Here is a 71,763-nt window from a genome sequence, read left to right as displayed (position 1 = left end):
TCTTGCCATGAGTTCTTCCTTTGTTTAATACCATTCCTATTTGTCATAAAACAAGTTATCAGTACTATGCCACAACCACATTATCTGGTATGAAGGTAAAGAAACTGCAAATACAAATTTCATATCATACTAGTACTACTCCATTTTACAAAACTACAACATTTTAACATTTGCTGTTAGCGAATTTCTCAATTCAATTTTACAAAGCTAAGCACCAAGTTAGAAAATAGAAGAAATTGGGATTTTGAAACAATCAGATTTTTAATCAAGTTAAATCCAAGAAAACAAAAATCTCTAGATATTCTAGGGTGAGGTAAATTATCAAAGGTCACTGGATTATTAAAACTAGCACACAGAACCGTCATTGTCAATTTTAAAGGTAGACTACTATTTTAAGTTACTGAAAGTCTGAAACTTTCCAAACTTGAACAATGTTTTCCATAATACCAAAGAAACTATCAAAACTCAAAAGGCAAAGCTACTCAAAGAAGCTACATTGTTGCCTTTCCCCAAACTTCATAAAACAACAACCAAAGCCTTAGTTCCAAAAATTTTGGGGTCGACTATAGATCCTTAACAAACTAATTAGGATTGGCCACACTTCCTAATAACAATTTATAAAACAAAAAACAAAACACTGGCATGTGAGCAGCATAGAAAAAAAAAATGAGAACCTTGAGCCCAGATCTGCGTAACATAAAAGGGGCAAGTCATAGACAGAGCAATACTCAGTTACTCACCATGTCAATAGGAAAGGCTCATCCAGTTTGTTAATGAGGTTAAGGATGATGTTGTTATTAGTTACCACATCAAGTCTAGGACCAGGAAATTGACCATTGATAAGGATTACCTTCAAAAATCAAACACCGTAACATTAGAAAATCAAAAACCCCCCAACTCTTTAGTCAATAATCCAAGACAATAAGATTCAATACCAACCTGTTGGGGTACACCCAGAGGAGAAAGAGTCCCATATGTCACAGTCCATGTGAAATACTTATATGGGTCATCTGCTGTCACCTGAGAAACGCTGAAAAGTGCCAAAACTCCACAAAACACATGGAGCATTAGCAGCAAAGCTGATTTTTCCATTGGATCTGCCAAAACAAAGCCACCCCATTAGTCATAATAATACAAAACAATACCAAAATTGGATAGAATGTTATAACAATGAAATGTAAAACATCAACAGCATTACCAATTTTTTGGGGCGGAAAAGAGTCAGTTGCTTTGGGGTCACAGTGGGAAGTGTGGCTATCAGTAGACTAGACAGGACAGCCTTATATAAGAACAACGCGGGAAAAAAAGCTTCACCGGGTATGTGTGAAATTTTTTAGTACTGTTTGCAACTGGGTAGTAGCAAATTTCTTTTTTGATTAGTTGAGTTGTGCTTTTTTTATTTTATTTTGAAATGTTCCCGTGTTGGGGGCGAATTCGACGCGTTTTCTGTGTTTGGTTGCCGTAAAACGTTTTCCGGAAAATACATATTTTCCGGAAATGCTAATTTCCGGAAAAGGAAAATATTTTTGTGTGTTTGGTTGTGTTTCAAAAAATTTTCCGGAAAATATTTTCTAGTGTTTGGAAAAGAAGGAGGAAAACACAAACCCAACAACCCAGAAAACCCAACAACCCAGATCGCGCGATCGCGATTTCGCCGGCGGATCGCGATCTCGCCGGCGCGATCTCGCGAAGGCGAGATCGCGATCTCGCGACGGCGCGATCTCGCGACGGCGCGATCTCGCGTTCGCGAGATCGCGATCGACGCTTCGCGAGATCGCGCCGTCGATCGCGATCTCGATCCGGCGCGATCTCGCGAAGGCGAGATCGCGATCAACGGCGATCCGGCGCGATCTCGCGAAGCGTCGATCGCGATCTCGCGAACGCGAGATCGCGCCGTCGCGAGATCGCGCCGTCGCGAGATCGCGATCCGCCGGCGAAATCGCGATCGCGCGATCTGGGTTGTTGGGTTTTCTGGGTTGTTGGGTTTGTGTTTTCCTCCTTCCCTCGCGCGCGCGCGCGCTCTCTCTCTCTCTCTCTCTCTTTTTCTGGAAATCGTTTGAAGCGAAAATAGAGACGGAAATTCATTTCCGTGGTCAAACCCTTTTTTTCTCAGTCAACGGATTTCAATTTCCGGAAAATAGAATTTTCCGGACCAACCAAACACACCTATTTTCCGGAAAATCATTTCCGGAATCAGTTTGAAGTCGAAACAAACGCAGCCTTCATGTGTGATTATTATACATAAGAGTAATAATTTGGGGTTTGCTTCAAACAAAAGCTTAATCCTCACCTCTAAACTCTTAACTTTATCTCATTCATGCGTAGTGTGAAAGCGGAATAGACTAATTTGGTTGGACCGAAAAAGCGAAAACCCCTCTAATTTCGGCCTTGATTACTCATAACTACTAGTACTATTACTTAGCCTATCTTTTCAAGCTTTCTTTAATCTTTTTCTTTTTCTTCCATTACCTTTTTATTGATAAGTTGGGACTGTTTTTTTTTTTTTTGCTTTTGTTTTTGTTTTTGTTTGGAGGATGGGGATGGGCCCATAATTCTGAAAATAATAATAATTTTGGGAAGATTTTTATAGGTGTCATATTTATGACTATAGAGAGTATAACTATAGAGAGTATAGTTTTTTTTTTTTTATAGAAAGTATAGAGAGTATAGTTGGTGGTTACGAGCACGCATAAACAGTGAGATTGGATTAACCAATTGAATGTGGCACCCATTTTATATTTTGCGAAAGAAAACAAGTAAATGTCATTCTCACAGTCACATGCAGATACGCGAGCCAGTGATGGTCTAAATGATTTTTCGTGTTGTTTTCCCAAATTTCAGTTGGCTTTGGAAATTACAGAAATGGAACTGAGCAGCCTGTAAATGCTTTATACATTATACTATTATTATCCTTTTAGCATTTTCGTTTTGCTTTATTTATTTATTTATTTTTGTTTTGTGATAATTATTCTCTATTGTCAGCCAAAATACTAATTAGTTTTTTATGTAAACAGGTTTAAATTTCAAATCTCAAAACACCAATTAGTTTTTTATATAGGCACTGATAAATGCATTATACATTATTATTATTATATTACCATTATCTTATGCTGAAGATGGCGGCCACTTGGATTTGGATGGGACTAATTTTTGTGAAAGAATATGCATATTTTATTCACATTTCACAATAACAAATTACATTGGGTTTGCAAGGCAGCTTAAGCTTAAGATAATGCCGCCCCCTTCCTCATTTCGCAATTTCAGCCAATTGCGGTACAGCTTAGTTAGTTCAACTCGATACAGAACTGACTAAAGCCCATCAGCAAATGAACACCATAAGAAATCACCTAGGATTTGTTCGAATAAATAATGTCACAAGTCCAAACCTAAGATATCGGACGTAGCTGTGATAAGAAAGTACTATATAATAAGACTATGATCATGTGCTCCACAGCTACCATTTACCACTATAGCTTCTTTAAAATGCCATCTAAATTTTTTAATAATAGTAGTGGTAATAACTAATAGAAGCAAAGTCAACCAATTGCTATGGTAGAACTTAAAAGAAGCTGTAGAGAAACAGTTCTTGCAGGTTATTGAGGTATAGTACGTACGTAAGAGGAACATTCTTTTTATTGTAATTATCTCGTCTAATGGTAGGAGGATATTCGCTGTTTGTTTTTTATGGCCGGTTAGATTACCCTCTGTGAAGTGTGAACTAATTGCATTTACCCTTTCCTATGAATAATTAGCATTTTGTGTTCATATCAATTAGATAAGTGTGTTCCATAAAACCAAAAAAGAAAAAAAAAAAAAGATCGCCGTGACAATTAATGACCAATGATTTGAATTATAAAGTTGTTAAATGCCATTAATCCAAAATCTACGAAAGAGACATAAATGGATGAGTCTAAAGTCTAAACCGTTACACCTTGCAAAATGGGGTTTTTTTTTTTGGCGTTTAGCATGATTTTTTTAATGTTTTTGTAATGTAGTATTAGAACCAAACATATTAGATAAGTAAAATCTCAGGTCTTTAAGACTTGAGTTTCTTTAAGCTTAGATCAGATCTGTTTCTCTATTCTCTTCTCTAATTTTATTTTGCTATAAGATCCAGGCTTATCTTTGGTTCTTCTTCTTTCTCTGCTTTCTTCTTCTTTCTTCTTTGTTTTTCTAGAGCATGAAACTCGAGTTTCAAAGACTTGATTTTTTTTTTTTTCACAAAACTCGAGTTTAAAAAGCTTGAAATGCTAGTTTACAAAATAGTTTTAAAAACCAATCAACAAACGAAATTGTTACAAAAATCATGTTAAATGGCAAAAAAATCCTTTCAAAATTGTACAGCTCATTTATCCATCGCATGAGCAGCAAAGTGAGAGAGGAAAGCAAATTGATAATAGAGATGAAAACAAAAGGGAGTTAGTAGCAACCGGTACCAAGTTTTTTTTTGAATAGAACCCGACAGATTCCATTAACCTAGGCTAAACCAAATTGCACATGTAATGTAGATAAGATACTAAAATTAATTAAAAAACGAATAGTCAATTAACCCATGACTCTGAATAGTGATTTAACAATAGGAATTCGAGGCAGGGATTACATAAGTAGGCTAATGTAATCCATTGACTAAAGTTAAAGTAGCATCCAATTAGAGAGAGAGGTTGGAGGTGGGGTCTGGTAATGATGGCCAACCGCGTGAACAGCTGCTAATGTGTTATGCGTGGGTTAGGGGTTTTTGACTTGAGAGACAACTATGGGGCACACCACACCGATTGCCACCGGCCCACCACGCATGACTCCGTGTTTCATTTACTTTAGAAAGGATCCATAAAATTTTAATCATGCAAAGGAAAACTTGCCGAGTTCCTTTACCTTTTCCTTCAATTCAGTCACGGACTAACTAATGCCATGTATGGTGCATGCCACTGTAGTGTTGCTGCCCACATCATTTGGAAGACGAACCTACTCCTCATCAAAACACCACCAACCAATATTGAGCCCCAAAAAAATATAATAATAAAATAAAATAAAACTACCACAAGCCAATACGTTAAAAAGTAATGTGAAAGAATTTTCACTTTTTATATTTCAATTTATGTTCTGCACTTCGCCATATCTCACAAGAACTCTGTATTTGTGAAATAACCATCATGCCAAATAGATAATTTTTATTCGAATGTGAGATAATACGTGAGCTTTTAGACTAAAAGTTTTTTTTTTTTTTTTAATCAATCTATATATAAAAATAAAGACCTCATATGGGAGAGTATGGGGTTCTGTCAAGTGACACATTCCTTGAGCCTCTCTCATTTAGGTTTTCTCCTCATAAAAGTTTACATTTATGTCAATTTTTTAGTTCATTGAATATGTCAACTGAGTAAACGTGCATATAATTATTTATAGGTGTGGACTAATATTATAATAAAAAAGTATTTTATATGTTTTTTTTAAAAAATTTATAGGTTAAACACTTAGTGAAAATAGTAATATCCTACTAATAGAATTTTATTATAATCCAAAATATGTTAAAAGATGTAAGGTAAAGCTAAATGAAAAATTACTCTAACAAAGCACTACATGGCAAAATTGCATGGTCTCCTACATGAGCTTTTTGCTTTCTTACATACCACTATCATAAATTTTCTACAATATTTCTACAAGCCAACTAAATATTAATATTACATTGTAAAAAATTTATGCTAACTCCAATGCATTGAAGAAACAAAAACTATGATTAAACAAACAATCAACTTATTACACCACGTAATAACTAATTTCTAATTTTATGACATATATATTCTATAGTCTAAATTCTTCATGCCTTTAATTTTGTAGTACAATATTGATTTAACAAAAACCTTTTCATATTATTGCAACACTACTTCGTATTATTTCTTTATAATATTTTGAACATTTTATTAATCTTTAAATATAACAGCTTTCAGCATTATCCTCACATCGTGCGGACCTATTTATTAACTTTTTTTTTTTTTTTTTAGGTGAGGTATCATGGGAGATTTAAACATTAGATGTTTTAATTATAATTAACAAAAAAAATGTCAGTTAAACTACAAGATTTTGACTAATAAACTAAAAGTTAAAACCATCGTTTTCCAAGCTAAGTTTGGTCTTGGTCTTGGTCTTGGACTGATTCTCCAAAAAAAAAAAAAAGAGGTTTGATCTTGGTCTCCGGGAAAAGATCTAAACGTGGCTTTCTTTTTGACAAACACTTCATTTTTTTCCAAGCTAAAACATGGTTTCGCTATTTAGGACAATGTTAGGTCTTGGTCTAGGGGAAAAGATCTAAGAGTGGCTTTCTTTTTTGACAAACACTTCACCTATTACTACTTAGGAATTGTATCACAACTGGCGGTCACAATTTATATTTATATTGTTCTTAAACTTCTTGCTTGTATCCAGTTGCAATACATTTAAGACTTCAGGTCGACAAAGTGTGTGTGAAGATACATAAAACGTTTTCATCAAATCTTTAGCGAATAGCAAGCTCTATCCTTCTAGCTAGGCTGTCGATTTTGCTTCAAATTTTAAAATTACATTTTTCATTTCAACCAAATACACAAAATATTAGTAAATTTATTCCTTTGCCGTCTGAAAAGCATATTATTGAACATTTTCCCTTCTATACACTACTTAGAAATAATAAAATTAGCCAAAAATCATGTAACTCAACAGGTTGACATCTCAGACATCTAAAGTTCAAATCCCTATCTCACTATAACTATCAAATTAAAAAATAATAAAATGAACCAGTTACGGCAATTATTCCACTCAGAATGATAATTTAGTTTGGAAAAGTACTTAAATCCCATATTCCCACGACCAAGGTTAAAAGGGGGAAAAATTGTTGAAACATATTCGCCCAAAGGAAATTTAGAAGGAAAAAAAAAAAGGTTGAAGCAAATAAGTGATGTCTTCATTATGATGTCTGGTTGTGGTGGAATTTAAGAGGTCGAACTGAAGGGAGCATTATAGGGTAACGACAGTAATTATGGAAACCACAGAAGGGTCCCAGACATTATGTTAAAACAATTTTCTTCTCTAAACTTTGATGACTATGCCATTAGCATCCTTTGCTACAACTGCTGTGAGGAAGTCTGAAGTAGCTGCATCGATGTTAAGTTTGATCCATATAGAAGGGGGGTGGCTGCCACTTTCCAAGAATCATAACTGGGAGCTAGTTTTCTCTCAACTGCCATCAACTTGGTATAGGAGGATAGGTTTTGGTGGATTAGATTGACTGAGGGCATGATATTAGGATGCTTGCCTTGGAATAGAAGATTGTTTCTCGTCTTTCAGATTTTATCAATTACAAAGGCCATGTTGAGCGAGATAATCCACTGATCATCTGAGGGGCACTCTGGACGGTTCTAAAATCAGCTTAATGATACATTTGTGGGAATTGATGTTCTGTTCATCTGACTTGAAGCCCTAATAACTTCTTGGATGTAAATAATATTATCATAAATATTAACAATCCAAAATAACAATTACACACAGAAGCACAAAATTTAAATGGAAAATCCTTTCTCTTTGAAGGGAAAAACTACGGGACAAATTCTAAATAATTTCACTATTATCAAATCAATTACAATAATTCTTGTGTATGTCTCACAATTAAAAAAAGAAATCTCTCTTATTTTTCTTTACTTTCATACACAGACACACACTAATTATCTCTTTCAAAGAGAGTAACACTTTACTCTCTTCTTTTTATTTTCTTCTCCATGCACAACTCAATTTTGGCTATCTTCTTTTTCTCTAAGCAATAATTTTTGTATATGTCTCACAGTTAAAGAAAAATCTCTCTTATTTTTCTTTACTTTCACACACAGACACACAAACTAATTATCTCTTTCAAAGAGAGTAACACTTTACTCTCTCCTTTTTATTTTCTTCTCCATGCACAACTCAATCTTGGCTATCTTCTTTTTCTCTAAGCAGTAATGCTTGTTAATTACAGCTCAAATTCTTGTGTTCCTCCCAAGCGAAAATCTTTTTTTTTTTCTCTCTTGGTTTCACTCTTTATTTTCCCTCTCCTCATAGGGAGGACCCTTGGGCCAAAAGTCATCAAATTCTTTGTATAGCTAGTATTGTCTATTTATAAGACTCTTTTCCTATTCACTCTTGAATTAGGAGTACATTACCTCTTTAACAAGGAATATCTTCCCTATTGGACTGGGAATACATTACCTCTTTAACAAAGAATAGACTTCTTTCCACACCAAGGAATAGTCTTTCCTTCTACAACAAGGAAGCCCAAATTAATTTTTCCTTCTTCAACTAGGAAATCTAATTGACTTTCCAAATCACAATTGGAATTTGGGACAATTTCCCAACACAACTAGCATACCAAATTGCCTTGACAAATTGGCATGGGAGGAAAAGATGCATGGGTGATTCTTGTTCTTGTTAACAAAGAACACTATTAGCCAAGAGCCCATAAAGAACAAAGAACACTATTAGCCAAGAGCCCATAAACCTACGAATTATATGTGTTTTGATGAGTTTATTCTGCTTAAAAAATAAGTTGTGCTTAGAAATGTGAGATTTCAACATACATAATAACATAAACCCAAAAAATTAGAAAACAAGCACATCCAAGCATGCTTTTAGTGGTGATGGCCAATGGGCTTATCTATTTTTATTTTTGTATTGCTTGAAAAATTTTAATTCCAAAAAGGGTAAAATTTGGCTCTAAACTAGTCTAAAGTTATCTTTTTCAACTTATTACATAACAATTGTTGATACTAGTTTTTGCAAATTTGTATCCAAGAGGCCATGAGGAGAAAAGCCCAAGAAAGCCCCAAGAGATGGGTTAGAGTATGAGAAAAGAGATGGTAATAGGCCAATGCACAAATAAGGTCCAAGTGATAACCTAAAAAAGAAGAGTATTTTTGAGAATGAAAAATAAAGTCCAAAGGTAGGCCCATGGGCCCCTTTTGGTAGAGGTGTAATAGGAGGCTCTTCTTGAAGAGTAAGGTTGAGAATAAAGATGAGTAATAGGAAGCCTTTCTTGAAGAGTAAAATGGGTATTAGAAAAACCCAAAGGTAGAGAAACAAAATGGAGCCCAATAAGTGAGGCCCAGTAGAGTAAATTAAGAGAAAAAAAAAAAAAAAAAAAAAAAAAAGGTAGAAGGGCTAGCAGGCTCAACCCAATGTAATGACTAAATGAAGAGAAGGGAAAGTAAAATGGGTTAGCAAGCCCAACCCAATATATGGCAGAAAACCCATGCAAAACTACTGCGGCAAGAAACGCACGAAGAAACAAGACAAAGTCATAGTGGCAAGAAACGTATAAACAAGAAACAAGACAAAGCTACAATGGCAAGAAATGCGTGAAGAAGAAACAAGAAAAAACCTATAACGGAAAGAAACACATGAAGAAGAAACAAGACAAAGTCATAGTGGCAGGAAACGCATGAATGAGAAACAAGAAAAAATAATCAAAGGCAGCATAAACACATGAAGAGAAAGAAGCCAAAGAACAAGAAGTGGAGCAACTGAAGCCTTGTCAACTTGCAACTCAACCAATTCAAGGGAGGCAGGGCCCATAGCTGAAGAGGAACAGATGGCGTGTTTTGGTAGAGGAGGGAAAATACTTAGTTTTGGTATCTTGCCAAGACCCTTTTAAGAGATACTTTGCTGGGAAAATATACTTACCAAAATGGATAAGAAATTGGTGAGAACCATCTGATGCATGTTAGAGAGTGAGGACAAGAAAGATTAATGAAGGTTTGCCATTAAGAGAAAGAGAGAGATAGTGGTATTGTGGCAGGATTGGCTTTTGCCCAAAAGTGGAAAGAAATTCATCACTAAGCAAGTAGTGGGACTAAACCCATTACAAGTGGCCAGAAGATAGTGGGAGTGAACCCATTTGCATACGGCTAGAATCATACGTAGTAAGTGTGGGCTGAATGCCTACAGCAAACAAAATAGTTGCTGAAAGTAAGGGCAAAAAGGGAAAATCACTTAGGATTGATCTTGGGTATAAAAGGAACAGCACCCATGAATATGGAACAGACAACAATCATGAGAAAAGGGATGACAACAAGAATGAGAGAACACAATGAAAAGGATGAAAGAACGGAGAGAAACATCAACAATGGCGTGGAGAACACAATACCCAAGAGAATTAGAATAGTGCGTTGAAAGTGAAAGAAGAGAGAAAGAGGAAAAGAAAGTAAAACGTAAAAGAGAATAGAGAGTTGAGAAAGTAGAGTATACATGATAGACCTAACATGCATCACTAGACAACTTTTTCCCTCCCTCATACAAATCCATACTTTTTGTCATCTCAATCAAGGGGATAGCTATTTTGACCCATTCTCCAAATTACATAACTTTATGGCCTTGTAGGGTAATAAGGTTAAGTAAGTTGAAGTTTGGGTTCTTTTTAGTATTATTCTATGAAGAACACTTTTACTTTTTGTTATTATGTTTGTTGGTATTACTATTTATTTTTGCTGCTAACATTCTCGGACTAACAGTTATTCTGCTATTACTATATACATATACATATACGTATATATATTTCTCTTTGTTTGGAGTGTTTGGTCTTGTGCATAGAATGGTTCTAGGAAAATCCCGCGAAGAGAGCCAAGCCCAACTTCCCTACCCTCTATAAAAAGGCTTAGCCCAATAATGCAAAAAGGCATCCACAACAATTTATAAAACTATCTATATGTATTAGTTAAACAAGTCATATAACTTATTAAAAAAGTCACGTGATTAAAATTTCACATGAATGGTCAACTACCACATAGTTGGTTAGAGCTAGATAGTTACAAACTGGTTTTGAGCCAAACTTTTTCCTTCCAAAGATCCATATTTAAACTGTAATACAACATAACAAAACCACTAAACCAAATAATTAAGGAGTCTCAAAATCAAATTATATAAACTAAAATACACTTTTGGCACTTAAAGTTTTAACTTGTTTTTATTTTTACTCTTTACATTTTATAATTTTTATTTTGACCATTCACATTTAATTATGTTTCATATTGATGAAATAAAATCGTTGTTCAATAGAATGTAAGCAATATACGATATATAAGGTAAAAGATAGAACAAAGATTCCAATTAATGTGTAAAGGAAAATGAAACTCGTTCATTGAACAAAATTCATAAAGTTTGTACATCAATACAAAAATTCAAACTCAAGATATAATTAATGGAACAATATCCAGTGTATATGGCCTCACAGACAAGAGTAATGCCACGTAAGGGTGGCAATATTTGAAAAAACTTTTATATGCGCCGAGCGCATGAAATATTGTCTCTTATATTTGATAAAATTCATGAATATGACATGATATTAGAATTTTAGAGTTTAAACTTAACTGTTTCATATTAAATTCAAATCGACCCGAATTTACCTTTTTGATAAACAAGTCAATTAGCATTTGACATATGAAACATGTTTGAACTTGTTTAACTCGTTCACTTGAAAGTTAATTTTAAATGTTGGTGACTTTGTTTGGAGTCTAGTTGTAGACTTATATGTTTTATAAAATATGAGAATTGCTAAAAAGTTATTTGTCTTAGTAAACATGTTCACCTGACTACTTGACTTATTTATCAAATAAGTTGTATTGACCACGAATGGTTGATTAAATGGGTTATGCAAGTGATGGAAAATGCTAGGGGTACAACTTTTGCCACAACTTGCTTTCATGGGTCTGTCACTTTTATTTCACAATTTATGACTTGCTACATGACCAAATTGTGACAAAAATTATGATCTTAGCATTAATATGCAAGTGACACCCCAGGCCTTCTTACTTATTTTTATATTTTAATGTAAGACTACCACTTTCTAACATAATTGGTGTACCTTCTTGTTAATGTTGTAAAGGCGACTAGAATTCGCCTCCATAAATAGTTCAAGTGTGAAACAGTAGGAAATGTGTGTTCAGAAGAAGTTTTTTTTTGGGTCAATCCGAAGATGCTCATTGTAAAAAAATTAAAAAAAATAAAAATAAAAAAAGAAAGAAAGATAATGAGGTTGTAGAAAAAGCACCGATTAAGCACATGTTATTCCAAACTTGAAATAGCTACACACTTACACATGCACAAAGTGCTGTTGCGTGCGTGCTCTGTCTGACTGGCTTAAGGCGTCACAAGTAGTGCATGGCTTCTACATACGTTTTCTTTTAGTCCTCAAGTGTAAGCCTAAAAACCCACTCTGAATCTCTTACCAACACTTCACCGAGAAATCAATCGTACAAAATTCCAAACCAGAAAAAAATAACTCAAAAACAGCACCTACTTCCCATCTTCATCTTCAGCTCTGACCGTAAAGTGAAGGGAAAAAAAGAAGTTAATTAATCTTCAGCTTCATTTCAATCTTTAGCTATGTCTAGTATAACACAATCTTCATTGCCCAATTCAGGTGATTACATTGCATAGCTAAGGCATTAAGCTTTTACGTACTCTTATTTGTCCTTCTTAATTAGTCATTCTGTTTTGACATAGACGCTCTGAGAGATACATTCCAATGGAAGAGAAAGGAGCAAAGTATGGCGGTTCTCTTAATTTCAACAACAACATGGGTGTTGTTGGAAGTCTATCAATTCAGCTTCCTCACAGTTATTTCATGGGCAGCCATGTTCATTGTTACTTCAATGTTCCTTTGGGGCAATATTCTTAAGCTTCTTTGGCAAGTAAGGCCCTCCAACATTCACTTCTTCTTCTTTTTCTTTTTTATTTTTATTTTTTTTTTGGAATGGGATATGGAGGATCATAGTTGATTATTTTGGATTCAGAGATGTGCCAAACATGTTGTGGCTGGAAATTTCAGAAGAATCAACTATTGAAATGGTGAATGGGATTAGAGCATAGATTGAAGAAGGAATTCGATGGATGTTTCGAGTGAGTGCGGAGAGAGACTGGTTTGCCTTTGTAAGAACTGTTGCTGGTTTGTTGTTGTTGGTAAATCTGGTTTTGTATCTCATACAAAACACACAGCGGAAGCAACAAACATGGATCTATTTCATTCATAATTGATAACATGCACTATGTAAATTTCAGAATTTAAGAACAAGATAACGTACCTTGGTGCGGTGAAATTCAAAACAAAAGATTAGAAGTACTTGAGAACACTTTTAATTTTCACTCCAATTCCACTTTACACCCAAGAAGTGTGTTATCTCAATTAGTTTCTAAGGGAGAATAATCGAGTGACTTCACTCACACATACACACCATTTCACAATGATGTCTTTCTTAAAATAAATTTTTGTATGTTTCTCCCTTTATAACTAACTGATTATCTAATTGGGCTGGCCTATTAGGCCTTTCCAATTGGGCTTTAGTGTGTGGCTTGGAGTGGGATCAAAAGGGACCTGTTAGCTCCAATGGGTCTTGAGCTTTTCTGTCAACACTTGACAAGTCCAAAGTTACCATTAATTATATTTAATACCGCTATATAAATATAATTGCATTTTAGGCCTTATTAATAAATTATATCTTAAGACTTTATTATACATGCAACTCATTCATAAAATATTCATAGTAATACAAAGTCATGAATGAAGACTGCCACTTTGTAGATTACTACATCTTAATCTTTGAGTACCCGGTTTAATTCTTTAAAGTTATTCATCATATATTTATGAAATCTAATTTCATAAATATATATACTTTAGTAATTTCTTACCAAAGTGATTAGGCCTAACTTTCTGAATAACTGAACCCATTAAACTTATCTCAAGGGAATATTTTATATCTCCATTAAGAGATTATGAATTCCATCTTGAGAATATATATTCCATTAACACCAAATGTAGCTGCCCAACATATTGAGGTTTTGACCATTACTTTAGATCTCACTCCTGATATATCAAAACAACCTACACTCCATGATTAGGTCAATTGTTCTCTCAAGATTAAAAGTTCATATAAATAGAAGTCATGAGATTTATTATTCATTTGACAGTTGTTAAGAGAATAATAAATATTACAGCGGTCTAATTCAATATGTCTTAACTCTTAAAACATATCAACATATCAACTAGAAGTCTCCACTTCCATGATCAAGACAAATCATCTTAGTTGATATGTTATAGTCTTCGCAGATGAAGTGCCAAATTTCATCACCGATTATGAACTAAAATTCTGAGTTTATAAAGAACTTGTGATTTATATCTTCTGTGACTTTTCATATAAATCACATACTATGCATCTCATGGGCTATATGATAATGTCCGAATATTCATGTTACCATTATTTTAGATAATAATAAAACAACTTTATTAATTACAACATTAAGTCATACATAATATCATATATAATAACGTACATAGTATCATACAATAGGATTTAAGGGCACTAATCCTAATAGTTGTTACTCTCATATGTGGGGACTTTCTCCGATCTGCTAACACTTCTTTACATAGGTAATCTCTTAAGGTAGTGGTTACATCCAATGTTCAGTTCAAACTTGTTACGCACCGTTGAGTTCACAAAAAAAATTTGGAAAATGAATAGTTTAGTATAATAATATTTATTATATGCGAGATAATAAACGAACGGATCCGTGGCGCAATGGTAGCGCGTCTGACTCCAGATCAGAAGGTTGCGTGTTCGATTCACGTCGGGTTCAATTTTGTTGTTTTTATTTTTTATTTTTTCATGGGCCCCCAATAGCTATGATTTATGAAACTGAGATGGGCTGGGTTTCTGAACCCCGTGGGCCTAATAGCGTTTATTGGAGAAGGATTAAGGTGGAGAAAGTTAACAACAACCCAAATTCCAATCTGGAGTCTTGTGGCCGAAAAAGATATGAGCCCAACCCTCTCCAGAAAATTGACCCAAACGCTCCAACCTTAATGGAAAAAAGAGTGTCTGAAATTGTAGGGTAATTACTAATTACACTAGTAGTAGCGAATGAGTTATTTTGACCTGTACCAGAACACGCTTTACACTAGCAAGAACTTGAGCCGCCTTTTGTCCTTGAAAAATGATAGATCAACGTGTGGAAACCGAAACAAAGTTGACGTTTTTTCTAAACTTTAATTCCTTCCCCGCTGTTTCGTAATGAGTTGAAATCAAACTTCGTCAAGCTCCTCTTATTTCTGTCATAATGTTTGGGAACCTTCCCTTCCAGACAATGAGTTTATCTAGATAGGAAAATCTTATTAAGTGGCACTTCTAGATTTTGCACCTGGCCACGCCAGTTGTAGCTACTCAAATCCTTATTTCCTAAGTTATGTAGTTGTACCGTGAGCAATGACGGAACTATACTTGGACTTGGGGGCAGTGGCCCTCCAATTTTTTCAATTTTTTTTTAGTATATATATATATATATATATATTAATTTTAGTAATTTGTTTCAATAAATTTGCACTTTGTCCCCTCAACAATATTATTGATCTTTTTAAAGGCTATATAAAATTTTATTGATCTAGAATTTGAAATAAATTTAACAAGCCCAATAGAAAAATTTACCAATAATAAACTTAAGCCTAAACAACACCCAAAACAAACCCACCCCAAGACACAAACAAAAAATAAAATAAAATAAAAAATTCCTAAACTAGTTCTAACTAGTCTAAGTGAACGCTCACGCACATATACACAAGACACCCAAAAAAAAAAACTTAACTTTATAAATTGAGAAATGCTATGTCGACAACATTGTCATAACAAATCATATGCGATAAGTTGTTATTGGTTCTAATTTGAATCCACAACTTAAATTACTTTTTTACCTACTCATAACAACTAATAATAACTTGCCATTTACAATTTCTTGAGAAAATATTATAGACATAGTATTTCTCTTTTAGATGAATGACTATTTGGAGTAAAAAAAAAATGTACGTACTTTTGCCCCCAACTCCAAGTTTTGGCTCCGACTCTAACCATAAGTATGTAATACAATCCAGGAAATTTCAAAGAGAAATATAGTTAAAGAGTTAAGACCAAGTTCAAGTCAGTTCATACTGTAAGATGTTTCATAATACAAGCATATATCAAATGAAAAAACGAAGAAACTTCTTAAATTACTTCCACTTTCCTGTTATAAATGTGGTTTTTGTAGCAAAGAAATGATTGTGGGTACTTTTTGTTTGCAAAAAAAAGTTCACAAATGGAAGCTGTAACAGGATGTATTGGGGAGGCAGTTATTGGAAATGCAGCCCAGGGAGTTTTGCATGTTACAGGTAGAGTTTTTAAATTCAAATCCATTCTCAAACACCTTGAAACCACGATTGTTTCTGCAAATTCAACCATAAATGAGGTTTACCATTTAGACCAAGACCCAGAAAATGCTTTAATGGATGAACTACATATGTTGATCCAACAGTTAATTAAAGCAAAGCAGCTTGTTGGTAAGTGCTCGAAGGTTTCTTGGTGGAACTACTACAAGAAGTACAGGTACTCCAAGAAGCTACTTGAATTGGATGGTTCTCTTTGTAGCCTGCAGATTCAAATGGATTCGCAGATTAAGAATTTCAAGAATGTTCAGCGGATTTTGGATGAGATAGGAGCACTGAATAGAAGATTGGATCAAATGGTACCAGAACAAAGCAATGAAAGTAGTGTTTTTCTTGTGGGTTCTGGATTAAGAAGAATTGTCCAATCCATGCCACGGCAGATCATTCTCTACTTGAGTTCACTTATTTTGAGGTTCCACAGATGGGAACATATCAAAGGTTAACAGTCAGCTTTTATCCATGTAAAGAATGTTTATATATAATAGTACAAGAAAATATAACAGTGGGGTTGTGGTAGCTGCATTTAATAGATCATGTACCATCCATGTTTTGTACCGATCTAATAGATTAATCTCTTTTTATAATGTATAATAACAATGCAAAGTCCACAAGTCAAAGGATTGATGTTGTAATCAATCGTATTTGATACAAATTAATAAAGTGCTCATAAACCAGCACCTTTTAAATAAATGAAGCAACATTCTAAAAGCTTCATCATGAGGCGTCCATGATATTGCAGTTTCGTACCATCAAGCCTAGCAATTAATTAATACACATTAAGCAGAAAGCTAAATAAAAATGGAAATTTGATGTGGTCAAAAAATTCACATCCTAGATATGGATCAATATTACAATCAGCTTCTTGTAAAGACGGAAACTATCTTTTAGAGGGTTTTTTTTTTTTGTTTTTTGTTTTTTTTTTTTTGGTTTTTGTTTTGGATAAGTAAATATCTTTTAGAGGCTTTAGAATAGTATAAGGTGAACTTGCCAAAATTCAAGTGATTAATTAAAGAATTATTAAATTATGATATAATTTCATCAGGCAGACAATTATATTTGTACGAAACAGAAATCATGCCAGCATGTTACATAAGGCTTTTGTTGAGTATAGTTATGCAGTTACTACCATTTAAGAAGCTCAGAGACCAGAACACAGATAGATAATCAAAGAGTTTGAAGATAGTTTGACAAATTCTTATTTCAACTCACCACCTCGCCCAAGTCCTTGATGAACAAAAGGTTAATTTGGTTATCATTTATGATCTCCCTGAGGAAACTGGAAGTCCATCAAAGCCGGACTATTAGGTGTACTTGCATATGTATATATGATGGTATATTGGTATGGCAGTGCATTTTGGTCATAAAGGAGCTGTGCGGTAATAGGGATGAATTACATATAACATTTTATTATTATTTTTCTTTGAAATGTGTTTTTCTTGTTTATTTTACTCACATAGTCACATATGACATGATTTTTTTTCTTCATTAATATACTCATGTGACATGTTATATATTTATATTATTTAATCATGATATTAATTAAGTAATTTTGAATTAATGATTTGATATGATATAATATCATGTGATGTATACTTTGGTGTGTGTGTACATATATATATATATATATATATATGTATGTATGTATGTAGGGTGTCTGAGGACCGAAAATGATTGAATATGAAAGTAGCACACACGATTCCACTTGCAAAATTGTATTTGACCCAAGGACTTCATCGACCCGAGAAGTGAAGGAGTGTGAGATAGCGTTGTATGAGAACCTACTTAGAGGAACCATGGAAAGAGGCAAGACGATGAGAGGGAGCTTCCTGTAAAGGTATACCTTCCCCCTCCACATTGAATGTACTGCAACAACCTTATTAGCTGTATTAATGAGGAAATGACACATAAACAGTAGTTTCACAGCTAGCAACTCTTTCTACCACTTTTAACAGAACTTTGATGGGACAAGTGTTCTAAGAAAAGCCTTGAGGCATACAGGTAAAGGGCTAGGATGCAAAGAAGAAGGGTATATAAGGGAGAGAAACCTCCCAGTTAAAAAGATGGACATTATTCCTTAAGAATTAAACAAGCAAGAAAGTGAATAGTGCATTACCTAGTATAGAACTTGTATCAATCATATATAAGAACAAAACCTCAGACTTACCCGAGGACAACATTATTCTCAATTACTACTTGAATTGTCTTTTATGTTACTTTTAGTTCTTCAGCCTTAGACCTGAACTTAGCCCAAAATTACACTAGAACTGTTTTCCCACTCTCTGTAGAAATTCTATTATTTGGGCTTGGTTTGAAGGACAAGGCACTACTGTTCTTAGTGGGCTTGTGCCATCAATTTCCTAGTACTTACAATTGGCGCCGTCTGTGAGAAATCTACTTGTAGTTTTCCTAAGTTATGGCTAACCTACAGCACAATAGGGAAGAATTTGTCGGTTCTCAGCGTGAGGATCACTTCAATAATTTGGAGCAAAGGAGGGATAGGGAGTACAATCCCACACCTAGTGTTAAAGTGGAAACGCAACTTACAGAACGCACTGAGAGGAGTCATTCAAGAATTGGGAGCCATGTTTCACATGAGCAAGAAACGTGGAATTTGAGGTTGGAGATTGATCATTTGCGCAAAAAGTTGCGTTGAAGGGAACGTGACAGGGGAAATTCTACACCCCCATCAAGTGAAGGATTCGAGGAAAAAAGGGACCGATCCTATCGACGGAGATCCAGGACCCCTCCCAGTGAATCTTTCTCCACATCCTCACATTCAGATAAGTTAGAAAAGCTTAGGAAGAAGTGGGGAGAAAGTTCATCCCCTCAGAATATATGGAATGATGCAATGAGCAAGGTCCTTCACTAAATCTTATAGGCACCCTTCGTAAGGAGAATTGATAGAGCCAAGTTGCCTTATCACTTTACATAGCCTACGTTTACCATTTATAATGGGAGAACTGACCCTGTGGAGCATATGAGCCATTTCAACTAAAGGATGGCTGTTCATTCCAAGAATGAGGCTCTTATGTGCAAGGTATTCCCTTCTAGCCTTGAGCTTATGGCTATGCGATGGTTCGATGCATTGGAGGAGGGTTCAATAAGATCTTTTGAAGAGTTGACCCAAGCGTTTGGAGCAAGGTTTGTAACGTGTAGAAGAGTTCCTAAACCCTTGGATTCTCTACTGTCCATGGCAATGAGGGAGGGGGAAACTCTTAAGACCTACTCGGATAGATATTGGGAAACATTTAATGAAATAAATGGGGATTTTGAAGATGTGGTCATAAGGACTTTTAAGGTGGGCTTACAAGAGGATGATTTGAGGAAGTCATTGACAATGAAACTTGCTTGTAGTATGCGTTAACTTATGGATCACATTGATGAGCATAAACGGGTCAAGGAAGATCAAACCCAAGGAAAGGGTAAGGCCAAAGTCTTCCTTGAAAAAAGGGATCCTTGGGCAGGAGGATATAATCATAATCGATCTAGGAGGGATTTTTCTAACCAATCATCAAGAGCTAGTACGCAAATGGTCAGCTCGGTGTTTAAGGAATTAGTTTATCAAATCCTCGAGAAAATAAAGAATGAACCATACTTCAAATGGCCCAATAAGATGGGTGAAGACCCATCTAAGCGAAACCAAAGTCTTTACTTCCACTACCATCAAGAAAGAGGACATACAATTGAGGATTGCAGAACTTTACGTGACCACTTGGGTCAATTGGTGAAGGCAAGGAAGTTAAAGCAGTTTCTGCATCAGCCCGCAGGATAGGTAGGACAGCCCGGGGCTGGGTATCAGAAAGACGGGGCTCCTCGGCCAGCCCTGGGTACAATTAACGAGATTTTTACCACACCGAGGGGTGATGTTGATTCATACTCGGGAGTTATGTCTGTAACTTCAAACTCAAAACTGGGGGATCAAGCTCAAGTGTCTAAAAGGGCTAAAATGGTGGCATCACCAACCTTGGGTTTCTCAAAGGAGGATAAAGTGGGAGCATTCCAACGCCATGATGATGCACTAGTGGTAACCCTTCGGATCGGGGGGTATGATGTGAAAAAGGACCTTGTGGACTAGGGAAGTGGAGTTAAGATTATGTACCCGGATTTGTATAAACGGTTGAATCTCAAACTTGAAGATTTGGAGAAATATGATTCACCCTTAGTCGGATTTGATGGAAGAATGGTAATCCCTCGCGGAATGATTAGACTACCTATGCAAGCTGGGGACGAGGAGGTGTAAGTCAACTTTATTGTGGTAGAAGCCTATTCCCCTTATACTACTATTTTGGTAAGGCCTTGGCTTTATGCTACAGGGATAGTGTTCGCTACCCTACACTTAAGGGTCAAGCATCCCACATAGGTATCCCACGTAGGGATGAGTTGAAGAGTTAGTTGGAAGTTAGGCAGTGGCTAAACAATGTTTGGTGGCTACTGTTAGGCAACACTCACTGGATTAAGCTCTAGTCGAGAAGGAGTAGGCCCCATAACAACTAACTGGTCCCGAGGTTGAACTTGGGACTGAGTCACAAGGATTACTATCGGAAGAGTTGGAAAGGGTTATGATCAGTCAGGATGAAGACAGGTACTTTCAGGTTGGGGCTCAGTTACCCCCTATGGAGAAAACAAAGCTAGTAGAGCTTTTGAGGAATAATGAGGATGTCTTTGCATGGAGTACTTATGATGTGTCAGGGATTGACCTTGAGTTTATATGTCATCGGCTGAATGTAAATCCTGGTGCTATACCAACTAGACAACCACCCCAACGCTTTTAGAAAGAGCACGCCGAGGCAGGTTGGGGCAATCAAGGAAATCTTTTATCTTAAATGGTTGGCTAATACTGTAGTGGTGAAGAAGAAAAATGGGAAGTGGCGGGTATATGTGTAGATTTCATGGATTTGAATAAAGTTTACCCAAAGGACCTTTCCCCTATTCCTTGGATTGACCAATTGGTGGATGTGACGGTTGGACATCCTCGGATGAGCTTCTTGGATACTTTTCAGGGATATCATCAGATACCTTTGGTGTTATTTGACCAAGAAAAGATTGCCTTCTGAACTCCCACGGGCAATTATCACTATCGGGTGATGTCTTTTGGTCTAAATAATACTGGTTCTACATATCAAAGAATGGTGACATGAATGTTTGAAGTGCAAATTAGGAGGAATGTTAAGGCATACATTAATGATATGGTGGTAAAAAGCAAGTAGGTCTCAGAGACTTGAAAGACCTAAAAGATGTATTCTTGATGCTTATGAGACATAGATTGTGTCTAAATGCATCTAAGTGCTCTTTCGGCGTCAGCTCGAGAAAATTCTTGGGCTACATGATTACACACCAAGGAATAGAGGTTAATCTTGACCAAATCAAGGCTATTAAAGACTTGCATCCTCCTCGGAACCCCAAGGAAGTACAAAAGCTAACAGGGATGACAACTGCTTTGATTATGTTCATTTCTCGATCAATAGATTGATGTCGGCCATTCTTCTAGCTCCTTTATAAGTTGAAGAACTTTGAATGGACCAAGGAGTGTGTAGTAGCCTTTGAAGAGTTGAAGGTTACTTGTCACATCCTCCTGTTCTCTCTCGACTCGAGAAGGAGGAAGTATTATACGCTTACATAGTAGTCACTGATCATGCAGTAAGTTTGGTTTTGGTTAGAACAGAGAATAGAGTGTAGAAGTCTGTCTATTATGTTAGCAAATCCTTGTAGGAGGTAGAGACCTGCTACTGGCCCTTAGAGAAAGCAATATTAGCCATTATACATGCTACGAGGAAGCTTCCTTATTATTTTCAGGCACATACTGTTATGGTACTCACACAGCTTCCTTTACAGGCATTGTTACGGAAGTCTAGTTATACGGGTAGGATTGCTAAATAGGGGACCATGCTCGAGGCCTTCGATGTTAAATACTTGCCTTGTATTGTTGTAAAGGGGCAAGTTTTGGCAGACTTCGTTGCAGAGTTTACTGAGGATGTTGTGGGAGACGATAGGCTAGGACCAAGTGTTTTGGTGGCTTCGACCTCTTTTACCACAACTTTGGAGGTATACACGAATGGAGCGGCAAACCAAAAAGGCTCCAGAGTGGGGATTGTGCTAGTGACCCTCGAGAAGCTAGTAGTGGAGAGGTCCTTCCGGTTAGGCTTTCTAGCTGCAAACAATGAAGCTGAATATGAAACTTTATTGGCTGGGATGGCGATGGTTGGCAGGCTTGGAGGAGAAGTTATAGAAATATATTCGGATTCACGCTTAGTGGTTGGGCTAGTCAATGGAGAATTTGAGGCTAGAGATCAACGAATGCAAGGGTATCTCATCAAGTTCAAGCGTGCCCAATCTTGTTTTAAAAGTTTCGCCTTAAGGAAAATCCTGAGAGGACAGAACTCCTATGCAAATTCGTTGGTTATGCTGGCCACTTCTTCAGAATTAGGCCTACCTCGGGTCATAATTGTAAAGGATTTGGTAGCTCCCAGCCATGATGATCAGCTTTCTGTTAGAGTGCATAGTATACAAGTTGGGTTGAGTTGGATGGACCCTTTGGTTTCATTCTTAAAGCAAGGTTTATTGCCCAAAGATAGAGGTGAGGCTGAGAAGATACATAGGAAGGCCTCATGGTATTGGCTTTTAGAGGAGCAAAACTTGTATAAACGCTCCAACTCGGGACCGTATTTACTGTGCGTTCATCCAAAGGCTGTGGAGCCCTTGTTGGAGGAGTTGCATAAGGGAATTTATGGAAGTCATACTGAAAGAAGGTTTTTTTCCTCATAGAGCCCTCACCTAGAAGTATTGGTGGCCAAGTATGTAGCAAGCTGCACAAGAGTATGTTCGAAAGTGCGATTAATGTTAGAGATACGCTCTAATTATCCATTAGTTGAGAGGGGTTTTGAATCCACTTACTAGTCCTTGGCCATTTTTCCAAAGGCTATGGGTAATAGAAAATGGCTCCTCGTCGGAACTGATTACTTCACGAAGTGGGTGGAGGCTGAGCCGCTTTCTAACATTAGGGACATAGATGCGAAAAGGTTCATTTGGAGGAACATTGTTACCAGATTCGGGATTCCTCATACATTGATCTCGAACAATGGACTCCAATTTGAGAGTAAGGACTTTAGGAGGTATTGTGGAGAGTTAGGTATTAGGAATAGATATTTTACTCCGACCTATCCACAAGGAAATGAGTAGGCAGAAGAAGTTAATAAGGCCATAGTATCTGGGTTGAAGAAAAGGTTAGACAACGTGAAAGAAAGATGGGTGGATGAGTTACCCTATGTGTTGTGGACATATCGCACCACACCCTAAAGATTAACAGGAGAAACCCCATTTTCAATGACTTATAGATCCGAAGTGGTCATACCCCTTGAAGCAGGCTTCCCAACCTTGAGAACTGATTAGTTTAGTGTAGAGGAGAATGATCACTTACTTTCAACGAGCCTAGAATTAATCAACGAAAGAAGAGAAGTAGCTATGGTCAAAATGGCATATTATCAGCAAAAACTTAGGCAATGGTATGATAAAAGAGTTAAGGCAAGGCCATTGGCACCTAGCGATTTAGTCTTAAAGAAAGTGGTGGGGACAGCGAAGAACCCATCATAAGGGAAGCTAGGTCCTAATTGGGAAGGCACGTACAGGATAACTTCAGTAGTGAGCACTGGGGCTTATTACTTAGAAGACTTGGATGAGAATGTAATCCTCCATCCATGGAATGTAAATAATCTACGTAGGTATTATTATTAATAATACAAGTTCTATTCGGTTCTCATCTATTTGTTGATTGGTTTTTTCTTTTTACTTACAAGTGGATCATCATTGAATTCAACCTAAATACTAAGTGTTAAACAGAACTTCGGTCTTGTTTGACTCCTCGAATCATAGGCTTTGGGTAAATTAACTCTTATGTGAAAATTGGCTAAGTGTTAAACAGAACCTTGATATTGTTTGATTCCTAGGGTTGCAGGTCTTGAGTAAATTAACTCTTAGGTGAACAGAGACTAAGAGCCAAGTGAGTCTTAGTCTTATTGAACCCCTCGATTTGGAAGTCCAAGATGGATTCAACGACTGAGCAAACTTAAACTTAGGGAAAATGAAGTTAAATCCCTAGCATTTTAAGTAAAAGTCCATCCGAGCTTAATGGATATGCTTAAAAGTTGAAATTGAATTTAAAGAAATTTAATGTATCTAAAGTCACATAGTTGTATTAGAAGAGTACGAGAAAAATTCTTAATAAAGTAAAAAAGGTAAAGATTATGCAAATAGGAGGGAAATAAAAGTGAAATATATTTGCTCAAGTTTAGGTACAGATTAAAAAAGAGGGTATCAGCTAAACCTAACCCTTATCAAAACTAATCTATACTCTATGTTTGAAGAAGTCAAGTAGTGACCTCCTTCTCTTTGTCTTTATTCTTCTTCTTCAATTTTTTTACTTCAACAACCTCCTCTAATTCTAACTCCATTACGGGCGTGGAAGTTAGCTATTCTTCGTCTTTCCCAGAGGCAGGCTTAGTGGTTGAGGTTGTGGTAGACTTGGGCACCGAAGAAGTAGAACTTGGGTTAGGAGGAGGAGGGGCAATGCTTGGAGTGAGGCGAAGAGCAGGAGGATAGTATACCTTGTCAGCTCCCCTCAAGTCAGAGTCTGCCTTAACTCATGCAATGTTAAGGGCTTCATTCTAGACTTCTGCACAAAAAGTACGAGCAACATCCCTGAACTGAGCAGTCAAACTCTGAGCAATTTTTTTCATCCCTACATCGTAGGTAGCCTGCTCAGCCTTTGCCTTCTCAGTATCTTTGTCCTCGAGTAGTTTTTGCTGCTACTTAGTCTTCTCCATAGCCAAGGCCAATTGCGTTTCGGACTTTTTTAAGGAGACTCACAACTCCTCGGCTTGTTTTTCAAGCCCTACCAGGGTAGCTTTGGCATTTTTGCACCCTTTTTCAACTTTGGCTAAGTGAAAAAGGGCCTCTTTGAGCATTTTCTCAGAGTTAGCAAGGGCTTTCTTGGAGTGGGTAAGCTTGCCTTCTTCCTCATGGGACTTAGATAAGGTATGGTCCACCCACTCCTCAGCAACGAAAGACGCTTGCACTGCCTGTAAAAAAAAAAAAAAAAAAATAGTGCCAATGATTAATCAAGTAGATAACGAAAAATGATGGTAAGGCAAGAGGATGGAATCTAACCTTTGCAAGGTCTCTCTTCAATGAGAGGAATACCTCACATTTCCTTAACCCCTGAAGCTTTTGCATATCCTTGGGGAGTAGAAGAGCCTTCTCCAAGTATTCAAAAACCATCCTTGACCTTCCTTTCTGGGGATCCCTAAGGGATGCTTCAGAGGTCACGGGGTCTCCTGAGCTGAGTACAAAGGCAGGATTCCATATGGTTGGTTTGGGATGTTGCTCTCCTTCGGTGCGTTTGCCGATCCCAGGAGTAGCACATTTCTTTTGATGAGCCTTAGTAGTTCTGGCTTCTTTGGTGGGCAGTTGTTGCGTAAGATGGGGGATCTCTCCTTTTTCAGAGCCCTCAGCTATTTTTCCCCTTTTCCTTTTCTTTTTGGTAACATCTACAGTGGCGGCATGAGCTGGGGCAGGAGTTGGTGGCTAAGGTACTATAGGCACTGCAGGGGAATCACCCCCATCATGAGTGGTGAGTAGTGCCAACAAGTCAGGAGTCTTCTCTTCTAGAACCATTGCTACTGAGATGTTTGATGCTTCCTGGCTGGTACTAACCTGAGTGGTAGTAAGGTGACAATGACTGGGGGCTAGGGAGTCTTTGGGATCTTCTTGATAGAAGACTTCAAAATCTTTGTCCAAATCCTCCTGAGTAGGTTTGGGTGCTTGTTCTTCCTGCTTGTCTTCAGAAGGGATAGGTTGCTCTTGGGAGTAGAGCAATTTGGCTACAAGTGGAGCTAGTAATTGGGCATCTTGGGTACTAGATGGAGAAGGCTTAGTTAAAAATCCGGGGATAGCTATGTCAATTAAGGCTAGTCTCGAATCCTTTACTTTAATCACGTGCTTGGGACTTTGGAAACTGTTGGAGATAGGCTTGAATCTGAGGATCTCTTACTTAAGGATTCAGTTGAGGTCTGCAAAATTCACCAAACTTTTGTTCGGAGCAGTGTGGAACTCGCCTGCAAAGGATAAAAAAGCTATAAGTTACAGAATTATTTATTGTAAACAAAAACAACAAATTATGGGAAGAAGGATGCCCTAAATTAGTCTAAAGATCTTGGGAACCCCACTTGGTTTCCTATCTTGGGTAGGGTAGTGCAACCCATCGTGCCATTCACCCGAGATGATGAGGCAATCTTCATCCATGCCCTTATTCGACTTAAGTATACAAGAAATCAGCCTAACAGAAGGAACTCTACACTTAAAGTAATAGCCTATCTCTTTTCCCTTCTGGCTATTATATAACCAATTTACGTCATGCCATGTAAGGTTAGTTCTCATTTTTTGGTTTATCACATCCACACTACTGAGGACCCTAAAAAGATTAGGAGTGCATTGGGTTAGGGATAACCTAAAATTAATAAGGAAATCCCTAGTGACCCTACTCATGGGGATATGGGGATTTCCATCCTACCTTCTATGAAGGCGATCATAGGAATAACTACTCCCTTGGGTGGTTTATTAATGACCAAACATTCTCCTAATTCGCAATGTTGAAGTTCAACATTGTCAGGAATCCTATATGTAGCCCTAAAGGCGGCCATACCTTCGGAGGTGTCAACTAGTCTAGCGAATCTACCCATGAGTTCCTATAGTGTCAGAATTAAAAAAAAAAAAAAAAAAAAAAAAAGTCTTCTTTATGGTACATGATGAAGAACCAAACACACCTACGAACACTGGAAAGGGTTTTCCTTGGACTGCTACTTCAATGAAAAATAGTAGGAAGCAAGTAAATGGGAAAAAGCTATTCCCACCCTTTCCTTATATAGGAGTAAAAAATGAGTAGTAAATTTCCCACTTATAAATTACAAAAAATAAGGACTGTAGGATCACCATCGTACCGTAGAACATGGAGGACAAGCAGCCGCTTGGTACAATAACTGCAGGATCATGGATATCGAAGCATCAGGGACGTGCAGAAGACAGATGAAGCGACGTATTCATGTGGGAATGCACCTGGCACGTATCACCCTACCTGTTGTTTCTAAAATTTTTCTCTTAGAGCGATCCTTAATAGTAAGGTTTTAGGGGGCTAATGTAGGGTGTCTGAGGACCGAAGAGGATTGAATATGAAGTAGTACACACGATTCCATCTACAAAAGTGTATCCAACCTGAGGACTTCATTGACCTAAGAAGGGAAGGAGATGTGAGATAGCGTTGTATGAGAACCCACTTAGAGGAAAAAGGACCATGGAAAGGGGCCAAGATGGTGGGAGGGAGCTTCCTGTAAAGGTATACCTTCCCCCCCCCCCCCCCCCCGGCATTGAATGTACTGCAACAACTTTATCAGCTACATTAATGAGGAAATGACACCTGAATAGTAGTTTCACAGCTAGCAGCCCCTTCTACCACCTTCAGCAGAACTTTAATGGGACAAGTGTCTTAAGAAAAGCCCTGAGGCATACAAGTGGAGGGTTAGGATGCAAAGAAGAAGGGTATATAAGGGAGGGAAACCTCCCAGTTAAAAGGATAGACATTATTCCTTAAGAATTAAATAAGCAAGAAAGTGAACAATGCATTTCCTGGTATAGAACTTATATCAATTATATATAAGAACAAAACCTCGGACTTGCCCGAGGACAGCATTATTCTCAATTACTACTTGAATTATCTTTTTCTATTACTTTTGGTTCTTCGGCCTTAGACCTGAACTTATCCCAATATTACACTAAAACTGTTTTCCCACTCTCTATAGAAATTCTATTGTTTGGGCTTAGTTTGAAGGATAAGGCACTACTGTTCTTAGTGGGCTGGGGCCATCAATTTCCAAGTACTTACAATATATATATATATATATATATATATATATATATATATATAAACTTTATTGATAATATCAAAACGGTATACCAAAATAGACTTGTATCAAACGGTGTATATATATAAATATTTTTTTTTCTAGATTGCTGTATTTGAAAGTATTATTCAAAATGCACTAATATTGTATTTGGAACACCATAAATTTGTGTCGAATTTTATACCAAAAAATAAGTAGTCATTTTATTTGTGGACTAATTAATGCTAGACAGATTTTTTTTTCTTAAATGCTTTGGTGAAACATACATAATTCAAATAGGAGTTAGTTTAGATGAGGATGATGATGTTGTGTAATATTATATCTATTCAATAGAATGTAATTATTTTCTTAATTACATGTATATAATCCATTTGACAAAATTACATGATGAATTTGTTATATTTATTCTAAAAATCTTAATGCGTGGATTGTGGTTAGGAGGAAGAGAGATGATGATGGTGGCGTTGATGGTGATAAAGTAAGCACCAAAAGACGACATCAAATTAATCAGCAATTCAAGTATCTCCAAGTTAAATGATATGATTTAAGTGTGCTAGTTGTTTGGAAGGATGAAATATCAATATGTTTTTTAATAGATATTTTGTAATCAAGCTATAAATTGTTATATTTTTAGATTGTTGTTTTAACATTCTTTTAGTGTGATTATCAAACTATAAATTGTTATATTTTTAAAACTCAAAAGTATAAAAAGTTTTGCACATGTCATTTTCTATAGATGATTCTCACATCTTTTTTTATTTACTAGAGAGAAAAAAAGAAAAGAAAAAAGAAGAAGTTATTATTTGTCGCCGTTCATTCTATCAAATTTTATCATTTTCTTTTTCATTAATATTTATTAGGGTTCTGATGCTTTTTTTTTTTTTTTTTACACATTAACTCAACATGAAAGTGTGTCATATTTGGAGTTTTCAATGCTTTACATATGATGAATTTTTCAACAATGGTTGAAATATAAAAAGCTTTTGTATAATATAAAATAACCGTAAATAAAATAAACAAACTATGATGTTTTTTGAAAATTTCACATATTTGTTTAAGCATTAGGGCTCAAATAAAAATTTGTTTAAAAATTCGCTAATAATGAAAGATTAAAATCTGCTTAAATCTCAAGGGTTGCATTTATTAATTTTAGGTTGCAAGTTTGAAGATTGAATTCTTTGAGGAAAAAAAAAGGGGAATGTAAGGTAGAAAATAAAAGTTTATTAACTTTACACTAAACCGTGCGTAGCACGGGTGACTAGCAATATGAATATGCGAAGTCAATGCTCTAAACGACTCGGAAACTTCCTCCCTAGTAGAAAAGTGTACATCGAATATTGCTTTGTTATTGTCTTTTTTTAGTTTCACACTTCACTTCTGATTTCTTTTCCACGAAGGAATAAATAAGCAAAGCATACACATATACTCACATTGGTACATTAATTTCCTTGGTATTTTTCTCTTCCCTTTTTTTAAGGACCTGAACTGGTTTCCATGTTTATTGGATTGTTAAATTGATTCAGCTTTGTATTTTTCAGGTTTCACTGCTAGTTTACTTGCGCTAGCTGTGTTGCAAGTTTTCATTTATTATGTTAAAATCTAATTCATCCTTAAAAACTAAAAAAAAAAGTTTACATTTTGCATAGTTGGGTAGAGTGAGTGAAGTCTGGGAAGAAAAGTTATGGCAGCAGGGGCAGCTCTTGGGGCAGTATTTGGAGAGGTTTTTGCGGTGTTGCATGACGCAGTTAAGGAAGTGGGAAGCAAAGCCCTTATGTTCAGACCCATTCTCAAAAGCCTTGAATCCCAGCTAGGTAGGTTGGCGCCATTGGTCGAGGATATAAAACGGTTAAGCGAACAACTTGAACTCCCAAAAGTCGAAACAGAGACCTTGATCGAACATATGAAGAAAGGAGAGAAGCTGGTTCGCAAGTGCTCGAAAATCCGGTGGTGGAACTACTACTTCAAAGTCTATTACTCCACCAAACTTCAAGAGTTGGACAAGGAGATCGTCAAGTTCTGTCAGGTTGATTTGCAAGTATATGGCACAAGGAATGCTTTGAAGGCTTTGTTAAGTATGAATCGTATGCTGCAGAAAGTGGATTCGGTCGCGGAGAGTCTGGAGACACCAAGGGCGTCGTGCGCGGTTCCTGGACTCCGGGATTTAACAGTTGGGTTGGAAATGCCAATAATGGAGTTGAAGACTCTGCTGTTGAAGGAGGAAGTGCAGCTGCTTCTATTGACTGCCCCTGGAGGATGTGGGAAGACCACGTTGGTCCAAAAGCTTTGTCAAGATGACCAAATTAAGGGTACTCTCATTTCTCTTTTTATTTTTATTTTTTTTTGGGAGTGTGTAATTTTTTACTTTATAATTGGCAACTGTTTTAGAAGTACTGTTTACATATTGTTGAAGTTATGTAAATCCTTATCCTTTGGGAGTACCAACAACAAAATACACATAGAATTTCAGTTCTGAATCCTGATATGAATCTACTGATTGAATATTATATGTTTGGTTATAATTGGAATTGGAATAATGGGATTGCATTCACACATGAAAACTTGAATTTATGCATGTGAAATTCAAATACTGTTTGGAAAAAAAGTCTGTCTCATTAGGTAAGATGTGGTATGCCGTGGCTAATTATGTGCATTCTTTTGTTTTGGCCCTTTCAACAGTCATAGCAGTGTTTTTGGCATATTTCATACTATGAAATTCTATCTTAGAAAAGTAGTAAAAGAAAAGAAATAAAACAACAGCAACAACAACAACAATTGAGCCTTAGTCCCAATATTTTGGGGTTGGCTATGGATCTCAACAGAGTAATTAGGGTCGTTCGTATGTATTTTTTTCCACCATTCTATTATATCCGAAGTTATACTTTTGTTACCACCTTAATTAACATGTCAAATTAGGAGATGCGTAAAAAATACAATTCTTATATCTTCATAATTGGTAGCGTTTTCTCTTCTTGCCCTTTGCTGGGATTGGGATTGGGAATTCTATTCATATGACTTGGCCATTATGCGTGTTTCTGTGTGTAATGTTATGGATATGAAATGTGCCTCCACCGCAGCTTTCTAACTACACTGTTTTTGGATAGGCATATATAAGGAAAATATTCTCTTTGTCAACGTTTCAAAAACTCCCAACGTGAAGGTCATTGTACAAAAACTATTTGATTATAAGCATTGTCGGCCTGAGTTTCTAATTCAAAGTGATGAACAAGCAATCGAACAGCTACCGCAACTGCTGAATCATATTGGACCTAATCCTATATTGTTGATCCTGGATGACGTCTGGCTTGGATCAGAATCCATTCCTGAAAAGTTTAAGTTTAATATTCCAAAGTACAAGATTTTGGTTACTTCAAGAACTGCATTTCCAAGATTTGAATTTACATATCACTTAAAACCGCTAAATGATGTTGATGCAATGACCCTTTTTCATCACTCTGCATCCCTACATGATGGGAGCTCTTACATTCCAGCAGAAGAAGACGTCAAAAAGGTACTTTGTCAATTTGTGGTGTGTATATATTGTACATTTGCCTTTTGGGTAAGGTATATAGATGTTAATACCATATATACCTGCCAAAATTATGTTTTCATACATACACATACGTTTAAGCTTTGCTTGGTTTTTTGTTTTTTGTTTTTTTTCCCCAACAACCCAACTGTCTCCAAAATCTTGGCCAAAAATTACCACTGTAACCTCCAAACAATAACTGAGTTTATTTGGTTCCATGAATTGTAGATAGTAAAAGGCTGTGGGGGATTCCCACTAGTCCTTCAAGTAATTGGTGGCTCACTGCGTGGGGAGCATGCAGTGGTATGGAAAAGTAGACTAATGAAATGGTCTAGTGGTCAATCTTTTCTCGGTTCTGATGCTAAGCTGCTTGGTCATCTTGAAAGTAGCCTAGAATTTTCGGATGACAAGGTTATCATCAAAGAGTGTTTCTTGGACCTAGGTTCATTTCCCGAAGACCAAAGGATCCCTACTGCCATCCTCATTGACATGTGGGCAGAATTATATGAACTAGATGAAGATGGCATCCATGCCATTGCCCATTTGCGAGAACTCACTACTCGAAATCTGGCCAGTCTTGTGATGGCAGGGTATGCTGGCTTTCTATTTTTATATTATTATTTTCTTGTAGTGAGATTTCTTCATGTGATTACTTCTAGTTGCTAGTTGTAATATGTTATAACTCTATACCCGGCCATAGGCCCAAATATTTTATCATGTCTTATGGCTTAATCAACTTCCAATGGCAATTTATAATATTATGGTTTATTTGACCTGTCTGGCCAATTTAGGATTTTTCTTACCATTGGAAGGGTGATTACTTCAAAGAGCTAGAAAGAAGGAAACTTATACCAAACTAGAGATTCCAACTACTTTGGCAATGAAATGTGCGGGATTTCAAATTTTCTTAGTCTATATCTCTCCATTGCTTGTCTTGCAGACCCTTGGTTTAAATTATTGTAAACAAAAATGATTTCCCTTGGTTGTCATTATATTCTTTTTTTTTTTTTTGGAATGATAATGGAATATATGTTTTTCGTATGCAAAGTCTGAAAATTTTGAATATGTTCTAAGCTTCTAATTTGCCCATTCACCAGGAAAGATGCAAGTGAGGCCAACAGCTATTTCAATGATGACTTTGTCACACTGCATGACATTCTTAGAGAGCTTGCTATGCATCAGAGTAGCAAAGAGCCTGAAGAAGAAAGGCCAAGACTGATTCTGAACATAAGTGGAAACAATCTATCAAAGAGGTGGATGGAAAAGAAACAGAAACTCATCAATGCTCGCTTATTATCTATCTCAACTGGTTGGCACATTTCCTCTCTTAACACATTATGTAAACTACATAATAATGAGTGATTATCACACTGTATAGAATTCTTTTTGCAGATGAATCATTCTCATGGAGTTGGTGCAACATTCAAGCACCCAAAGTTGAGGTTTTAGTTCTGAATTTTCAGACACAGAATTACACCTTACCTGAGTTTGTGGAGAAAATGGATGAACTCAAGGTTTTGATAGTCACGAATTATGGTTTCTTTCATGCTGAAATAAGCAATTTTCAACTACTCGGGTCTCTACCCAATTTTAGGAGAATTAGATTAGAGAAGGTTTCAATTTCCTCCCTTTGCAAGACCCTTGTACCATTGAAGAGTTTGAAGAAAATATCCTTGTTCATGTGTAATATTGGTAAAGCTTTTGAGAATTGTACCATTCAACTTTCAAATGCTTTGCCAAATCTGATAGAGATACGCATTGACTATTGCAATGATTTGTTGGAATTGCCTGTTGGGTTGTGTGATATTGTCCTCCTAAAAAAACTCATCATCACCAATTGTCATAAGTTGTCAGCATTATCTCAAGGAATTGGAAATCTGGTGAATTTAGAAGTACTAAGGTTTGGGTCTTGTACTGATTTGTCAGAGTTGCCAGAGTCAATGAGAAGCCTCCATAAGTTAAGCATTCTTGACATATCTGACTGCCTAAGCATTAGCCAGTTGCCAAAACACATTGGTGAATTGTGTAATTTAAAAGTGCTCAACATGAGAGGTTGCTTGAGATTGCGTAATTCATTGCCAGAATCAACCGTGGAGCTTAACCAATTAGAGCTTGTGGTTTGTGACGAAGAAAGGGCCAAGCTATGGGAGCCTATCAAGGAATTCCTCACCAAGCTTAAAGTAGAGGTGGCTGAAAAAGATATCAACTTGAATTGGCTTCCCAAAAAATGAGTTATGAGAATTGTTCTTCTTGGAAAATGTTTTAGGTTTGATTATATATTTTATGTCAAATGGAAATATGGAGAATCGCTGTGAAAGCCATTGTCAACAGTAGCTGCTAGTCAAGATAGTCTTAGCAGAAGCAATGATTGTTCTTCATGAGAGAACCTGTGTACATATTGTCAAGGTGTTTGAGGATGCATACAAGTCAACACTGAGAATCATTATTCTTAATGGCATTGAAAGGTTACTGGGGTATGTTGCCATTAGGCTGCATTTTTCAATTATAATCTCTCAGAAGCTATTGATCCTTCTCAAGCACTGAATGATGTAAGCTTATGCTTGATCATTCTTTTGGCATAATCCTTGGGTCATTTCAAAAATTTTTTTTTTGGGTATTATATGTTTCTCTTGTGCTCTCTCTCTCTCTCTCTCTCTCTCTCTCTTCTCTCTCTCTTCTCTCTCTCTCTCTCTCTATATATATATATATATATATATATATAGATAGGTTCCATTGGTTTGATCCTATAGAATTTGGCCCACTTTCTCATTGATTGAAAGGCATCCAGCAAGACTTTGTAATCTATGATAGTCTGCCTTTGAACATTGTTTTGCTCTTGTTTTATGATTATATTGGCATGTACTATGAGAGGACTCGTCCTAAAACAGTTGTTTCCTTTGGGTAGTTCTAAATATATTATCCTTTTTACCAAAAATAATAATAATAATAATAATAAGACTTCTCTTTTGATCATAAGTACTATGTGAAATCTATAGTTTTTTTTTCTCCTTTCTCTATCCCTACCCTGCAGGTGCAGCTTTTGAATCAAAGAGGACCTTTTGTGTAGTTACTTCATTAACATCGTATTGTTTCCTATGGAACCCTATAGTTCCAATTATATTTTATTATCTGAGCACCAGTTGAATCTCACTTCCTAAAATGGGGCTTGGTTTTGCCCTGATAATAGAATGACCCATGCGTAGGGAAAATTCACTCTTATTGGGTTTTGTTTGCAATTTTTCTTTTCTGTTTTTTAGGTGTTTTAAGATATAACATCTTTTTGCACTTGATTAAACTCATCCAAAATAATACACTGGCTGTTGGTCTGTAATTATGCTTCATGAACACTGATTAGATCTCCACCAGAACGATCCAACAGTCACGCTATCATAATAGATCAACTACTAAAACAATGTCTTGCATGATTTCTATTATAATGTTTTCTAGATATCACAATTATATTCCAATAGTTATCAAAAACAATAACACACCAGTCTAAATTATATTCCAGATCAGCATAATCGGTATATAGTTGAGACAGGAGATGCAATTTAGTCAGTAGTCCATTAAATCTGTGTTCAATTCCATGCTTTGACTCTCATTCTGACAGTCTAAACTTAGCCTACATTTGGCTCCTTGCTTCCATGTGTTCTCTTAGCCAGGGTGGTAATGTGAAGAAAAGCAAGAAGAAGCCAAAGGATTGATGTTGTCGTACTTGAAACAAATTAATAACGTGCTCTTAAACAAGTGCCTTTTAAACTAATGAAGCCACATTCTGAAAGCTTCATCATGATTCATGAGGCGTTCTTCTTCATGTTATTGTAGTTTCTTATGAATTAACAAGCCTACCAAATGCACATAGAAAATAGAAAGCTAAATCAATCTGGAATTCTGATAGAGTCACTACTGATTGCCAGGTGCTTCTATTTTCCTCTACATTTTAACGAGAGTAAAAAACATTTCGAATCCAAGAGATAAATCAAGATTGCAACAAGCTTCTTGTAAAGACAGGAGAACTATATTTCAGTGGCTATAGAGCAGTACAATTTGAACTTGCTAAAATTCAAGCGATTAGTTACAGATATGTTAAATTATAATAGAATTTGGGTTAGAAAATTATATTTGTAAAAACGAGAAATCATGCTAGCATGTTGCATAATGTAGTTACTACCATTCAAGGGACTCACAAACTAGAATACAGAGAAGAGATAATAAAAGAGTCTAAAGATGGTTCAAATGGTTCTTATATCAACTGGCCTCACCCAAGGCCTTGATGAACAAAAGGTTAATTTGGTTATCAATTATTATCTCCTTGTGGAAACTGGAAAATGGAAGTCCATCAAAGCTGGACTACGGAGTGTGCTTGCATTTGCATAAGATAGTCTGGCAGTGCATTTTAGCCATAAAGGAGCTGTATTTCATTTGCAGTGTGGTCATATAGAGATAAAACGTTCATGGCAAAATTGATAAGCATTTTGACACCCAGGTTCTCAAAGTGGAAATCTTGGGATAGCGACCAAGATTTTGAAGGGACTCTTAAGGTTTAGTGCAAAATCCCAGGCAATATACATGCCAGGCTTCCATAGCTAAATAGTATTCAATAGAAGCATGACAACAGTTTTAACAAGAATTGTAATAATACTAAATTAAGTGAAAACAAAAGCTACTTAATGCAAGCGGGATAATTGTCAAGAAAGAATGCTGATGCTTGCATGAGTTCTTCAAGCACACCTCTAGCTAACTGTTGAAGCAAAAGAAGAACAACATTAGAAAAATTTATATTCTCCAGTCATTTGTGCAACCAATCAATTATCAACATGAACACAAGAACAGGTAAGATAAAGTGCAATTACTCTCTCCCCCCCCCCCTTCTCTCTCTTTCTCTCTCTCTCTAAATACTCGTGGATCCACCATTGGACATCTCCCAACAATCTCAGGAAGCAGAACCAAGTCTTATAAGGGAAAAAAGGAATAGTCATATATCACAGACACTCCAAGAAATGAATCCAGAAAGATTTGTAGAAAATGCACATATCAAAGGAACATTATTCCACTTATGTTTCTGACATCATGTAGAAACATGCCTTAGATCTTTAGGTGGCTTGAATTACCAATGGTCTCCACATGAACAACTCCCATCCTTAAAAGAATGGAACCAATTTGAATCCCTTTCAATTATTTTTCTTTGAACAATTTATGAAATAAATTTAATGTCACTATGACAATCAACACGAGTTCTTAAATTGTTAAAAAGCTTGATTGTTGTTCCTGGTGGAGTTGAAATGATTCCAAATGCAACTGCAAACTTTTCACTGTGGTAGGAGAGAGAAGCCTGCACATATGAGCAGTAGCATAATTTTCCACCACAGGTATACATGCACCTCTCTTTAAATCTCAATCCAACTTAAACCCGGTTTCTTTATCACCCCTTTGTCATCAATAGCCTTTCTAACCTAATTTGCCACCTAACCCTACATACGAGCAGTAGCCAGGGCATATAAGAATCTTGATTCTCTGGTTCTATCTTAAATAATGCTTCAACCGCATGCTTACCAATTCAAAGTTTCCATGATTCTACAACCACCAAGTAGGGAAGCCCATAAGATCTTATCAGGTTTCATGGGTATTTGGTTAATAATATTCTCAGCGGTACAAGCATAATGATCTGTTATATGCTTTAATCCATCCTTTTCCTTTATCAAGTGGAAATATCCTGTCCAAGTCTGTGAAACTAAATCTGTTCGAGGCATCCATTTAAAGGCCCTTTTTGCATTTTGAATGGTCTCACACTTTGAATACATATGAACAAGAGCACTTGCTGCAAATGAAAGGGGATCAAACCCTATCCGCGTCATGTAGCCATGAACTTGCTTGCCCGGGTCCTCTGCAACATGATCAGCACAGGCATTTAAAACCCCGGTAAACGTGAAATCACTAGGCCTAATCACCAATCTCATCAACACCAAGAACAAAGCAAATCCCTCTTCCATAGTCCCATCCTCCCAAGTATCCATCTATTACTGCTGTCCAAGACACAACATCCCTACCACCATCTCGTCAAAAATTTGCCTAGCCTCCTTTATACTCCCTCAATTCTCATACATCTCTGATAAACACTCCAAACCGCCTCATCTAAATCCAATCCATTCCACATTATATATCCACGAACTTGAAGCAGGAAGAGCACTAAATACAGTGAACCTACTCAATTTTGAATTCCAATGTCTTAACCTCATTCTGTAAAATTCCAAAGCCTCTTTAAGCCAGTCATGGTGAACACACCATGATATCATTGCCATCCACGAAAAATTATCTCTTTGCAGCATTTCATCAACCAACTTTCTAGCCTCTTTAAGCTTCCCCATATTTGCATAGCCGAATATCATTGTGTTCCAAGAACAAAACGTTGTTCACCCATTTCATCAAACATGTTCTAGGCATCCGCAATACCCTCACAATTAACACAGATAAACTTTACGTAAAGTTGTATCATGTATGAGGTCCGACTTCCGAGTATATCCTCGAAGCAGAGGGTGGTCTGAATTTAGTTAAGCAAGCGATTGTAAAAAAAAAAAATAAAAAAAAAAAAAAAAAAAAAAAAAGTGAAAATTGAAACGGTTTTGAGAAAGAAAAAAAAAAAGTGGCCCAACCAAACACTAATCCAGTCTTTCACGTCTACAGGGATAGGCAGAATTTTTGTCTTCTTTATTTTGGGCCTAGCCCATATTTGGTAACTCGCTATTCACTGACAAAGAAAAAAAAACAGTGTGGCCTCAGGTCTGTGCCTCTGTGGGCTGTGCGTATGTTTTGTATGCAATGCAAATAAGGAGCTTCCACGTACAGTCAACTCAACGGAGTCAGTCAGTCAATCTGCGATGAGTAGTTTACTTTATATATTTTGTATTTTCTGCTCCGTTTACTCTTACCAGCGCAAAGACTCTGAGAAGAAATTGAAGAGTTTGAGATCTCAACTGGTTTCCATCTCTGTTGTTATTCTAGTATCAGGTCCGCTTCTACTTTAGTTTACTTGTACTGTTTTTTGCACTCTTTTCATTTGTTTGAATAAATTTCTCATTCATCAATCATCATCATCCTAAAGAAAGAAGAAGAAGAAGAAGCAGCAGCAAAGTTATGGCTCTGATGGTTGCAGAATCTCTTCTTGGGGCAGGATTTGAACAGGTCTTTACGTTGTTACAAGAAACAGTTAAAGATGTGGTAAGCAAGGCCCGTCAGTTCAAAGGCCTTCTTAGAAACCTCGATTCCACGTTAGATCTTTTGGCGGATACGGTCAAAAAAATAGAACGATCAAACCAACAACGTGGTCGCGCAGTAGAGAAAACACAGAGCTTGATCGAAGAAATGACGAAAGGTGAGGAGCTGGTTCGCAAGTGCTTGCAAATCCCATGGTGGAACTTGGTCTTAATAGTCAAGTACTCAAGCAAACTTTCTAAGTTGGACAAGGCCATTTTGAGGTTCTGTCAGGTTGATTTGCAATTACATGGTACAATGACTGTGTTTGAGACTAGAGAAATTGTGAGTGATATTAGCCAGAGAATGGATTCGATTCGGTCCGTGGAGACACCAAAGGTGTCGTTCGCTGTTCGTGAACCCCCGGATTTTACAGTTGGGTTTGATATGCCAATGAAGGAGTTGAAGACGCTGCTGTTGAAGGAGGAGGTGACGCTGCTTGTATTGACTGCTCCTGGAGGATGTGGGAAGACCACACTGGTCCAAATGCTCTGTCAGGATGAGATAATTAAAGGTACTTCCTTGTCTTTTTTGTGTCAGTGTGTAATTTTACTTTCTATTTTGCTAGTGTTTTAGGAAATGGGGGAAGTTTGGATCAGTGTCCAGTGGCACTCGATACCATTGATTGTCTCACCATTCGACCGGTCTAATGCATTGGTCCTAGTTCGCACCCTTAAGAAATATATAATTTGCATATTCTTGAAGTTATTTATAGTGGGATAAGTTTCTCTTCAACAAACAAAATACATTGTGAAATTCTTTGTTGAATCCTAAAATGAAATAATGTAATAAAATAAAAGGCAATTCTATATTTGGCTATAATTGAAAAAGTGAGATTGCATTCACACTCAAGAAATTGAACTACTGTTTGAAGTATGCCGTTGCTACTTATCTTCATTCTTTTGTTTGGTCCTTTCAACAGTCATACCAGTGTTTTTGGTATATTTCAGCCTTTGGAATTACTGCCTTAGAAAGTACTAAAAGAAAAGAGATGGTTAAAAAGACAAAAAAAAAAGAAAAAAAAAGAAGCAATTCTCATATCTTCATAATTGGTGGTGTTTCTCATAATTTTTCTTCCCACTTCTCACCGTTTGCTGTGATTGGGATTGGGTATTCTGTTCATATGACTTCGCCATTATGTGTTTAATATTATGAGATATGAAATGTGCCTCTGGCAGTTTTCTGACTACATTGTGTTTGGATAGGCAAGTTTGAGAACAATATTTTCTTTGTGAACGTTTCAAAAACTCCCAACGTGAAGGTCATTGTGCAGAACCTATTAAATTATAAGAACATGCAGCCTGACTTTCAAATTCAAAGTGATGATGATGCAATCGACCAGCTGTTACAACTGCTGAATCATATTACACCTAATCCTATATTGTTGATTCTAGATGATGTCTGGCTTGGATCAGAAAACCTTCTTGAAAAGTTTAAGTTTGATCTTCCCAATTACAAGATTTTGGTTACTTCAAGAACTGCATTTCCAAGATTTAGGTTTACATATCACTTAAAACCGCTAAATGATGTTGATGCAATGACCCTTTTTCGTCGCTCAGTATCCCTACATGATGGGAGCTCTTACATTCCAGCAGAAGAAGATGTCAAAAAGGTACTTTGTCAATTTGTGGTGTGTATATATTTGTACATTTGCCTTTTGGGTAAGGTATATAGATGATAATACCATATATACCTGCCAAAATTATGTTTTCATACATACACATACGTTTAAGCTTTGCTTGTTTTTTTTTTTTTTTTCCCCAACAACCCAACTGTCTCCAAAATCTTGGCCAAAAATTACCCTTGTAACCTCCAAACCATAACTGAGTTTATTTGGTTCCTTGAATTGTAGATAGTAAAAGGCTGTGGGGGATTCCCACTAGTCCTTCAAGTAATTGGCGCCTCACTGCGTGGGCAGCATGAAGTGGTATGGAGAAGTAGACTAATGAATTGGTCTAATGGTCAATCTTTTCTCGGTTCTGATGATAAGCTGCTTGGTCATCTTGAAAGTAGCCTAGAAAATGACAAGGTTATCATCAAAGAGTGTTTCATGGACCTAGGTTCATTTCCCGAAGACCAAAGGATCCCTGCTGCTATCCTCATTGACATGTGGGCAGAATTATATGAGCTTGATGAAGATGGCATCGATGCCATTGCCCATTTGCACGAACTCACTACTCGAAATCTGGCCAATCTTGTGATGGCAGGGTATGCTGGCTTTCTATTTTTATATTATTATTTTCTTGTAGTGAGATTTCTTCATGTGATTACTTCTAGTTGCTAGTTGTAATATGCTATAACTCTATACCCGGCCATAGGCCCAAATATTTTATTATGTCTTATGGCTTAATTAACTTCCAAAGGCAATTTATAATATTATGGTTTATTTGACATGTCTGGCCAATTTAGGATTTTTCTTACCATTGAAAGGGTGATTACTTCAAAGAGCTAGAAAGAAGGAAACTTATACCAAACTAGAGATTCCAACTACTTTGGCCATGAAATGTGCGGGATTTCAAATTTTCTTAGTCTATATCTCTCCGTTGCTTGTCTTGCAGACCCTTGGTTTAAATTATTGTAAACAAAAATGATTTCCCTTGGTTGTCATTATATTCTTTTTTTTTGGGAATGATAATGGAATATATGTTTTTCGTATGCAAAGTCTGAAAATTTTGAATATGTTCTAAGCTTCTAATTTGCCCATTCACCAGGAAAGATGCAAGTGAGGCCAACAGCTATTACAATGATGACTTTGTCACACTGCATGACATTCTTAGAGAGCTTGCTATGCATCAGAGTAGCAAAGAGCCTGAAGAAGAACGGCCAAGACTGATTCTGAACATAAGTGGAAACAATCTACCAAAGAGGTGGATGGAAAAGAAACAGAAACTCATCAATGCTTGCTTATTATCTATCTCAACTGGTTGGCACATTTCCTCTCTAACACATTATGTAAACTACATAATAATGAGTGATTATCACACTATACAATTCTTTTTGCAGGTGAATCATTCTCATGGAGTTGGTGCAACATTCACGCACCCAAAGTTGAGGTTTTAGTTCTGAATTTTCAAAAACTGAATTACACCTTACCTGAGTTTGTGGAGAAAATGGATGAACTCAAGGTTTTTATAGTCACGAATTATGGTTTCTTTCATGCTGAAATAAGCAATTTTCAATTGCTCGGGTCTCTACCCAATTTTAGGAGAATTAGATTAGAGAAGGTTTCAATTTCTTCCCTTTGCAAGACCCTTGTACCGTTGAAGAGTTTGAAGAAAATATCCTTGTTCATGTGTAATATTGGTAAGGCTTTTGAGAATTGTACTATTCAACTTTCAAATGCTTTGCCAAATCTAATAGAGATACGCATTGACTATTGCAATGATCTGATGGAATTGCCTGTTGGGTTGTGTGATATTGTCCTCCTAAAAAAACTCATCATCACCAATTGTCATAAGTTGTCAGCATTATCTGAAGGAATTGGAAATTTGGAGAATTTAGAAGTACTAAGGTTTAGGTCTTGTACTGATTTGTCAGAGTTGCCAGAGTCAATCAAAAGCCTCCATAAGTTAAGCATTCTTGACATATCTGACTGTCTAAGCATTGGCAAGTTGCCAAAACACATTGGTGAGTTGTGTAATTTAAAAGTGCTCAACATGAAAGGTTGCTTGAGATTGTGTAATTCATTGCCAGAATCAACTGTGGAGCTTAAGCAATTAGAGCTCGTGGTTTGTGACAAAGAAAGGGCCAAGCTATGGGAGCCTATCAAGGAATTCCTCACCAAACTTAAAGTAGAGGTGGCTGAAAAAGATATCAACTTGAATTGGCTTCCCAAATAATGAGTTATGAGAATTGTTCTTCTTGGAAAATGTTTTAGGTTTGAGTATATATTTTATGTCAAATGGAAATATGGAGAATCGCTGTGAAAGCCATTGTCAACAGTAGTTGCTAGTCAAGATAGTCTTAGTAGAAGCAATGATAGTTCTTCATGAGAGAACCTATGTACATATTGTCAAGGTGTTTGAGGATGCATACAAGTCAACATTGGGAATCATTATTCTTAATGGCATTGAAAGGTTACTGGGGTATGTTGCCATTAGGCCTCCTTTTCCAATTATAATCTCTTAGAAGCTATTGATCCTGCTCAAGCCCTGAATGATGTAAGCTTATGCTTGATCATTCTTTTGGCATAAGGTATTATATGTTTCTCTTGAACACTGCCTTTACCTCTCTCTCTCTCTCTCTATATATATATATATAGGTTCCATTGGTTTGATCCTATAGAATCTGGCCCACTTTCTCATTGATTGAAAGGCATCCAGCAAGACTTTGCAATCCATGATAGTCCGCTTGTGGACATTGTTTTGCTTTTATTTTATGACTATATTGGCATGTACTATGAGAGGACTCGTCGTTAAACAATTGTTTCCTTTGGGTAGTTCTTAATATATTGTCCTTTTTACCAAAATAAATAAGTAAGACTTTTGATTAAAAGTACCAAGTGAAATCTTTAGTTTTTTTTTTTCTCCTTTCTCTATCCCTTCCCTACAGGTGCAGCTTTTGAATCAAAGATGACCTCTTGTGCGGTTACTTCATTAGCATCGTATTGTTTCCTAGGGAACCCTATAGTTTCAATTATGTTTTATTATCTGAGCACCAGTTGAATCTCACTTCCCAAAATGGGGCTTGATTTTGCCCTGATAATAGAATGGCCTATGCGTAGGGCAAATTAACTCTTATTGGGTTTTGTTTGCTTTTTTTCTTTTAGGTGTTTTAAGTTATAGCATCTTTTTGCCCTTGATTAAACTCATCCAAAATAATACACTGGCTGTTGGTCGGTAATTATGCTTCATGAACACTGATTAGATTTCCACCATAACGATCCAACAATCACGCTATCATAAGAGATCTACTACTAAGACAATGTCTTGCATGATTTCTATTATAATGTTTTCTAGATATCACAATTATATTCCATTAGTTATCAAAAACAATAACACATTAGTCTATATTATATTCCAGATCAGCATAATCGGTAGATAGTTGAAACAAGAGATGCAATTTAGTCAGTAGTCCATTAAATCTGTGTTCAATCCCATGCTTTGACTCTCATTCTGACTGTCTAAACATAGCCTACATTTGGCTCTTTGCTTCCATGTGTTCTCTTAGCCAGGGTGGTAATGTGAAGAAAAGCAAAAAGAAGCCAAAGGATTGATGTTGTAATCATACTTGAAACAAATTAATAACGTGCTTGTAAACAAGTGCCTTTTAAACTAATGAAGCCACATTCTGAAAGCTTCATCATGATTCCTGAGGCATTCTTCTTCATGATATTGCAGTTTCTTACGAATTAAGAAGCCTACCAAATGCACATACAAAATAGAAAGCTAAATCAATTTGGAATAATGATAGAGTCACTACTGATTGTCAGTACTTCTATTTTCCTCTAAATTTTAATGAGAGTAAAAAAAATTCGAATCAAAGAGATAAATCAAGATTGCAACAAGCTTCTTGTAAAGACAGGAGAACTATATTTCAGTGGCTATAGAGCAGTACAATTCGCACTTGCTAAAATTCAAGCGATTAGTTACAGATATGTAATTGCTACCATTCAAGGGACTCACAAACTAAAATACAGAGAAGAGATAATAAAAGAGTCTAAAGATGGTTCAAATGGTTCTTATATCAACTGGCCTCACCTAAGGCCTTGATGAGCAAAAGGTTTATTTGGTTATCAATTATTATCTCCTTGTGGAAACTGGAAAATGGAAGTCCATCAAAGCTGGACTATAGGGTGTGCTTGCATTTGCATACGATAGTGTGGCAGTGCATTTTAACCATAAAGGAGCTGTATTTCATTTGCAGTGTGGTCATATAGAGATCAAAAACGTTCACGGCAAAATTGATTAGCATTTTGATACCCAGGTTCTTGAAGTGGAAATCTTGGGATAGCGACCAAGATTTTGAAGGCACTCTTAAGGTTTAGTGTAAAATCCCAGGCAATATACATGCCAGGCTTCAATAGCTAAATAGTATTCAATAGAAGCATGACAACAGTTTAAACAAGAACTGTAATAATAATACTAAATAAAGTGAAAACAAAAGCTACTTAACGCAAGCGGGATAATTGTCAAGAAAGAATGCTGATGCCTGCATGAGTCCTTCAAGCACACCTCTAGCTAACTGTTGAAGCAAAAGAAGAACAACATTAGAAAAATTTATATTCTCCAGTAATTTGTGCAACCAATCAATTATCAACATGAACATAAGAACAGGTAAGATAAAGTGCAATTACTCTTCTCCCCCCCCCCCCCCCTTCTCTCTCTCTAAATACTCACTCATGGATCCACCATTGGACAACTCCCAACAGTCTCAGGAAGCGGCACCAAGTCTTATAAGGGAAATCACACACTCCAAGAAATGAATCCAGAAAGATTTGTAGAAAATGCACATATCAGAGGAACATTATTCCACTTATGTTTTTGACATCATGTAGAAACATGCCTTAGATCTTTAGGTGGCTTGAATTACCAATGGTCTCCACCTAAACAACTCCCATCCTTAAAAGAATGGAACCAATTTGAATCCCTTTCTATTATTTTTCTTTGAACAATTTATGAAATAAATTTAATGTCACTGTGGCAATCAACACGAGTTCTTAAATTGTTAAAAATCTTGATTGTTGTTCCTGGTGGAGTTGAAATGATTCCAAATGCAACTGCAAACTTTTCACTGTGATAGGAGAGAGAAGCCTGCACATATGAGCAGTAGCATAATGTCCACCGCAGGTATATATGCACCTCTCTTTAAATCTCAATCCAACTTAAAACCCAGTTTCTTTATCACCCCTTTGTCATCAATAGCCTTTCTAACCTTTGCCACCTAACCCTACATACGAGCAATAGCCAGGGCATATAAGAAGCTTGATTCTCAGGTTTTATCTTAAATAATGCTTCTGCTGCATGCTTACCAATTCAAAGTTTCCATGATTCTACAATCACCAAGTAGGGAAGCCCATAAGATCTTATCAGGTTTTATGGGTATTTGGTTAATAATATTCTCAACGGTACAAGCATACTTAGCATAATGATCTGTTATATGCGTTAATCCACCCTTTTCCTTTATCAAGTGGAAATATCCTGTCCAAGTACTTTATCAAAGTAATCAAGCATGGATACAAGCAGAAAGAACTACAACTAAAGTAATGTGGCCATGCTGGGCTCCTGAATTTAGAAGAACAAAGAACTTAAGAGCCTCATTCGGTTGACCATTTTGAGCATTTTGCCACAATCAGGGAAGTCTGTGAAACTAAATCTGTTCGAGGCATCCATTTAAAGGCCCTTTTTGCATTTTGAATGGTCTCACACTTTGAATACATATGAACAAGAGCACTTGCTGCAAATGAAAGGGGATCAAACCCTATCCACGTCATGTAGCCATGAACTTGCTTGCCTGGGTCCTCTGCAACATGATCAGCACAGGCATTTAAAACCCCGGTAAACGTGAAATCACTAGGCCTAATCACCAATCTCATCAACACCAAGAACAAAGCAAATCCCTCTTCCATAGTCCCATCCTCCCAAGTATCCATCTATTACTGCAGTCCAAGACACAACATCCCTATCCACCATCTTGTCAAAAATTTGCGTAGCCTCCTCTATACTCCCTCAATTCTCATACATCTCTGATAAACGCTCCAAACCGCCTCATCTAAATCCAATCCATTCCACATTGTATATCCACGAATCTGAAGCAGGAAGAGCACTAGATACAGTGAACTTACTCTTTTTTGAATTCCAATGTCCCAGCCTCATTCTGTATAATTCCAAAGCCTCTTTAGGCCAGTCATGGTGAACGCAGCATGACATCGTTGCCGTCCACGAAAAACTCTCTCTTTGCAGCATTTCATCAACCAACTTTCTAGCCTCATTAAGCTTCCCCACATTTGCGTAGCCAAATATCATTGTGTTCCAAGAACAAAACCTTGTTCACCCATTTCATCAAACATGTTCTAGGTATCCGCAATACTCTCACAATTGACATAGATATCAGGGAAACGGTTATCAATGAAAACCCCGGAAGCTTTTGGCGTAGGGATAAACTTTACGTAAAGATGTACCATGTATGAGGTCTGACTTTCAAGTATATTCTTGAAGCAGAGGGAGGTCGGTCGGTGAATTTAGTTAAGCAAGCGATTGTAAAAAAAAAAAAAAAAAAAAAAAAAAACTAGGTTTTGAGAAAAAGAGTGGCCCACCCAGTCTTTCAGTTCTACGGGGATAGGCAGATTTTTTTTTCTTCTTCTTTATTTTGGGCCTAGCCCATGTTTGGTAACTCACTATTCAGTATTCACTGACAGAGAATAAAAAAAAAAAGTGTGGCCTCAGGGCTGTGCCTCTGTGGGCTGTGGGTATGTTTTGTATGCGAAACAGTTAAGCGAAACAGTTAAGGATGCGGTAAGCAAAGTCCGTCAGTTCAAACCCATTCTTGAACGCCTCCAATCCACGTTAGATCGTTTGGCGCCAATCGGCCAATGGTTGACCGAATAGTAGAATTAAGCGAAAAGCTTGATCTCCCAGAAAGGGAAACAAAGAGATTGAAGGAACATATGGAAGAGGGAGTGAAGCTGGTTCGCAAGTGCTTGACAGTCCGGTGGTGGAACTACGTTTTCAAATTCAAATACTCTTCCAAACTTAAAGATTTGGACGACGAAATCGTCAGGTCCTGTTGGCTTGATTTGATAGCACAGTGCACAAGGAATGGGTTAATGACTTTGGAAAATAGTCAAAATATGATTCGTATGCTGGAGATATTGCTGAACAGGGAGATATCAAGGCCCGTGTCGTGCGCGGTTCGTGAACGCATGGAGTTTACAGTTGGGTTGGATATGCCAATAAGGGAGTTGAAGACGCTGCTATTGAAGGAGAAGGTGCGGCTGCTTCTATTGACTGCTCCTGGAGGATGTGGGAAAACCAAGTTGGTGGAAATGCTTTGTCAGGATGAGCAAATTAAAGGTACTTCCAAGTATTGTTTCCATATTGTTGAAGTTATTTATGTTGCTAGTATGTAAATCCTTTCATAGTAAACCGCTAGGGAGTACCAACAACAAAATACATATAGAATTTTTTTCATTTTTTTGAATCCTGATATGAATCAACTGATTGACTGAATGTTATATGTTTGGTTATATTTGGAATTGGAATAATGGGATTGCATTCACACATGAAAATTTGAGTTTCTGCCAAGTGAAATTAAACTTCTGTTTGGAAAAAAAAAAAAAGAGAGTTCTATGTCTCATTAGGTAAGATGTGGTATGTGTCGTGGCTAATAATGTTCATTCTTTTGTTTTGGCACTTCCAATCATCATAGCTGTGTTTTTGGCATATTTCATACTTTTGGATATTTTATCTTAGAAAAAAGCAGTAAAAAAAAAGAGATACAACAACCCAGCCTAAAACACAAAATTTTGGGTTGGCTATAGATTTCAACAAAGTACTCAGGGTCATCTGCATTTATTCTTTTCCACCATCCTATTAATTTATATCTAAATTTATACTTTTTGTTACCTTTTTAATTAACACGTCATATTAGAAGATGCTTAAAAAAATTAACAAGTCTCATATCTTCATAATTGATGGCTTTTCTCACAAAATTACTTTTTGCTAGGATTGAGATTGGGGATTATGTTCATATGACTTGGACATAATGTGTGTTTCTGTGTAATGTTACGAGATATGAATTGTGCTTCCATAGCAGCTTTCTAACTACATTGTGTTTGGATAGGCACATTTAAGGAAAATATTCTCTTTGTCACAGCTTCAAAAACTCCCAACGTGAAGGTCATTGTACAAAACATATTTAGTCATAAGAATTTGCAGCCGACATTTGAAATTCAAAGTGAAGAAAATGCAATTGACCAATTGCAACAGTTGCTGGAAAACATTGGACCTGATCCTATATTGTTGATCCTGGATGATGTCTGGTAGGAATTCCTTCCTGAAAAGTTTGAGTTTAATATTCCAAATTACAAGATTTTCGTTACTTCAAGAACTGCTTTTCCAAGATTTAAAATTTTTAGATATAACTTAAAACCGCTAAATAAGAAAGATGCAATGACTCTATTTTGTCACTCAGCAAACCTGCAAAATGAGAGCTCTAACATTCCAAAAAAAGATATCAAAAAGGTAATTTTTAAATCTATGATATACATATGTGTGTGCGCGCGTGCATGAAATATGCTAATTTTATTTGCACTTTTACCATTTGGGTAAGGTATGTATACATGGCTAAAGATATATATTCTTTGTTTTTTGGTTTTTTTGTTTTCTTTTGGGAATGGGTGCATAATACCAAACATACTTGTCAAAATTATGTTTCCATACTTACACTCACACATGCATTTAATTTTGCTTATTTTGTTTCTAACAACCCAACTGTCTCCAATACTTACTGAAAAGAAGGGGAAAAATTTTGTCATTAAAACCATGCTTTCATATTTCCAGACAATTAGTGTTGTTTAGATAACTAAAACCTTGGCCAATATAACCCTCGTGACCTCCAAATAATAATTATGTTTAGTTGGTTCCTTGAATTGTAGATAGTAAGAGGCTGTGGGGGGTTCCCATTGGCCCTTAAAGTGATTGGTAGCTCACTGCATGGGCGGTGTGCAGAGGAATGGCGCAGTAGACTATTGAAATGGCTTGATAGTCAATTTTTTCGCAATTCTGAGATTGGGCTAGTTGATCAACTACAAAAAAGCCTAGAATTTCCAAATGACAAGTTCTTCATCAAAGATTGTTTCATGGACCTAGGTTTATTTCCTAAAGACCAAAGGATCTATGTTGCTGCCCTCATTGATATGTGGGCAGAATTATATGAACTAGATGAAGATGGTATCCATGCCATTGCCAATCTGCAAGAACTCACCACTCTGAATCTAGCTAGTCTTGTGTTGGCGAGGTATGCTGGATTTTTATTTCTATAATATGATTGTCTTGCAGTGTGATTTCTTCATGTGATTACTACTATATGCTAGTTGTAATATGTTATAGCTCTTATGGTTAACTTCTAATGGAAATTAATATTATGTATTATGGTTTATTCGACAAGTTTGGCCAATTTAGGATTTTTCTTACAATTGAAAAGGTGATTACTACAAAAAGCTATAAAGAAAGAAACTTATACCAACCTAGAGATTCCAACTACTCTACCCATGAATAGAGGGAGATTTCAACTTTTCTTAGTCTATATTTTTTTGCTGCTTGTCTGGCAGACACTTAATTTCAATAATTGTAAACAAAAAATAGTGTTTATTACCATTTGTTGTCATTTTATTCTTAATTTTGCTGGATAATAATACAACATATATTTTTCATAAGTGAACTCTGAAAATTTTGAATATGTCCTAAGCTTCTAATTTTTCCCATTCACCAGAAAAGATGCAAGCGAGGTGCACAAATATTACAATGATGACTTTGTCACACAACATGATGTTCTTAGGGAGCTTGCTTTGCATCAGAGCAGCCAGGAGCTTATAGGACAGAGACAAAGACTGATTATGAACATAAGTGAAAACGATCTACCAAAGTGGTGGATAGAACAAAAACATCAACTCATTAATGCTCGCTTATTATCTATTTCAACTGGTAGGCACATTTTCTCTCTAACAAAGGCACATACACTACGTAAACTACAAAATATTGATTGCCTGTCACACTGTATACAATTATTTTTGCAGATGAATCGTTCTCTTGGAGTTGGTGCAACATTCAAGCTCCCAAAGTTAAGGTTTTAGTTCTGAATCTTCAGACAAAGAATTACACCTTACCTGAGTTTGTGGATAAAATGGATGAACTCAAGGTTTTGATAGTCGCTAATTATGGTTTCTTTCATGTTGACCTAAGCAATTTTCAACTTTTGGGGTCTCTACGCAATTTTAAGAGAATCAGATTAGAGAAAGTTTCAATTTCTTCCCTTTGCAAGACCCTTGTTCCATTGAACAGTTTGAAGAAAATATCCTTGTTTATGTGTAATATTGGTAAGGCTTTTAAGAATTGTACCATCCAAGTTTCAGATGCGTTGCCAAGTCTAATAGAGATACACATTGACTATTGCAATGATCTAGTGGAATTGCCTGTTGGGCTGTGTGATATTGTCCACCTAGAAAAACTTAGCATCACCAATTGTCATAAGTTGTTTGCATTACCTAAAGAATTTGGAAAGCTAGTAAATTTAGAAGTGTTAAGGCTTAGGTCTTGTACTGATTTGTCAGAGTTGCCAGAGTTAATCAAAAGCCTCCATAAGTTAACCATTCTTGACATATCTGATTGCCTAAGCATTAGCAAGTTGCCAAAACACATTGGTGAGTTGTGTAAATTAGAAGTGCTCAACATGAAAGGGTGCTTGAGATTGCATAATCCATTTCCAGAATCAATAATGAATCTTCAGCAGTTAAAGCTTATGGTATGTGACGATGAGAGGGCCAAGTTATGGGAGCCTATCAAGGAATTCTTCACCAAGCTTGAAGTAAAGGTGGCTGAAAAAGATATCAACTTAAATTGGCTTCCTGATGTGGATGAGACAGCACAAACTTCCTTTTAATAGAGAGACTGTCGTAAGTCAATGCGCGGAAAATCCAAGAAGTAGAAAAGCATGAGTATAAATCATCAGCGACGACGACAGAATTGCGTGAAAATTGGTGATGTAAAGGGAAATTACACTAGGAGCAAAGCTACTTTTCAAGCAAATTCTTTTGTTTAGCCCTTGAAATCTGTGTTTTTGCCATTTTAGTATCCGTTTGGCAAAAATTATTTTTGCCAACTTATTTTACTATTCAATTTATTTTTACTACTATTTGTGGGTCTCACTGCACTTTTTGGTACTATTCATGGATTCCACTATACTATTTTAGCTAACTTATACCTTTATTTACCGTACTTTCAGTAAAAGTTTTCAGTTTCACCAAAATAAGTGGATTCCAAATTGACCCTTAGTTTATTTGTTTCTTTTATAACTTTTTTAATTTAAAAGTCAGAATAAGATTTTGTTTGTTCTGGGACGTCTCTTAGAGACTTTAGTTTTTAATTTTGCAATTATCTCAATTTTGTCATTTTTAGTCAAATTTTCTATTTTATTACCTAATTTCGTGATTAGTGTAAATTAGGGTTTTGTAAGCATTTTACTAGCTGTCTTAGGTTTTCTTTTACTATTTAAACATATTGTAACCTCTAAGAGCATTCACATCAGTCTCCTCAATTTATTAGCCAAATTGATCCAAAAAACTCCATTTTCTCCCTTAGATCACTATCTCTCTTTTCCATCACTAAAAAAAGAAAAAAAAAAAAAAAACCCTAAGTTACTTAGCCACCTGCATTTCCAATGCACTTTCTAAGTTCATATCCCCCCTTGCCAAGATCATCTAGATCATGGAATTTGGTCTAGAAAGGGGAATCTTCTTGTCAATGACTAGCTCCAAGAACAACCACAGCCCTTACCATCACACCCGCATCCTAGATTTCAAAATCTCCCAAAGCATAAACTTGGACTTCAAAATCTCCCAAGTAGAGCTGTCTTTCTTAATCACCACCAACGGTACCATCATAGGCAGAAGACGATGGTAGAGTAACAGAGGCGAACACAACCCAACCACCTAACCCATATGCCAAGCCTAGCCAAAAAAATCCAAATCCATAAAGAAGGAGCTCAGCCATGGAGGTTTGATTTGAAGTAAGAGAGAGAAAGACCAAGAGAGAAGAATAGAGAGAGTTGAAAACAGAAAAATAATTTTTTGGCTTTTCGCGAGGAAATTGTCTCGCCACATCTAGCATGGCACTAGTCCTCGCTAAGTTTTTTGCACTAATTTAGTGAGACTAATGCGTGAGTTTCTTTTGAGTCTTCAGCTATAAATTTGCTAAAATATATATCAAAATAGCTACACTAATGTGAATGTTCTAAGGCATTCATTATTTAGATTAATAAAAATATAGAACGTTTTGTCCTCTCTTTTCTAGTGAATTCTAGACTCTATCACCTTGTGAATTCAAAATTATTTTCTTGAAGCAAACATGTTTTGCTTCTTGTGGTTTACGAATCATATCTGAAATCACTTCCCAAATAATGATATCTGAGAATTGTTTCTTCTTGGAAACTGTTGTAGGTTTGAGTACGTCAAGTCAAATGGAAGTACAGAAAATCAAGGTCAATGCCATTGCCCACAGTAGGTGCTAGTCAAGATTGTCTCAGAAGAAGCATTAATGATTGCTCTTCATGAGAGAACTATGTGTGCACAGATTGTCAAGGTGTTTGAGGATGCATACAATTCCCCACTTAGAATAATTATTCTTAATGGCATTGAAAGGTTACTGAAGTGTGCTACCATTGGGCCCTCATTTTTCAAATATGATTCTCTTTATTGATCCTGCCCAAGCGTTGTCCCCCAAAGAAGAAAAAAAAAAACATCTAGTTATAGGGACAACAAGTGAAGTGGGCTTCTCAGATTCAATTGGTTTTTGTGATGCTTTCTCTGTCACTCACCATGATGCGAGGAAGGTGCTAGAACAGCTGAATGCTTTGCTAATGAAGACATCTTGCAGCTGCAGAGGTCCGGAATGATGTACACTTATACTTGGTCATTCTTTTGGCATATTCCATGGGTTATTTCAATTTTTATATTTGTAACTAGTTTCCATGAATTCTACAACCACCAAGTAGGGAAGCCCATAACTAAATCTGGTCGAGGCATTCCTTTAAATACCCTTTGCGTTCTGAATATTCACTCTTTGAATACGTATGAACAAGAGCACTTCATGCAAATGATAGAGGATCAAACCCTATCCTTCTCATGTAGCCATAACTTGCTTGCCCAGGTCCTCTGCAACATGATCAGCACAAGCATTTAAAAACTCAGCAAACGTGAAACCATTAGTCCTAATCACCAATCTCATCAACATCGAGAACAAAGAAAATCCCTCTTCCATAGTCCAATCCTCCCAAGTATCTATCAATCACCGCTGTCCAAGATACATCATCCCTATCCACCATCTTGTCAAAATCTTGCCTAGCCTCCTCTATACTCCCGCATTTCCCATACATGTCTGATAAACACTCCAAACCGCCTCATCTAAATCCAATCCATTCCACATTATATATCCAAGAATCTGAAGCAGGAAGAGCACTAGAGATAGTGAACTTACTCGATTTTGAATTCCAATGTCTTAACCTCATTCTGTAAAATTGCAAAGCCTCTTTAGGCCAGTCATGGTGAACGCACCATGATATCATTGCCGCCCACGAATATTTATCTCTTTGCAGCATTTCATCAACCAACCTTCTAGCCTCTTAAAGCTTCCCCCCACATTTGCATAGCCAAATATCATTGTGTTCCAAGAACAAAGCCTTGTTCACCCATTTCATCAAACATGTTCTAGACATCCACAAAACCCTCACAATTAACATAGATATCAGGGAAACGACTATCATGTATGAGGTCTGACTTCCGAGTATATTGAAGCAGAGGTTGGTCGGTGAATTTACTTAGGCTAGCGATTGTACCAAAAAAAAAAAAAAAAAAAAAGGAAAACGAGCGAAATTGAAACTGGGTTTTGAGAAAAAGAGTGGCCCAACCAAACACACAACCCACTTTGACGTCCACGGTGATAGCCAGATCTTTTTTCTTCTTCTTCTTCTTTATTTTGGGCCTAGCCCATTTTTGGCAATTCGCTATTCACTGACGAAGAAAAAAACAATGTGGTCTGTGGGTATGTTTTGTATGCAATGCAAATAATGGGCTTTCCACGTACAGTCAACTCAACGGTGTCAGTCAATCTGCGAAGAGTAGTTTACTTTATATATTTTGTATCTTCGGTTCCGTTTACTTTTGTCAGCACAAAGAAACTGAGAAGAAATTGAAGGGTTTGAGATCTCAACTGGTTTCCATCTTTGTAGTTATTCTTGTATCAGATTCGCTGCTAGTTTAGTTTACTTGTACTGTTTTGCACTGTTTCATTTGTTTGGATAAAATTCTCATTCATCGTCCTAAAGAAAAAAGAAGAATAAGAAGAAGCAAAGTTATGCCTCTGAGCGTTGCAGGGCCTCTTCTTGGGGCAGGATTTGGACAGGTCTTTACGTTGTTACGCGACGCAGTTAAGGATGTAGTAAGCAAAGCCCGTCAGTTCAAACCCATTCTTAAAAGACTCGAATCCACGTTAGATCGTCTGGCGCCTACGGTCACAAGATATAGAACGATTAAACCAACAACTTAATCGCCCAGTAGAGGAAACACAGAGCTTGATAGAAGAGATGACGAAGGGTGGGGAGCTGGTTCGCGAGTGCTTGCAAATCCCACGGTGGAATTTGTATTTAAGATTCAAGTACTCAAGCAAACTTACTAAGTTGGAAGAAGACATTTTGAGGTACTGTCAGGTTGATTTGCAATTACATGATGCAAGGACTGGGTTGGAGACCAGAAAAATTGTGAGTGATATTAGCCAGAGAATGGATTCGATCGCGTCCGTGGAGACACCAAAGGTGTCATTCGCGGTTCGTGAACCCCCGGATTTCACAGTTGGGTTTGATATGCCAATGAAGGAGTTGAAGACGCTGCTGTTGAAGGAGGAGGTGCAACTGCTTCTATTGACTGCTCCTGGAGGATGTGGGAAGACCACATTGGTCCAAATGCTCTGTCAGGATGAGATAATTAAAGGTCCTTCCTTGTCTTTTGTGTGTCGGTGTGTAATTTTACTTTTTTTTAGCGAAAATGGTAGAAATTTTATTAAGAGACAGTATAAACATGTACAGGTATCACTAGATAAAGCTCTAGTGATGGGGGACAATCAACAAGCTAGACAACACTGTGATGTCCCAAGAAAAGCAAAATTGGCCAAACACGTAAAGTAGAGTCAAGCCTATACTCTTTGTGCTGCATTTAGACGTTGATATTCTTCCAGTAGTCCCATTGCGCTGTCAAAAATATTCTTTGGATGAACCTGTACCTGCTTAAAGTAGAAACGATTCCTAGCATTCCATATCGACCAAGCCGTGATTGCCCATTTCTCCAAGTCAGATGAACCCAGCCTCTGTTGCAACGTCTTGAACAATAGAAAAAAATCGTCCACTTCATTTATGCACTTCTGGATTGTACCTCAGAATAGAGCCCAGACATTTCTCGCATGGGGGCATTCCCACAACATGTGACCAATTGTCTCGGTATGGTGATGGCACAGCTCGCATCTTTGCTCCACTCTGATCCGTTTTTTGTGGAGATTCTCCCTTGTGGGTAGACTTCCCGAGCATGCCCTCCAAAGGAAGGTATGGACCTTTGGTGGTACATTTAACTTCCATATCTTCCTCCAAGTGGACCCTTGAGCTTGCGCCGATGAGTGTTCAGCCTGTTGCAGATATTTTAGGCGGAGAGCTACCTGATACACCGAGCGGACCGTAAACCTTTGTGATCTATTTTCCTTCCAAATCAGCTTATCCTGGGAATTCTGACAATTTAATGGCAGCGCTAGTATGGACTCACAAGTTCGCCTATCAAACGTAGCAAACAACTTCCCCCTATCCCATTGCCAAGTATCCGTGTCAATCAGATCATTGACTTTCATATCCTATGATGGGGTAGTCAAGAAAACCGGTGAGTGAGGAAGCCAAGAGTGGGATGCCACTGATACATTTCTGCCATCTCCAATTATCCATCTTGACCCTGCCTAGATAATATCTCTAGCTGCCAGTAATGAGCGCCATACAAATGAGGGATTATTGCCCAACTCCGCATCCAAAAAGGAAGTATTTGGGAAGTACCTTGCTTTATATACTCTATAGAAAAGCGACCCATTGTTGTGAATGAGACGCTATGCTTGTTTAGCGAGCATTGCAAGGTTGAAAGCATGAAGGTCCTTAAAACCTATTCCCCCCTTCATCTTTGAATTACACATTATGCTCCACTTTATCCAATGGATTTTCCTCTCCTCTTGGTTTTGGCCCCACCAATATCTAGCCACCAAGGAATTGATATTATTGCATATTGACCTTGGAAGCTTAAATAAGCTCATAGAATACGTAGGGATGGCCTGAGCTACAGTTTTGATAAGAATTTCACGCCCCGCTTTAGAAATATATCTCTCCTTCCACCCCATCACTCGTTTGGCTATCTTTTCTTGAAGCTCCTTAAACGTTCCCACCTTTGACTTCCTATTTGGCATTGGAAGACCCAAATACTTCTCACATTCTGACATGACCCGAGCTCCCAAAAGCTGCTGAATAGCATCCCTTACCTCTTGCCTTGTATTCTTGCTAAAAAATAATGTTGTTTTTTGTCTATTTATTGCCTGTCCAGATGCAGCTTCATATTTGCCCAAGATTTCCAGCACTCTTTGGCACTCCTCAACTGTGGCTTGACAAAATAACATACTATCATTAGCAAACAAAAGATGAGAAATGCAAACCCCTTGTCGGCTGGACAAAACACCCTTAAGTGATCGGGTCTCTTCTGCTTTCCTCAATAAGGCAGACAAACCTTCAGCACATAATAGATACAAGTATGGTGAAAGCAGGCCTCCTTGTTTAATGCCTCTTGTGGGAGTAATGAAACCCTTCGATTCTCCATTGATAAGGACTGAATAAGATGCTGTAGTGATTGTCTCCATGGTCATATCTACCAATCTGTGATCTAAGCCCAGCTTTAGCATTATATTCCTCAAGAATCCCCATTCAACCCGATCATACGCCTTGCTAATGTCCAACTTCACCGCCATCTGTCCCACCTTGCCTTTTCTTTTATTCCTCATCCTGTGTAGTAGTTCATATGCTATAGTGGTCGGCCAAGATTGATTCTGAACATAAGTGGAAACAATCTACCAAAGAGGTGGATGGAAAAGAAACAGAAGCTCATCAATGCTCGCTTATTATCTATCTCAACTGGTTGGCACATTTCCTCTATAACACATTATGTAAACTACATAATAATGAGTGATTATCACATTGTATACAAATCTTCTTGTAGATGAATCATTCTTATGGAGTTGGTGCAACATTCAAGCACCCAAAGTTGAGGTTTTAGTTCTGAATTTTCAGACATAGAATTACACCTTACCTGAGTTTATGGAGAAAATGGATGAACTCAAGGTTTTGATAGTCACGAATTATGGTTTCTTTCATGCTGAAATAAGCAATTTTCAACTACTCGGGTCTCTACCCAATTTTAGGAGAATTAGATTAGAGAAGGTTTCAATTTCCTCCCTTTGCAAGACCTTTGTACCATTGAAGAGTTTGAAGAAAATATCCTTGTTCATGTGTAATATTGGTAAGGCTTTTGAGAATTGTACTATTCAACTTTCAAATGCTTTGCCAAATCTATTAGAGATACGCATTGACTATTGCAATGATCTGTTGGAATTGCTTGTTCGGTTGTGTGATATTGTCCTCCTAAACAAACTCATCATCACCAATTGTCATAAATTGTCAGCATTACCTAAAGGAATTGGAAATTTGGTGAATTTAGAAGTACTAAGGTTTAGGTCTTGTACTGATTTGTCAGAGTTGCCAGAATCAATGAGAAGCCTCCATAAGTTAAGCATTCTTGACACATCTGACTGTCTAAGCATTGGCAAGTTGCCAAAACACATTGGTGAGTTGTGTAATTTAAAAGTGCTCAACATGAGAGGTTGCTTGAGATTGCGTAATTCATTGCCAGAATCAACCGTGGAGCTTAAGCAATTAGAGCTTGTGGTTTGTGATGAAGAAAGGGCCAAGCTATGGGAGCCTATCAAGGAATTCCTCACCAAGCTTAAAGTAGAGGTGGCTGAAAAAGATATCAACTTGAATTGGCTTCCCAAAAAATGAGTTATGAGAATTGTTCTTCTTGGAAAATGTTTTAGGTTTAAGTATATATTTTATGTCAAATGGAAATATGGAGAATCGCTGTGAAAGCCATTGTCAACAGTAGCTACTAGTCAAGATAGTCTCAGCAAAAGCAATGATTGTTCTTCATAAGAGAACCTGTGTACATATTGTCAAGGTGTTTGAGGATGCATACAAGGCAACACTAGGAATCATTATTCTTAATGGCATTGAAAGGTTACTGGGGTATGTTGCCATTAGGCCTCATTTTTCAATTATAATCTCTCAGAAGCTATTGATCTTGCTCAAGCCCTGAATGATGTAAGCTTATGCTTGATCATTCTTTTGGCATAATCCTTGGGTCATTTCCATATATATATATATATATATATATATATATATATATATATATTTTTTTTTTTTGGTATTATATGTTTCTCTCTCTCTCTCTCTCTCTCTCTCTCTCTATATATATATATATATAGGTTCCATTGGTTTGATCCTATAGAATCTGGCCCACTAGCAAGACTTTGTAATCTATGATAGTTTGCCTGTGGACATTGTTTTGCTTTTGTTTTATGACTATATTGGCGTGTATTATGAGAGGACTCTTCCTAAAACAATTGTTTCCTTTGGGTAGTTCTAAATATATTATCCTTTTTACCCAAAAAAGAAAAAAAAAAAGACTTCTCTTTTGATCACAAGTACTATGTGAAATCTTTAGTTTTTTTTTTTTTTCTCCTTTCTCTATCCCTACCCTGCAGGTGCAGCTTTCGAATCAAAGAGGACCTTTTGTGCAGTTACTTCATTAACATCGTATTGTTTCCTGGGGAACCCTATAGTTCCAATTATGTTTTATTATCTGAGCACCAGTTGAATCTCACTTCCTAAAATAGGGCTTGGTTTTGCCCTGATAATAGAATGGCCCATGCGTAGGGCAAATTCACTCTTATTGGGTTTTGTTTGCTTTTTTTCATTTCTTTTTTTAGGTGTTTTAAGATATAGCATCTTTTTGCACTTGATTAAACTCATCCAAAATAATACACTGGCTGTTGGTCAGTAATTATGCTTCATGAACACTGATTAGATTTCCACCATAACGATCCAACAGTCATGCTATCGTAAGAGATCAACTACTAAAACAATGTCTTGCATGATTTCTATTATAACGTTTTCTAGATATCACAATTATATTCCAATAGTCATCAAAAACAATAACATACCAGTCTAAATTATATTCAAGATCAGCATAATCGGTAGATACTTGAGACAGGAGATGCAATTTAGTCAGTAGTCCATTAAATCTATGTTCAATTCCATGCTTTGACTCTAACTGTCTAAACTTAGCCTACGTTTGGCTCCTTGCTTCCATGTGTTCTCTTAGCCAGGGTGGTAATGTGAAGAAAAGTAAGAAGAAGCCAAAGGATTGATGTTGTAATCGTACTTGAAACAAATTAATAACGTGCTTGTAAACAAGTGCCTTTTAAACTAATGAAGCCACATTCTGAAAGCTTCATCATGATTTATGAGGTGTTCTTCTTCATGATATTGTAGTTTCTTATGAATTAACAAGCCTACCAAATGCACATAGAAAATAGAAAGCTAAATCAATTTGGAATTCTGATAGAGTCACTACTGATTGCCAGGTTCTTCTATTTTCCTCTACATTTTAACGGGAGTAAAAAAAATTTCAAATCCAAGAGATAAATCAAGATTGCAACAAGCTTCTTGTAAAGATAGGAGAACTATATTTCAGTGGCTATAGAGCAGTACAATTTGAACTTGCTAAAATTCAAGCGATTAGTTACAGATATGTTAAATTATGATAGAATTTGGGGTAGAAAATTATATTTGTAAAAACGAGAAATCAAGCTAGCATGTTGCATAATGTAGTTACTACCATTCAAGGGACTCACAAACTAGAATACAGAGAAGATATAATAAAAGAGTCTAAAGATGGTTCAAATGGTTCTTATATCAACTGGCCTCACCCATGGCCTGGATGAACAAAAGGTTAATTTGGTTATCAATTATTATCTCCTTCTGGAAACTGGAAAATGGAAGTCCATCAAAGCTGGACAATGGGGTGTGCTTGCATTTGCATACGATAGTGTAACGGTGCATTTTAGCCATAAAGGAGCTGTATTTCATTTGCAGTGTGGTCATATAGAGATAAAACGTTCATGGCAAAATTGATAAGCATTTTGACACCCAGGTTCTCAAAGTGGAAATCTTGGGACAGCGACTAAGATTTTGAAGGCACTCTTAAGGTTTAGTGTAAAATCCCAGGCAATATACATGCCAGGCTTCCATAGCTAAATAGTATTCAATAGAAGCATGCTAGCAGTTTTAACAAGAACTGTAATAATACTTAATAAAGTGAAAACAAAAGCTACTTAATGCAAGCGGGATAATTGTCAAGAAAGAATGCTGATGCTTGCATGAGTTCTTCAAGCACACCTCTAGCTATCTGTTGAAGCAAAAGAAGAACAACATTAGAAAAATTTATATTCTCCAGTAATTTGTGCAACCAATCAATTATCAACATGAACACAAGAACAGGTAAGATAAAGTGCAATTACACTCCTCCCCCCCCCCTCCTCTCTCTCTCTCTCTCTCTCTCTCTCTCTCTCTCTCTCTCTCTCTCTCTCTCTCTCTCTCTCTCTCTCTCTCTCTCTCTCAGAGTACTTGTGGAGCCACCATTGGACAACTCCCAACAGTCTCAGGAAGCAGCACCAAGTCTTACAAAGGAAAAAAGGAATAGTCATATATCACAGACACTCCAAGAAATGAATCCAGAAATATTTGTAGAAAATCACTACAACAAAAGTGGACTATGGTGACGAAACCAATCATCACAATATGTCCTTATTTCGTCACTGAATACATATGGTGACGAAATGGTGACGAAACAGTGTTCGTCACCTAAGCTCCGTCACAGAATATATTGGTGACGAAAATGTTTCGTCACTAATAAAAAAATGATAGGTGACGAAATTTTTTCGTCACCAATAAAAAATGATAGGTGACAAAAGTTTTTCGTCACCTAATATTTTCGTCACTAAACCTTATTTTAAGTGACAGAATATTTCGTCACCAAATGTTTTGTTTTTTCCAATTTCAATAGATTAGGTGACGAAGTTTTGCGTCACCGGTTTTTTTTTTTTTTTTTTTTTTTTTTTTTTTTTTTAATTTCAATAGATCAGGTGACGAATTATTTTGTCACCAATTTCTGCTTATAGTCAAATATGGCGATGAAAATTATTGTCACCAATTTTTTTTTTTTTAATTAATATTCTTTACATTTAATTGCCATTACATTAAACTGTTCATTTCTAACCAAATCCATAAAAACAAACATCCATTCATTTCAAACCAAATCCATAAAAAAAACATCCATACAATCTAAAAATGCAATAAAGATGTTCACAAAGTAATTACAACCATTTATATACAAATGTTGTCTTAGCTTCCAAACTTTATAGAAAATTATTTGAGTTCAAGTAGCCTCACAAAAGCTATCTTTTTGCCACCAATCCCATATCTGCACAAGTATAAAGGAAAATACATCAATAACAAACTAAATTGCAAACCTATATCCCTAATAAGATGTACCGCAACAAAAAATATTATTATTAGTAAGACAATGCAGGAAAAATCCACAAAATACCCAATAACAAACTAGACAAAATAACCATAGTGCAACATCATATGAAGCCAAACTATCAAAGAAAGAAGACTCACAACATTCTCATCAAATAAAAACCAAACCCACATTACAAATCTTGGAGAAATCATAAAGAATGCAAAAAAATCTCAATCTAAAACAAAACAAATAAAGTGAAATCCAAAACAAAAACCCAACCACCATCATAAACACAAACCCAACCACCACAACGAATAAAAAATCTAGCCACCACCATTAAACAAAAACCACAGCCACCACCATAAACAAAAAACATAGCCACCACCATTAACACCAAAACCCAGCCACTACCATAAACAAAAAAACCTAGTCCTCACAATATACAAAAAACCCACCACCACTATTAAACAAAAAAACACAGTCACCACCATTAACACAAAAACCCAACCACTACCATAAATAATAAGAAAAACCCAACCACCACCATTAACACAAACCCAGCCACTACCATAAACAAAAATCTCACCACCACCATTAAACAAAAAACATAGCCACCAACACAAAAACTCAGCCACTGTTATAAACAAAAAACCCAACTATCACAATAAACAAAAAGCATAATCACCACCATTAACACAAAAACCCAGCCACTATCATAAACAAAAAACCCACCACCACCATTAAACAAAAAACACAGCCACCACCATTAACATGAAAACTCAGCCACTGTCATAAACAAAAAACCCAACCATCACAATAAACAAAAAAACCCACCACTAACATTAAACAAAAAACTCAGCCACCACTATAAACAAAAAACCCACCACCACCATTAAACAAAAAACACAATCACCACTATTAACACAAAAACACAGTCACTGCCATAAACAAAAACTCATCCATCACAATAAACAAATAACCCACCACCAACATTAAACAAAAAACCCAAACACCACCATAAACACAAAAACCCAACCACACAATAAACAAAAAATCCAGCCACCATCATTAACACAATCCTCCACCACCATTAAACAAAAAATCCAACCACCACCACAAACAAAAAACCCACCACCACCATTAAACAATATAGCAACATATACCATATACAAGTCTCAATACTAATGCTTTTAGGCAGGAATATAAAACACTAACCAAGGTGTGTTCTAGTTAGTAGATGAGCTCCCTCCACTGCCACAAATGTCACTGTCACCCTTGCTCCTCAAATATTGTATGATGCAGTCCATCTTCTCCTCCAGCCTAAAGTTTGCATCTTGGAGCTCTTCTACTCGATCCTCCAGCTTGTAGTTTGCATCCTGGAGCTCTTCTACTCGACCCTCGAGTTGTTGAGTATACTGAGTTGAGGAAGATGAGGCAGGAGTCTTAAGAGATGAAGAAGGCCTCATGCCAAGTCCCTTTACATAGCCAGATCTCGGTTTAAGAACCATCATAGAAATCTCCTCTTCAGTTAAAGGCTGTGCTTCAGGAGTGCTACAATGCTCATCTTGTACTCTCAACATCTCTTGCTGTCATTTCAAATAATAGAAACCATCAGAAATACATATGTTCTAGTTTTGCAAACATATATAGAATAAAAATACATATATTCTAGTTTTGCAAACTCAAGGCATGTACTGATATTCATACATATGTATGTTCGCAATCAGGGTGTACCCACTGTTTTGTCTTTGAATTGAAGTGGGTATCATAGTAGAGTTGTCTTTGAATTAATGAAGATAATGTAATCTAATGGTAGATTTGTCAAAGTTCAAATCGAATTAAGAAATATAGGGCTAGGTTTAAGTTACACCTGATGTAACTTTAAAAAATGTTACACCATCTAATAACTTATTATTGAATTCATATTTTGAAAATCTGACCGTTGGATTATATTTTCTATATGTTCTTAACATGCATGCCAATTTTCATGCCAATCGGATGTAGTTTACCATTTGATCTTTAAACTCACCTCTTATGCTTTATTTTAAACTACAAAAACTTGAATTTAGACAATTGATTGATGACATACCTATTAATCTTTGATCACCTTGAAATTTTGTAAGCATGAAAAATTAATGAAGATAATGTAATCTAACGGTAGATTTGTCAAGATTCACATCGAATTAAGAAGTATAGGACTGGGTTTAAGTTACACCTGATGTAATTCTAAAAAATGTTACACCACCCAATAACTTATTATTGAATTCATATTTTGAAAATCTGACTGTTGGATTATATTTTCTATATGTTCTTAACATGCATGCCAATTTTCATGCCAATCGGATGTAGTTTACCATTTGATCTTTAAACTCATCTTTTATGCATTATTTTAAACTACAAAAACTTGAATTTAGACAATTGATCGATGACATGCCTATTAATCTTTGATTACCTTGAAATTTTGTAAGCATGAAAAATTAATGAAGATAATGTAATCTAACGATAGATTTGTCAAAATTCAAATCGAATTAAGAAATATAGAGCTGGATTTAAGTTACACCTGATGTAACTCTAAAAAATGTTACACCACCCAATAACTTACTATTCAATTCATATTTTTAAAATCTAACCACTGGATTACATTTTCTATATGTTCTTAACATGCATGCCAATTTTCATGCCAATTGGATGTAGTTTACCATTTGATCTTTAAACTCATCTCTTATGCGTTATTTTAAACTACAAAAACTTGAATTTAGACAATTGATTGATGACATACCTATTAATCTTTGATCACCTTGAAATTTTGTAAGCATGAAAAATTAATGAAGATAATGTAATCTAACGGTAGATTTATCAAAATTCACATCGAATTAAGAAATATAGGCTGGGTTTAAGTTACACCTGATGTAACTCTAAAAAATGTTACACCACCCAATAACTTATTATTCAATTCATATTTTTAAAATCTAACCATTGGATTACATTTTCTATATGTTCTTAACATGCATGCCAATTTTCATGCCAATCGGATGTAGTTTACCATTTGATCTTTAAACTCATCTCTTATGCGTTATTTTAAACTGCAAAAACTTGAATTTAGACAATTGATTGATGACATGCCTATTAATCTTTGATTACCTTGAAATTTTGTAAGCATGAAAAATATATGAAGATAATGTAATCTAACGGTAGATTATTCATAATTCACATCGAATTAAGAAACATAGGGCTTGGTTCAAGTTACACTTAATGTAACTCTAAAAAATGTTGCACTATCCAGTAACTTATTATTGAATTCATATTTTGAAAATCCAACCATTGGATTACATGTTTAATATGTGCTTAACATGCATGTCAATTTTCATACTAATCCGATGTAATTTACCCATTATTATCCGTTTAACTAATTAAATCTTATCGAAACGTAACTCAACCAAATTATTATAAGTAAACCCCAACCAACCCAATTACCCAGTAATCAAAATTACCAAATTACCACTTAAACTTGCAAATAACCGAAGTACTTCTAAAATCCACTAAAATTGCCAAAATGCACCCTAAACGTAAAAAATGACTGAAATATCTCTAAAATCATAAAATTACCAAAATAGCCCTTTAACTTAAAATATTACCAAAATATCCCCAGAAACTATAAAAATACCAAAATACCCCATAAACCTAAAAAATAACCGAAATACCCCCGAAACCTTGAAAATGACCGAAATACCCTTCGAAACTTAAAAATGACAAAAAATACGTCCTAAACCTAAGAAATGACTGAAATACTTCCCAAAACCTAAAAAGTACCAAAATGCCCATGAAACCTAACAATGACCAAAATACCCTCAAAATATTAAAATTAACAAAATACCCCCCTAAACCTAAAAAATGACCAAAATAGCCCGAAATTATAAAAATGAGTATTTTGGTCATTTAGGGGTATTTTGATCATTTTTAGGTTTAAGGGTATTTCGATCATCTTTTAGGTTTAAGTTATATTTTTATCACCATATAGGTTTTAGGGCATTTTTGTCATTTTATAAGTTTCAGGGGTATTTAAGTCATTTTTTAGGTTTCGAGGGGGGTATTTTGGTCATTTTTTCAAGATTAGGGGTATTTTGGTCATTTTCAAGCATCAAGGCTATTTCAGTCAGTTTATTTTTATTTTTTATTTTTTTTGTTTGAGGTATTTTGACCAAATTTTAGGTTTTAGGGGTATTTTGGTTATTTTTTAAGTTTCGTGTGTACTTTGGTCATTTTTTAGGATTTGGGGGTTTTGGTCATTTATCAGGTTTAGGGGATATTTTGGTATTTTTTTAGTGGTTTTTGAGCATATTTGGTGATTTTTGGGGTATTTTGGTCATTTTTGAGGTTATTTCATGGGTATTTTGCTCATTTTAGAGATTTTGGGATATTTTGGTCATTTTAGTGGTTTTTTTTTTTAAGCATAATTGGTGATTTTAGAGATTGTAGGAGTATTTTGGTCATTTTAAAGGTTTCATGAGTATTTTGCTTATTTTAGAGATTTTGAAGATATATTGGTCATTTTAGTAGTTTTTGAAAATATTTGGTGATTTTATAAAAATTGGCTTTGGGTAGGGTATGGATATCTATGGATAAATAGACCGGGTAACAATTGGGTATGAATACTAATTGGGTAAGGTAATCAGATATCCATGGATAAATTAATTGGATCGGGTTTATATGGGTATACCTTGCCCATGACCATCTTTAATAGGTGATGAACACTTATTTCTTCACCAAAAACACCTCCATCTTAATATTGGATGATAAATTTGGAATTTTGTCACCCTCCAGTTACTCTTTGGTTAAACAATAGGTGACCAAAATTTATTTCGTCACCAAAAACACCTACATCCTAATATTAGGTGACGAATTTAGAATTTCGTCACCTTTGGTAAGTCTTTGGTGACATGAATATTTCGTCACCCTAGGTTTGCCTTTTTTTCATGACCTATAGTGACGAAATAAATATTTCATCACCAATTTGTGCATCTTTGGTGATAAAATATTGATTTCGTCACCAATTGGTACATCTTTGGTGACAAAATATTGATTTCGTCACCAATTTTAAAATTTTTATAATATTTGGTGATGAATTCTTCTTTTCCTCACTAAATGTTATCATTTTGTGACGAAATTGTTTATCCTCACTAGATTTTGTCACCATAGCCCACTTTTGTTGTAGTGAATGCACATATCAGAGGAACGTTATTTCACTTATGTTTCTGACATCATGTAGAAACATGCCTTAGATCTTTAGGTGGATTGAATTACCAATGGTCTCCACATGAATAACTCCATCCTTAAAAGAATGGAACCAATTTGAATCCCTTTTTATTATTTTTCTTTGAACAATTTATGATATAAATTTAATGTCACTGTGGCAATCAACACGAGTTCTTAAATTGTTAAAAAGCTTGATTGTTGTTCCTGGTGGAGTTGAAATGATTCTAAATGCAACTGCAAACTTTTCATTGTGGTAGGGGAGAGAAGCCTGCACATATGAGCAGTAGCATAATTTTCCACCACAGGTATACATGCACCTCTCTTTAAATCTTAATCCAACTTAATTCCAGCTTCTTTATCACCCATTTGTCATCAATAGCCTTTCTAAACTTTGCCACCTAACCCTACATACGAGCAGTAGCCAGGGCATATTAGAAGCTTGATTCTTAGGTTCTATCTTAAATAATGCTTCTGCTGCATGCTTACCAATTCAAAGTTTCTATGATTCTACAACCACCAAGTAGGGAAGCCCATAAGATCTTATCAGGTTTCATGGGTATTTGGTTAATAATATTCTCAGCGGTACAAGCATAATGATCTGTTACATGCGTTAATCCACCCTTTTCCTTTATCAAGTGGAAATATCCTGTCCAAGTACTTTATCATAGTAATCAAGCATGGATACAAGCAGAAAGAACTACAACTAAAGTAATGTGGCCATGCTGGGCTCCTGAATTGAGAAGAACAAAGAACTTAAAAGCCTCATTCAGTTGACCATTTTGAGCATTTTGTAACAATTAGGGAAGTCCATGAAACTAAATCTAGTCGAGGCATCCATTTAAAGGCCCTTTTTGCATTTTGAATGGTCTCACACTTTGAATACATATGAACAAGAGCACCTGCTGCAAATGAAAAGGGATCAATCCCTATCCGCGTCATGTAGCCATGAACTTGCTCGCCCAGGTCCTCTACAACATGATCAGCACAGGCATTTAAAACCCCGGTAAATGTGAAATCACTAGGCCTAATCACCAATCTCATCAACACCAAGAAAAAAGCAAATCCCTCTTCCATAGTCCCATTTTCCCAAGTATCCATCTATTACTGCTGTCCAAGACACAACATCCCTACCACCATCTCGTCAAAAATTTTCCTAGCCTCCTTTATACTCCCTCAATTCTCATACATCTCTGATAAACACTCCAAACCGCCTCATCTAAATCCAATCCATTCCACATTATATATCCACGAATCTGAAGCAGGAAGAGTACTAGATACAGTGAACCTACTCAATTTTGAATTCCAATGTCTTAACCTCATTCTGTAAAATTCCAAAGCCTCTTTAGGCCGGTCATGGTGAACACACCATGATATCATTGCCATCCACGAAAAAAATTATCTCTTTGCAGCATTTCATCAAACCAACTTTCTACCCTATTTAAGCTTCCCCACATTTGCATAGCCGAATATCATTGTGTTCCAAGAACAAAACCTTGTTCACCCATTTCATCAAACATGTTCTAGGCATCCGCAATACCTTCACAATTGACATAGATATCAGGGAAACGGTTATCAATGAAAACCCCGGACGCTTTTAGCGTGGGGATAAACTTTACGTAAGTATCATGTATGAGGTCCGACTTTCGAGTATATCCTCGAAGCAGAGGGTGGTCGGTGAATTTAGTTAAGCAAGCGATTGTAATAAATAAAAAATAAATAAAAAAACGAAAATTGAAACTGGGTTTTGAGAAAAAAAAAAAAAAAAAAAAAACGTGGCCCAACCAAACACTAATACAGTCTTTCACGTCTACAGGGATAGGCAGAATTTTTGTCTTCTTTATTTTGGGCCTAGCCCATATTTGGTAACTCGCTATTCACTGACGAATAAAAAAGGCAAAAATGGCTCATTAGCATTAATTTTTGAAATATTTAGCAACAGAGCACTGTTTCGGAAATAATTGGGGAAATACCACTTTTTGTGGTACTCGAGCTTGGTGAGCTCGAGTACCCCATTTTTCTGTTCCAGCGTGGCACCTAACGTTGGCATCTGAATTTAAAGTCTCTCTTCACCCTTAACCTTACCCTTACCCTTACCAGAACACAATCTCTCTCTCACTCTCTCTCTCACTCTCACTTACACCTAAACGTTCAAACCCTCACACCCTCACACCATCGGCGGTAGAAATTAAAAACGTCGTTGTGATCGCTTTCGCGTATCGATGATGGTCGGGGGAGTGGAATCGTGGTCTCCGTCGCCGTCGCGCCTGAGGGAATAGGAGAAGGGAAAGTGGTGGTTGTTGGAGGAGCGATGGTAATGGCCTTTCCGTTGGATGACAGTGGTGCAATGTCGCCTTCGTCCTCATCTTCTTCTTCGCCCTTTCTTCTCTGTGTCTCCGACCAATTAGGGTTTTCAATTTCATTTCACAGAGTCGCCACGCGGACCATTTCCCCTTCAATGGCGCTTTGTAAGCTCTCTCTCTCCGAAAAATTTGAGTTCTTTTTCTCTTAATTTTCACTAATCCAACTGGTTTTGGCGCTGCAATTCCATGTCTTGGTTTTTGTTTTAAATTTTCAAGAAATTTCGTACTTTTTTGAATTTTGGTGCATAATGTGTTGTGAAGAACTTAGCATGTTGATTTTTTTGAAAGAAGTTCTAATTTTTTTATCTGGGTTTTAGTTTTTGGTGAATAATGTGTTGTGAAGAACTTAGCTAGTTTGATTGTGTGGGTGCTGTGAGGTTGTGTTGGTGAATTTGGAACTTAGTGTGTTTGAATGAAAAATTGGAAGCACTGAAGGCTGAAGGTATAAATCTTGGACTTTTATAGTTTTTTTTTTTTTTTTTTTACAGAAGTGATAGAAGACTTTTATAGCTTTAAATTGCACTAATAATGTAAACTTACGTTATAGACAAACAAATCCACATTATTAAACCCCCAGCATTCATTGTAAATGAAAAGAGATACTACTACAAATCTATCATTTAACAAAATGGTGATTTCCACTAAAAAAAGAAAGAAAGAAGGGGGGCATTGTTAGTATGGACCAAATTAAGATAAGATGGACCACATAATTGTGTTTATGTGGACCAAGTTAAATGTTAAATTACTGTGAATTATGGTCTTATGCATTGTCTTTGGGGTGACACAAGAATTGTGTTTCCTGCATGTGCTTCATGATTCTCTTAATGTATAAATTCAGTTTAGGATTCTATTATTGAAAAGGAGATCATTACTAGAATAAGTACACCTCACAGCAAAAAAAAGGTTAGTCCATAATTAAGGTTGTGGGGTGTGTATTCTCTGGGAAAAAGAAAAAGGTTTTGAGGGTGCGCATCCCCTGCCCATCTCACCCTAAAATCCATATTTTTCATGTTTCCTGTCTTGTTTGTCCTCATATGTCCAAGCTGAACATGCAAGCTGAGCGAGACATACCTTGTGAGAGGGAGACCGAGAGCGTGAGCAACAGCGCGCGAGGGAGACCGAGAGCGAGGCGGGGAACGGAGAATGAGGCAGATCGCGAGATTGAGAGGGAGAATGAGAGTATTTGCAAGATTGAGAGGAAGAATGAGAGTATTTGTGTGGAAATAGCTTTAGATTGAGAGAGGGAGATGAGGGAGATAGCGAGATTGAGAGAGGGAGATAGCGAGATTAAGAGGTTTCGTGTTTGTGGGTATGTTTTGCTCTGTTCTTGGTTGGGTATTGTGGGTAGCAGATGGTTTAAGTGTGGGGTAATAGGGAGACATGGCTGAGCAGTACTCGAGCTTCATGAGCTCGGGTACCAAGTTTATTTTTTAAATTCAGATGCTCACGTCAGGTGCCACGCTAGAACAAAAAAATGGGGTACTCGAGCTCACCAAACTCAAGTACCACAAAAAGTGGTACATCCCCAATTATTTCCGAAACAGTGCTCTGTTACTAAATATTTCAAAAATTAATGCTAATGGGCCATTTTTGCCAATAAAAAAAAAAAAAAAAAAAAAAAAAAAAAAAAAAAAACAGTGTGACCTCAGGTCTGTGCCTCTGTGGGCTGTGGGTATGTTTTGTATGCAATACAAATAAGGAGCTTCCAAGTACAGTCAACTCAATGGAGTCAGTCAGTCAATCTGCGATGAGTAGTTTACTTTATATATTTTGTA

At 36.4% G+C, this 71,763-nt stretch overlaps 4 protein-coding genes, 1 long non-coding RNA gene, 1 other non-coding gene and 3 pseudogenes across 9 annotated transcripts in view; 5 read left to right on the top strand and 4 right to left on the bottom strand.

Annotated features, from left to right (window-relative positions):
* The window catches only part of LOC115995187 (L-ascorbate oxidase homolog), a 5,029-nt gene extending 3,614 nt beyond the window's left edge, over nt 1-1,415 (bottom strand). Inside the window, exons 1-4 of the mRNA XM_031119647.1 lie at nt 1,199-1,415; nt 940-1,097; nt 741-850; nt 1-36 (exon numbers count right to left, since the gene is read on the bottom strand). The exon at nt 1-36 is cut by the window's left edge and continues 235 nt beyond it. Coding sequence (XP_030975507.1) covers nt 1-36; nt 741-850; nt 940-1,092 — 299 coding nt within the window. The 5' untranslated portion in view covers nt 1,093-1,097; nt 1,199-1,415. The remainder of the gene's footprint in view (nt 37-740; nt 851-939; nt 1,098-1,198) is intronic.
* A 10,793-nt stretch (nt 1,416-12,208) lies between these two features.
* LOC115993588 (reticulon-like protein B13) lies at nt 12,209-13,005 on the top strand. Its single transcript, XM_031117526.1, has 3 exons — nt 12,209-12,415; nt 12,499-12,686; nt 12,789-13,005. The coding sequence occupies exons 1-3, from the start codon at nt 12,379-12,381 to the stop codon at nt 12,837-12,839; spliced, it is 276 nt and encodes a 91-aa protein (XP_030973386.1). The 5' UTR covers nt 12,209-12,378; the 3' UTR covers nt 12,840-13,005.
* Nucleotides 13,006-14,553: 1,548 nt separating this feature from the next.
* Nucleotides 14,554-14,625, top strand: TRNAW-CCA. Its single transcript has one exon. It is a non-coding gene; the product is annotated as a tRNA-Trp (tRNA).
* Nucleotides 14,626-29,574: 14,949 nt separating this feature from the next.
* LOC115994598 (probable disease resistance protein At5g66900) lies at nt 29,575-34,343 on the top strand. 2 transcript variants are annotated; one of them, XM_031118799.1, is made up of 6 exons: nt 29,575-29,636; nt 29,832-30,491; nt 31,287-31,693; nt 31,940-32,301; nt 32,809-33,020; nt 33,104-34,343. In XM_031118799.1, exons 2-6 carry the CDS (start codon nt 29,867-29,869, stop codon nt 33,940-33,942), a joined length of 2,445 nt encoding a protein of 814 aa, XP_030974659.1. In that variant the 5' UTR covers nt 29,575-29,636; nt 29,832-29,866; the 3' UTR covers nt 33,943-34,343. The 2 variants fall into 2 exon arrangements, with proteins under 2 accessions (XP_030974659.1, XP_030974658.1); XM_031118798.1 differs by lacking the exon at nt 29,575-29,636 and having other exon boundaries at nt 29,650-30,491; nt 33,104-34,342.
* A 4,238-nt stretch (nt 34,344-38,581) lies between these two features.
* On the top strand, nt 38,582-43,432 carry LOC115994596 (probable disease resistance protein At5g66900). Of its 3 annotated transcripts, none has more exons than XM_031118795.1 (6): nt 38,582-38,716; nt 38,880-39,473; nt 40,165-40,571; nt 40,812-41,167; nt 41,671-41,882; nt 41,963-43,432. In XM_031118795.1, the coding sequence occupies exons 1-6, from the start codon at nt 38,587-38,589 to the stop codon at nt 42,796-42,798; spliced, it is 2,535 nt and encodes an 844-aa protein (XP_030974655.1). In that variant the 5' UTR covers nt 38,582-38,586; the 3' UTR covers nt 42,799-43,432. The 3 variants fall into 3 exon arrangements, with proteins under 3 accessions (XP_030974655.1, XP_030974656.1, XP_030974654.1); XM_031118796.1 differs by having other exon boundaries at nt 38,811-39,473; nt 40,354-40,571; XM_031118794.1 differs by having other exon boundaries at nt 38,811-39,473.
* Nucleotides 43,433-46,114: 2,682 nt separating this feature from the next.
* LOC115994601 lies at nt 46,115-46,967 on the bottom strand (annotated as a pseudogene).
* Nucleotides 46,968-47,072: 105 nt separating this feature from the next.
* LOC115950325 lies at nt 47,073-51,808 on the top strand (annotated as a pseudogene).
* A 10,302-nt stretch (nt 51,809-62,110) lies between these two features.
* Nucleotides 62,111-64,155, bottom strand: LOC115994602. Its single transcript, XR_004093236.1, has 3 exons — nt 64,083-64,155; nt 63,591-63,961; nt 62,111-62,333 (listed from the first exon to the last, which is right to left on the bottom strand). It is a non-coding gene; the product is annotated as an uncharacterized LOC115994602 (long non-coding RNA).
* A 4,135-nt stretch (nt 64,156-68,290) lies between these two features.
* On the bottom strand, nt 68,291-69,145 carry LOC115994600 (annotated as a pseudogene).
* Between the last annotated feature and the right edge of the window lie 2,618 nt (nt 69,146-71,763).

This window comes from Quercus lobata, chromosome 6, assembly GCF_001633185.2.
Source record: "Quercus lobata isolate SW786 chromosome 6, ValleyOak3.0 Primary Assembly, whole genome shotgun sequence".
In the NCBI taxonomy this organism is placed as follows: Eukaryota; Viridiplantae; Streptophyta; class Magnoliopsida; order Fagales; family Fagaceae; genus Quercus; species Quercus lobata.
Note: the sequence above shows the minus strand (reverse complement) of the source record. Positions and strands in the feature narration are given on the sequence as shown.

Bases quoted from the DNA above. Each gene is read 5' to 3' on its own strand.
- LOC115993588 (XM_031117526.1), top strand. From the start codon at position 12,379: ATGTCTAGTATAACACAATCTTCATTGCCCAATTCAG. The intron at 12,416-12,498 runs GTGATTACATTG...GTTTTGACATAG, and splicing joins ATCTTCATTGCCCAATTCAG to ACGCTCTGAGAGATACATTC. The intron at 12,687-12,788 runs GTAAGGCCCTCC...TTTTGGATTCAG, and splicing joins TTCTTAAGCTTCTTTGGCAA to AGATGTGCCAAACATGTTGT.
- LOC115994598 (XM_031118799.1), top strand. From the start codon at position 29,867: ATGGCAGCAGGGGCAGCTCTTGGGGCAGTATTTGGAGAGGTTTTTGCG. The intron at 31,694-31,939 runs GTACTTTGTCAA...CATGAATTGTAG, and splicing joins CAGAAGAAGACGTCAAAAAG to ATAGTAAAAGGCTGTGGGGG. The intron at 33,021-33,103 runs GTTGGCACATTT...TTCTTTTTGCAG, and splicing joins CTTATTATCTATCTCAACTG to ATGAATCATTCTCATGGAGT.
- LOC115994596 (XM_031118794.1), top strand. From the start codon at position 38,587: ATGAGTAGTTTACTTTATATATTTTGTATTTTCTGCTCCGTTTACTCT. The intron at 39,474-40,164 runs GTACTTCCTTGT...GTGTTTGGATAG, and splicing joins TCAGGATGAGATAATTAAAG to GCAAGTTTGAGAACAATATT. The intron at 41,883-41,962 runs GTTGGCACATTT...TTCTTTTTGCAG, and splicing joins CTTATTATCTATCTCAACTG to GTGAATCATTCTCATGGAGT.